The sequence below is a fragment of the Gavia stellata genome, unplaced genomic scaffold, assembly GCF_030936135.1.
Source record: "Gavia stellata isolate bGavSte3 unplaced genomic scaffold, bGavSte3.hap2 HAP2_SCAFFOLD_44, whole genome shotgun sequence".
Lineage (NCBI taxonomy): Eukaryota > Metazoa > Chordata > Aves > Gaviiformes > Gaviidae > Gavia > Gavia stellata.
In genome coordinates, this window is record NW_026777121.1 from 562,502 (window position 1) to 626,406 (window position 63,905).

The 63,905-nt window shown below is 48.5% G+C and overlaps 4 protein-coding genes across 4 annotated transcripts; 3 read left to right on the forward strand and 1 right to left on the reverse strand.

Annotated features, from left to right (window-relative positions):
• Positions 1 to 845: 845 nt before the first annotated feature.
• LOC132321723 (acrosin-like) lies at positions 846 to 5,678 on the forward strand. Its single transcript, XM_059835168.1, has 7 exons — positions 846 to 1,566; positions 1,909 to 2,118; positions 3,095 to 3,293; positions 3,616 to 3,816; positions 4,157 to 4,437; positions 4,708 to 4,847; positions 5,331 to 5,678. Exons 3-7 carry the CDS (start codon positions 3,223 to 3,225, stop codon positions 5,676 to 5,678), a joined length of 1,041 nt encoding a protein of 346 aa, XP_059691151.1. The 5' UTR covers positions 846 to 1,566; positions 1,909 to 2,118; positions 3,095 to 3,222.
• Positions 5,679 to 9,309: 3,631 nt separating this feature from the next.
• LOC132321756 (acrosin-like) lies at positions 9,310 to 11,374 on the forward strand. The gene is made up of 4 exons (XM_059835194.1): positions 9,310 to 9,498; positions 9,839 to 10,125; positions 10,390 to 10,529; positions 11,016 to 11,374. The coding sequence occupies exons 1-4, from the start codon at positions 9,320 to 9,322 to the stop codon at positions 11,361 to 11,363; spliced, it is 954 nt and encodes a 317-aa protein (XP_059691177.1). The 5' UTR covers positions 9,310 to 9,319; the 3' UTR covers positions 11,364 to 11,374.
• A 3,617-nt stretch (positions 11,375 to 14,991) lies between these two features.
• Positions 14,992 to 38,258, forward strand: LOC132321724 (acrosin-like). The gene is made up of 6 exons (XM_059835169.1): positions 14,992 to 15,183; positions 15,524 to 15,810; positions 16,075 to 16,214; positions 16,698 to 17,492; positions 22,786 to 22,900; positions 37,977 to 38,258. Exons 1-4 carry the CDS (start codon positions 15,005 to 15,007, stop codon positions 17,043 to 17,045), a joined length of 954 nt encoding a protein of 317 aa, XP_059691152.1. The 5' UTR covers positions 14,992 to 15,004; the 3' UTR covers positions 17,046 to 17,492; positions 22,786 to 22,900; positions 37,977 to 38,258.
• Positions 38,259 to 50,409: 12,151 nt separating this feature from the next.
• LOC132321704 (acrosin-like) lies at positions 50,410 to 59,896 on the reverse strand. The gene is made up of 3 exons (XM_059835149.1): positions 59,833 to 59,896; positions 51,923 to 51,948; positions 50,410 to 50,871 (listed from the first exon to the last, which is right to left on the reverse strand). The coding sequence occupies exons 1-3, from the start codon at positions 59,894 to 59,896 to the stop codon at positions 50,512 to 50,514; spliced, it is 450 nt and encodes a 149-aa protein (XP_059691132.1). The 3' UTR covers positions 50,410 to 50,511.
• Between the last annotated feature and the right edge of the window lie 4,009 nt (positions 59,897 to 63,905).

The window sequence follows — 63,905 nt, forward strand, 5'->3', positions numbered from 1 at the left end:
TCATTATAAGGGAAATGGTCAAGCACTGTTTCTAGTGTCTTCTATCTAATTGCAAGATTGAAGAAAAAAAGAGGGTAGAAAAGACGCATCGGATAGACTTTTATTGCTAACTAGGAGTTGTAACAATGCAACCTGCCTTGTAAGTTGGCTTAGCTGAAACTGGGCATAGGTATAATGATGTGTTCTAATGATAGAAGTAAGTTTTTATGACTTGTTGCAAAAATCTTATTCTAATATTATTCCTTATCCCTGTTTATTGGGCGGATTTTCTACCCTGTTCTTGATTTGAACTCTGTTCAAGAGATGCGGAAGTCTTTTTTCTTTTCTTTTTTTCCTTGCCTTTCTTTCACCTGTTTCAAAAATGTTCTTTCTGTACAAGAACCCTTTGTTGCTTTCAAGAGTGGCTCTATCCAAAGGTGAAAACTGAGGGCTGTGCTACAGTTTTTCACAGCAAAGCCTACCTCTGTCTGGGGGGAGAGCGCAGCGTGAATCTGCAATATACAGATGTTTGTTTGGGAAGGGAATTCAGTATGTGTGCCACTTAACAGTGCTTTCTCTCCAAAAAATGGAACCGAACGTGTATAGTCAGACATAGAAGGAATTGACTTGTGAAGCGGGTAGTCATATCAGCATTTGTTGGCATCTATAGGTTTCTGGTTCTGTGGAGTGGATGGGTTTTGGCCCAAGCTTCTTGAATGTATTTTGATGGATGAAGCAGTTAAATATGCTTGGTTTTTTGTGATAACTGTTACAAATCTGTAATATAAAAACTCATCTACACAGTGTATGTAGGTGAGCAGGCACTTCTTTATTGCAGCACTGGACGCACAAGGGATCCCTCCACCTAGTGTGCGTGTTTAGTTTCTCTGCTACAGAAGTTGTATACAATCAAAGTATACATAGTCATCATATTTCCAAGAAACAGTTAACATATTCATACAATTTCCGAGAACTCATTAGTATGTGTAAATGCTCGTGACGCATGCGCCTTCAGGTACACAGGTGGTTGTCTAAGGTGCTCTGGTGGTCGTCCATAGTCTTCCTCACTGCTTCAGTGAATGTCCATGAAGGAAGTAGCAGTACAAGGGGAAGGAAGGCTTTTTAAAAACCACGTACTGTAGTGTGCTATTGAGAGGCATAAAAGAGCGGGAAGTTCCCAATATCCGCTGATCCTACTTTCTAGAGCACTAATCAAACATTTTCTGTGTATGTGGTTGAGATGTTTATCAACCTTCCTGGCATATTGTAAGAATTAACTGAATAACTTTTTTTTTAATTATTTTTCTGCTAACATTATGCTCAGTGGTAGCTGAGACATGCATGTAAGAATAATTAAGTAACTCTTCTTGACATGAATGTGGTTTTCCTCTTCATTCTCTTTTTATTTTCAGTGGAATCTGGCTGAAAATCTATTCCGGTTGTTTTCAGCCAAAAAGGACAATTTGGAAAATGAAGTCTGAACCACCAGAAACTGTTTCCTTGGGCTGTGCTGCTCTACGTGATAGAAAGCCTGGGTACTGGAAGAAAGAATACCTCTTCAAACAAATAGCTGCTGTCAAAATGAGAGTAAGGCGACTTGTTAAACCTGTAGATCCTTCTACAGGTCTTCCATGTAAAAACAAAGAAGCTATGAAGTAAGCAATGCCTTGTCACAGAAGATGTTGACTTGAGAACAATGTACAGACTATTAATGACTTGGAAAATGCTGGGGGGATAGGGAAGTAGAGCTATAAACTATGTATCATAATGGGAAGATACGATGATAGCCTATAAATGACCTAGCCTGAGAAACACAAGTAGCAGTTAGTAGAAATTTTAAATTTCTGTTGGAAGCATAGTTTAAGTTTTGTCACTTTGAGAATCTTTTTTTTTAAACACCCCTCTCCCTTCTCGATTCCTAAATAACAGAGCCTCTGGCTTGAGGTGGAGAATTGTTCTAAAGGACAAAAATGGAAAGGAACACGTAATGGAGAAGGCAAACCTGTCGATTAAGGACACATCTGTTACTATACTTTGGTATAGTACAAATTGGCCATGCTTAGACATCCTGTCAAGCCTGAAACTGTTTGGAGTTATGCCATTGCTTCCTGAGCAAAGCAGAGCTCCCAGCAAGAATGGGTGAGTGTTAATAGAGGATTTTTGAGGGGGTTTTTGTGTAACTGGTTGATAATGTGTCTGTAGGAGCTATCTGGCCTTGGTTTGACTTAACAAGTTAACTCTTTCTTAGAAAGCCTCTCTGTAATATTTCTTCCAAAGCGTGTGTCCTTTTCTTCATTGCTCGGGCTTTTTAGCAAGAGATAGGTATAATCCAGCAAGCTCTGACATGAATTCATAGGTTAATGTAGCTACTGACATGCAAGATACAGACTGATAGGTCCTGCCTTGGCAAGCTGAATCTAAGGCATAGCTCGAAATGAGCATGAAACAAACATGTAAATCTAGGAGAATTTAATGTGAGACATTGAGAGTGGAACTGTTGATGGCTACAATGGGGTGATCTCTGTTACTAAGGTTTATTTTTTTCTGTTGGGTAGGTGTGTACGTGAATGGAGGGAACTTGGTGTTTGGCTGCGAGTACAATATAAGTATATGCATATAAAAACAATAGCCCACAGCACAATGTGGGATAGCTGTTGTTTTGTAACTTAAGTGTGTACTATATTCTTCTGGCATTATATTCTGAGCAAAGATGTTTAAATTAAAAGTGTGTATTTGAGGTATGTACGTATTTGGTTGCTGTCAAGGACTTTTCCACATGTCTCTGTCTTACGTGTCATTTTAATACATACAGTATCGGCTACATGCTGCTTACACAAACCCCCTAGCAGTAGAGCTCTGAAAAGAGAGAATTGTTGTTCACCTTTGTGAAATGTTGTTCACCTTTGTGAATTTCAGTTGTTAGGTGTTGAGATCCTGCTCGTATGCTGTAGTTGTTTAAAAGTGATTTTATGGCTGTGCATGCTGAATGCTTTCCAAACTGTTTCCATCATGTGCTGTTGGTCAGACTTCAGAGTGAAAAATGAAATTGGGCTGAACTTTTACATAAATAAGGAGACATAGTCTTGTTGCTACATTCTGTCTCTTCTTTTCGAAGAACAGTGAACATCAGCCCCGGGACCAAGGGCACCGCGGGCAACGCGAGTACTGCGGGCACTACGTCGTTTGCTGCGCTGGTGGCGACGAGCTCTCCGTGCTTGCAGCTGCCACGTGTTGCTGGCAGCAATGAATTTGCTCCGCCTCCTCGTCCTGCTGGCCCTGTGCGGGCCTGCGCACGGCACGTGGGACACCTGTGGGTAAGTAAGTGGCCCAAGGCTCCGGCAGGGAGCTTGGGCAACCCTTATGGGCTTCACTGGAGGGTGCCCGCTTGTCCCCCGTGGCCACGCCACAGCTTCCTGAACCCCACCTGGGAACTTCAGTTCCTTGCCAGCACCCACGCTGCTGGCACAACTGGCCTGCGGGGATAAAACAGAAACGGGGGCGGATGCACGCACGCCCCACGGGCTTCCCTGGCCTTGCTGTCCACGCAACGCCTTGTGGAGAGGGAAGACAGCTGACTCGTAGCCTGAAGAGCAGCAAGCCCTCCAGCAGGACAGTAATGAGGAGTTTCTGTTCCAGAGGGACCTGCGGGCTCCGGCCCATGGCTTCTCAGCACGGCGTGTCGCGCGTCGTGGGTGGCACAGATGCCCAGCCAGGGGCCTGGCCCTGGATCATCAGCATCCAGGATCCCTGGAAAACAGGCACGGGGCATACATGCGGAGGGTCCCTCATCAGCCCACAGTGGGTCCTCACAGCAGCCCACTGCTTCATTGAGGCCAGGTAAGGGGAGGACCAGGGAACGCGGATATCCCCACAACACTAGCAGGTGCCCTGTCCGCAGCACCGCGTGCTACTGCCATCCCGTCTCCTTGCAGTCCGCCCAGTGCCTGGGTACTGCAGAGCCCAGCTGAGAGACTGCTCAGGAGAAGGCTGGGCTTGTGCCACTGCTTCCTAGCAGCCTCCAGCTCAACACTCCTTGTGCCTAAGGCGTGCCAGGGCACTCGCCCCCTCCCTAGCGCTGCGTGCCTCTCTCCCTTGCGGAGCAGAAGGCAGGGAACTGCAGGGCTGCTGCAGCACATGGCTCCGCTCCCTCTGACCCCTCTCTCCCTCTGCCTTCCAGGCACATCACCATGTGGCGCGTGGTGGTCGGGGCCACCCGGTTGACTCAGCTGGGCCCTGAGGCCCAAGTGCGCCATATCAAGCGGCTACTGGTTCACGAGCACTACAGTAACATCACGCAGAGGAACGACATCGCCCTGCTGGAACTGGACCAGCCTGTGCAGTGCAGCTACTCCATCCAGCTTGCCTGTGTGCCCGACGCCTCGCTGAGAGTGTCAGAGCTGACAACCTGCTACGCCAGCGGCTGGGGTTCCACGACTGCAAGATGTGAGTTCCCAAAAAGTACTCGTGTCCTGAGCGCAAGCTTGGCACGCAGGGGAGACGGGTTGGGCTTCCTGAGAGCAGAGGCGAAAGCCAGAGTCAGGCTGCGGGGACGCATGCCTCTAGAGAGATGGGCCTGAGCCATTCCCCAAAGGGAGGCACAAGGGGACCACCGGTACAGTGCCTTCTAGGTGCAAAGCCAAGCCCTAGGGAAGGGCTTCACCCAGACAGGGGAGGAGAAATGGCAACGAGCTGCCTGGTGTTAATTCCTCTCTGTGCTCGCAGCTGGAGGATCAACTGATATCCTGCAGGAGGCCAAGGTCCGCCTCATTGATGTCAACCTCTGTAACAGCAGCGGGTGGTACAGAGGGGCCATCCACACCCACAACCTGTGTGCTGGCTACGCGCAGGGTGGCATCGACACCTGCCAGGTAGGAGCGTGCTACGAGTCAAGCCCCAGCAGCACAGGCAGCCCTCTCACAACCGTCCCACGCAGACCCCAGCGCGTGCTTTGCCTGGCAAGTCACCCTCCCACCGCTGGGTCCCCACCGCTGCTGGGGCTCACCTCCCCTTCCCCACCTGCAGCTCCTTGCCCAGTGCCCCCCTTGCCCCAGAGGCCTGCGACTCTGCCCACAAAGCCCATCCAGTGCTCTTGGCAGCACGCAGCTCCACATCCCAAGCCTGGAGCATGTGCGTTCCACACATGAAGGATCGCTGTGCAGAGATGAGAGCGAGCCCTACCTTACAGGCCCACCACCCCCTCCCACACAAGCTCCTGTAGGCCCCGGCACCTGAGCGGGGCCTTTCTGTGCCGCAGAGCACAGCTCTGGCAGGTGCTGTGAGAGAGAAGGAGCCAGCCGTAGTGCTGACGGAGGCCACCCAACAACACCTTTGTCCTCTCTCCTCCGCTGCAGGGCGACAGCGGTGGTCCTCTCGTCTGCAAAGATAACAATGCAGACTACTTCTGGCTCGTTGGAGTCACCAGCTGGGGGAAAGGCTGCGCGAGAGCAAGACGGCCCGGAGTCTACACCTCCACGCAGCACTTTTACGACTGGATCCTGGCACAGATGGGACTGCGCCCAGCAGTATCGGCTACTCCAACGCCACAGCCAGGCTTCACCTCAAGCCCCTTTCAGAGGCCGAGACCCATACCAACTCAGTTGGGCACGTTTACACCCTGCCCATTTCCACTCCAGAGGCTGGTGCAATTCTTTACTCGGGTGCAGGAGCTCCTGCAGTTCCTAAGGGGGACAAAGGCCTGAGCAGCAGGATGGACAGGATCCAGTGCAGCCAGCAGCGTACCACCGCCATTTCCTTGGCAGTGCTGAAGGGCTGAAGCTGACTCAGTTCTTCCAATAAAATTGCCAATTTTCACAGCTAACCGTGCTTCAGTCCGATTCAGTCTCCCGGGCAAGGCAAGGACTTCCACGCCCGGCGCCTGCAAAACGAGGCCGCAGGCAGTCAAGTAGGGCACAAAGGGAAAGAGCCACTCAAAAGGGCTGAAACCGGGCCTGGTCAGAGAGGAGGGTGCTCAGAGCCAGCGTGAGATGGAGAAGACTGGCACACTGTGGCTAGAACGAGGATAGGGAAAAAATGATGGGACATGCAGACAACTTTGGGGGTGTGCATTAAGGCACACAAGCTGCCGACTAGGGCCTGGCGTAAGCCTTAGCTCACTGAACGGCCTGTGCGAAACTCCTGAGCATGACAAGAGAAATTGCTGACCGTAGCGAACAGACTGAGCAGCTGACAGGAGTTACAGTGCCATGAGGAAGAGCCAGATTTCACGGGTAGTTGAGGGGGATTGATGGGAGAGGTGGCCCCACTTCACAGATAATTGAAGGGAGAGTTGGGCTCATTTTGGGGAGAGCAATCTGGCAGGGCCAGCAGTACCCAGGAAACCCCATCAGTAATGCCGTGGAAGTCCAAGGTGACCTAGCTAAGAGCACCTGCAACACCAAATCCGTTCACAGATGTAGCAAACCTGGGAGCAAGGGGGGAAAAAGAAGCAAGGGGCTAGGTCCCTTGTTTGGGAGGAGACAAGGGCAGAGAAAGAGGCGTTGAGGAAGATGAGGGGGATGTATAAGCACGGAAAATGGCGGGAAGGGGGTGGGGGTGGGGAATCAAGGAGCTAGGCGCACATAAGCCAACTTGTTTGCTTCTTTGACTCAGCCCAGCGCCTAATCCCCACAGTCCGCCCTACCTTCTTTCTGAGAGCGCTCCCAAATCCTTTTCTGTGTGGCCTCACTCTGTACCCAGTGGGGGGGTGGGGGGTGGGTCCAGGGGCCTGGCTGCTAGCAATGGCAGAAGGGAACTCTGGTCACAGGGACCCAGCGGTTGGAGACACCAAGTGTCTAGGGCCAGCTACTGGTGGGAGCACTGGCTGCGCGGGCAAGTTGCTCTTGAGCTTGAAGCTGGACTAGTTCATGAGCAAGAGGAGATACAGAGCTGGAAAGACCCAAGGTCTGTGCCAACCACTGGGTAAGTAGTTTGACATCCAGCCACGGATTTTAGTTGAACTTACTTCCCTTGCTAATATTTAAGGCACTGGGAGAAGGCTGGGATGTGCCACTGCTTTCTAGCAGCCTCCAGCTCGACATTCCTTGTGCCTAAGGCGTGCCAGGGCACTCGCACCCTCCCTAGGGCTGCTTTCCCCTTTCCATTATGAAGCAGGAGGCAGGGAACTGCTGGGCTGCTGCAGCACATGGCTCCGCTCCCTCTGACCCCTCTCTCCCTCTGCCTTCCCGGCACATCACCATGTGGCACGTGGTGATCGGGGCCACCCGGTTGCCTCAGCTGGGCCCTGAGGCCCAAGTGTGCAATATCAAGCAGCTACTGGTTCACGAGCACTACAGTAATATCACGCAGAGGAACGACATCGCCCTGCTGGAACCGGACCGGGCAATGCCCTCTAGCCTCCAGGGACCTAGCCCCGCTCAGCAAACGCAACGCACGGGACTGGCTCCTGCTTTCCTCCCGTGACTGCCCTGCACTCCAGCATGGGAGCAAGGCTCCACCATACAGCTCTAGAAGGTAGACTGAGGAGATGAGGCTGATACAGGATTTACCAAAGCCATGGATGTCGTGGTTTAACCCCAGCTGGCAACTAAGCACCACCCAGCCACTCGCTCACTCCCCCCGGGTGGGATGGGGGAGAGAATTGGAAGGGTAAAAGTGAGAAAACTCGCAGCTTGAGATAAAGACAGTTCAATAGGTGAAGCAAAAGCTGCGCAGGCAAGCAAAGCAAAACAAGGAATTCGTTCACTACTTCCCACCGGCAGGCAGGTGTTCAGCCATCTCCAGGAAAGCAGGGCTCCATCACGCGTAACGGCTACTTGGGAAGACAAATGCCATCACCCCGCACGTCCCCCCCTTCCTTCTTCTTCCCCCAGCTTTCTATGCTGAGCATGACGTCCTATGGTATGGAATATCCCTTTGGTCAGTGGGGGTCAGCTGTCCCAGCTGTGTCGCCTCCCAACTTTTTGTGCACCCCCAGCCTACTCGCTGGTGGGGCGGTGTGAGAAGCAGAAAAGCCCTTGACTCTGTGTAAGCACTGCTTAGCAGTACCTAAAACATCCCTGCTTTATCAACACTGTTTCCAGCACAAATCCAAAACACAGCCCCATACTAGCTACTAAGAAGAAAACTAACGCTACCCCAGCCAAAACCAGCACAATGGAGAATGGCGTGTGGTGCTGAGAGCGGGAGCATCCTTCTCTGGCTAGAGCCTAAAATTGCGTGTCCTTGGCCACGCGTACCAGGGGCCACAACTGCCCTTGTCGGTGTTGGCCCAGAACAGCAACGTAACTCATAGACAGCAAGGACAGGAAGCCTGCCAGAGGCTGTTGCTGTGGCTGACGTAGCCAGGATGGCCTGTGCTGCGTCTGCGTTTCACGGGGCTTTGTGCCGGAAGGCTGACACTGCTTGGGTATGCCTGCCTTAGTTGGCTTGCACATCACTGCTTGCCTGCCACGGCTATAACCAGATTGGCTCTTCAATGCCCAGACATGTGCCTACTGCCTGGAGCAGTTCTGTTCTCTGGCGTATGCTTTTTGGGAAGGAGCTGCTGGCAAACGGCTGCAGGGAGCAGGGTGGCAGTGAACTTCCCAAAGAGGCTATGATGCCCCACTTGGTTTTTTCCTGCCAGCTGTTAGCAGGCAGTGCTCGGAGGCAGGCGCTGCTGCCTGCCACGGGGCCTGCACGCCTTCATCCCACAAGCACAGCATTCAGTGCTGGGTGGGGGGGGAGCGACTGTCGGGGGCGTCCGATGCCAGCTTCTGCCTCCCCTCCTGCTTGGAACCCCCCCATGTTGCCCCCCCTGCCCCGAGAGGCCACCACGCCCAGCACCCGGAACCAGCGACTCTGTGACATCAGCCCCGGGACCAAGGGCACCGCGGGCAACGCGAGTACTGCGGGCACTACGTCGTTTGCCGCGCTGGTGGCGACGAGCTCTCCGTGCTTGCAGCTGCCACGTGTTGCTGGCAGCGATGAATTTGCTCCGCCTCCTCGTCCTGCTGGCCCTGTGCGGGCCTGCGCACGGCACGTGGGACACCTGTGGGTAAGTAAGTGGCCCAAGGCTCCGGCAGGGAGCTTGGGCAACCCTTATGGGCTTCACTGGAGGGTGCCCGCTTGTCCCCCGTGGCCACGCCACAGCTTCCTGAACCCCACCTGGGAACTTCAGTTCCTTGCCAGCACCCACGCTGCTGGCACAACTGGCCTGCGGGGATAAAACAGAAACGGGGGCGGATGCACGCACGCCCCACGGGCTTCCCTGGCCTTGCTGTCCACGCAACGCCTTGTGGAGAGGGAAGACAGCTGACTCGTAGCCTGAAGAGCAGCAAGCCCTCCAGCAGGACAGTAATGAGGAGTTTCTGTTTCCAGAGGGACCTGCGGGCTCCGGCCCATGGCTTCTCAGCACGGCGTGTCGCGCGTCGTGGGTGGCACAGATGCCCAGCCAGGGGCCTGGCCCTGGATCGTCAGCATCCAGGATCCCTGGAAAACAGGCACGGGGCATACATGCGGAGGGTCCCTCATCAGCCCACAGTGGGTCCTCACAGCAGCCCACTGCTTCATTGAGGCCAGGTAAGGGGAGGACCAGGGAACGCGGATATCCCCACAACACTAGCAGGTGCCCTGTCCGCAGCACCGCGTGCTACTGCCATCCCGTCTCCTTGCAGTCCGCCCAGTGCCTGGGTACTGCAGAGCCCAGCTGAGAGACTGCTCAGGAGAAGGCTGGGCTTGTGCCACTGCTTCCTAGCAGCCTCCAGCTCAACACTCCTTGTGCCTAAGGCGTGCCAGGGCACTCGCCCCCTCCCTAGCGCTGCTTGCCTCTCTCCCTTGCGGAGCAGAAGGCAGGGAACTGCAGGGCTGCTGCAGCACATGGCTCCGCTCCCTCTGACCCCTCTCTCCCTCTGCCTTCCAGGCACATCACCATGTGGCGCGTGGTGGTCGGGGCCACCCGGTTGACTCAGCTGGGCCCTGAGGCCCAAGTGCGCCATATCAAGCGGCTACTGGTTCACGAGCACTACAGTAACATCACGCAGAGGAACGACATCGCCCTGCTGGAACTGGACCAGCCTGTGCAGTGCAGCTACTCCATCCAGCTTGCCTGTGTGCCCGACGCCTCGCTGAGAGTGTCAGAGCTGACAACCTGCTACGCCAGCGGCTGGGGTTCCACGACTGCAAGATGTGAGTTCCCAAAAAGTACTCGTGCCCTGAGCGCAAGCTTGGCACGCAGGGGAGACGGGTTGGGCTTCCTGAGAGCAGAGGCGAAAGCCAGAGTCAGGCTGCGGGGACGCATGCCTCTAGAGAGATGGGCCTGAGCCATTCCCCAAAGGGAGGCACAAGGGGACCACCGGTACAGTGCCTTCTAGGTGCAAAGCCAAGCCCTAGGGAAGGGCTTCACCCACACAGGGGAGGAGAAATGGCAACGAGCTGCCTGGTGTTAATTCCTCTCTGTGCTCACAGCTGGAGGATCAACTGATGTCCTGCAGGAGGCCAAGGTCCGCCTCATTGATGTCAACCTCTGTAACAGCAGCGGGTGGTACAGAGGGGCCATCCACACCCACAACCTGTGTGCTGGCTACGCGCAGGGTGGCATCGACACCTGCCAGGTAGGAGCGTGCTACGAGTCAAGCCCCAGCAGCACAGGCAGCCCTCTCACAACCGTCCCACGCAGACCCCAGCGCGTGCTTTGCCTGGCAAGTCACCCTCCCACCGCTGGGTCCCCACCGCTGCTGGGGCTCACCTCCCCTTCCCCACCTGCAGCTCCTTGCCCAGTGCCCCCCTTGCCCCAGAGGCCTGCGACTCTGCCCACAAAGCCCATCCAGTGCTCTTGGCAGCACGCAGCTCCACATCCCAAGCCTGGAGCATGTGCGTTCCACACGTCAAGAAGGATCGCTGTGCAGAGAGGAGAGCGAGCCCTACCTTACAGGCCCACCACCCCCTCCCACACAAGCTCCTGTAGGCCCCGGCACCTGAGCGGGGCCTTTCTGTGCCGCAGAGCACAGCTCTGGCAGGTGCTGTGAGAGAGAAGGAGCCAGCCGTAGTGCTGACGGAGGCCACCCAACAACACCTTTGTCCTCTCTCCTCCGCTGCAGGGCGACAGCGGTGGTCCTCTCGTCTGCAAAGATAACAATGCAGACTACTTCTGGCTCGTTGGAGTCACCAGCTGGGGGAAAGGCTGCGCGAGAGCAAGACGGCCCGGAGTCTACACCTCCACGCAGCACTTTTACGACTGGATCCTGGCACAGATGGGACTGCGCCCAGCAGTATCGGCTACTCCAACGCCACAGCCAGGCTTCACCTCAAGCCCCTTTCAGAGGCCGAGACCCATACCAACTCAGTTGGGCACGTTTACACCCTGCCCATTTCCAGTCCAGAGGCTGGTGCAATTCTTTACTCGGGTGCAGGAGCTCCTGCAGTTCCTAAGGGGGACAAAGGCCTGAGCAGCAGGATGGACAGGATCCAGTGCAGCCGGCAGCGTACCACCGCCATTTCCTTGGCAGTGCTGAAGGGCTGAAGCTGACTCAGTTCTTCCAATAAAATTGCCAATTTTCACAGCTAACCGTGCTTCAGTCCGATTCAGTCTCCCGGGCAAGGCAAGGACTTCCACGCCCGGCGCCTGCAAAACGAGGCCGCAGGCAGTCAAGTAGGGCACAAAGGGAAAGAGCCACTCAAAAGGGCTGAAACCGGGCCTGGTCAGAGAGGAGGGTGCTCAGAGCCAGCGTGAGATGGAGAAGACTGGCACACTGTGGCTAGAACGAGGATAGGGAAAAAATGATGGGACATGCAGACAACTTTGGGGGTGTGCATTAAGGCACACAAGCTGCCGACTAGGGCCTGGCGTAAGCCTTAGCTCACTGAACGGCCTGTGCGAAACTCCTGAGCATGACAAGAGAAATTGCTGACCGTAGCGAACAGACTGAGCAGCTGACAGGAGTTACAGTGCCATGAGGAAGAGCCAGATTTCACGGGTAGTTGAGGGGGATTGATGGGAGAGGTGGCCCCACTTCACAGATAACTGAAGGGAGAGTTGGGCTCATTTTGGGGAGAGCAATCTGGCAGGGCCAGCAGTACCCAGGAAACCCCATCAGTAATGCCGTGGAAGTCCAAGGTGACCTAGCTAAGAGCACCTGCAACACCAAATCCGTTCACAGATGTAGCAAACCTGGGAGCAAGGGGGGAAAAAGAAGCAAGGGGCTAGGTCCCTTGTTTGGGAGGAGACAAGGGCAGAGAAAGAGGCGTTGAGGAAGATGAGGGGGATGTATAAGCACGGAAAATGGCGGGAAGGGGGTGGGGGTGGGGAATCAAGGAGCTAGGCGCACATAAGCCAACTTGTTTGCTTCTTTGACTCAGCCCAGCGCCTAATCCCCACAGTCCGCCCTACCTTCTTTCTGAGAGCGCTCCCAAATCCTTTTCTGTGTGGCCTCACTCTGTACCTAGTGGGGGGGTGGGGGGTGGGTCCAGGGGCCTGGCTGCTAGCAATGGCAGAAGGGAACTCTGGTCACAGGGACACAGCGGTTGGAGACACCAAGTGTCTAGGGCCAGCTACTGGTGGGAGCACTGGCTGCGCGGGCAAGTTGCTCTTGAGCTTGAAGCTGGACTAGTTCATGAGCAAGAGGAGATACAGAGCTGGAAAGACCCAAGGTCTGTGCCAACCACTGGGTAAGTAGTTTGACATCCAGCCACGGATTTTAGTTGAACTTACTTCCCTTGCTAATATTTAAGGCACTGGGAGAAGGCTGGGATGTGCCACTGCTTTCTAGCAGCCTCCAGCTCGACATTCCTTGTGCCTAAGGCGTGCCAGGGCACTCGCACCCTCCCTAGGGCTGCTTTCCCCTTTCCATTATGAAGCAGGAGGCAGGGAACTGCTGGGCTGCTGCAGCACATGGCTCCGCTCCCTCTGACCCCTCTCTCCCTCTGCCTTCCCGGCACATCACCATGTGGCACGTGGTGATCGGGGCCACCCGGTTGCCTCAGCTGGGCCCTGAGGCCCAAGTGTGCAATATCAAGCAGCTACTGGTTCACGAGCACTACAGTAACATCACGCAGAGGAACGACATCGCCCTGCTGGAACCGGACCGGCCAATGCCCTCTAGCCTCCAGGGACCTAGCCCCGCTCAGCAAACGCAACGCACGGGACTGGCTCCTGCTTTCCTCCCGTGACTGCCCTGCACTCCAGCATGGGAGCAAGGCTCCACCATACAGCTCTAGAAGGTAGACTGAGGAGATGAGGCTGATACAGGATTTACCAAAGCCATGGATGTCGTGGTTTAACCCCAGCTGGCAACTAAGCACCACCCAGCCACTCGCTCACTCCCCCCGGGTGGGATGGGGGAGAGAATTGGAAGGGTAAAAGTGAGAAAACTCGCAGCTTGAGATAAAGACAGTTCAATAGGTGAAGCAAAAGCTGCGCAGGCAAGCAAAGCAAAACAAGGAATTCGTTCACTACTTCCCACCGGCAGGCAGGTGTTCAGCCATCTCCAGGAAAGCAGGGCTCCATCACGCGTAACGGCTACTTGGGAAGACAAATGCCATCACCCCGCACGTCCCCCCCTTCCTTCTTCTTCCCCCAGCTTTCTATGCTGAGCATGACGTCATATGGTATGGAATATCCCTTTGGTCAGTTGGGGTCAGCTGTCCCAGCTGTGTCGCCTCCCAACTTTTTGTGCACCCCCAGCCTACTCGCTGGTGGGGCGGTGTGAGAAGCAGAAAAGCCCTTGACTCTGTGTAAGCACTGCTTAGCAGTACCTAAAACATCCCTGCTTTATCAACACTGTTTCCAGCACAAATCCAAAACACAGCCCCATACTAGCTACTAAGAAGAAAACTAACGCTACCCCAGCCAAAACCAGCACAATGGAGAATGGCGTGTGGTGCTGAGAGCGGGAGCATCCTTCTCTGGCTAGAGCCTAAAATTGCGTGTCCTTGGCCACGCGTACCAGGGGCCACAACTGCCCTTGTCGGTGTTGGCCCAGAACAGCAACGTAACTCATAGACAGCAAGGACAGGAAGCCTGCCAGAGGCTGTTGCTGTGGCTGACGTAGCCAGGATGGCCTGTGCTGCGTCTGCGTTTCACGGGGCTTTGTGCCGGAAGGCTGACACTGCTTGGGTATGCCTGCCTTAGTTGGCTTGCACATCACTGCTTGCCTGCCACGGCTATAACCAGATTGGCTCTTCAATGCCCAGACATGTGCCTACTGCCTGGAGCAGTTCTGTTCTCTGGCGTATGCTTTTTGGGAAGGAGCTGCTGGCAAACGGCTGCAGGGAGCAGGGTGGCAGTGAACTTCCCAAAGAGGCTATGATGCCCCACTTGGTTTTTTCCTGCCAGCTGTTAGCAGGCAGTGCTCGGAGGCAGGCGCTGCTGCCTGCCACGGGGCCTGCACGCCTTCATCCCACAAGCACAGCATTCAGTGCTGGGTGGGGGGGGAGCGACTGTCGGGGGCGTCCGATGCCAGCTTCTGCCTCCCCTCCTGCTTGGAACCCCCCCATGTTGCCCCCCCTGCCCCGAGAGGCCACCACGCCCAGCACCCGGAACCAGCGACTCTGTGACATCAGCCCCGGGACCAAGGGCACCGCGGGCAACGCGAGTACTGCGGGCACTACGTCGTTTGCCGCGCTGGTGGCGACGAGCTCTCCGTGCTTGCAGCTGCCACGTGTTGCTGGCAGCGATGAATTTGCTCCGCCTCCTCGTCCTGCTGGCCCTGTGCGGGCCTGCGCACGGCACGTGGGACACCTGTGGGTAAGTAAGTGGCCCAAGGCTCCGGCAGGGAGCTTGGGCAACCCTTATGGGCTTCACTGGAGGGTGCCCGCTTGTCCCCCGTGGCCACGCCACAGCTTCCTGAACCCCACCTGGGAACTTCAGTTCCTTGCCAGCACCCACGCTGCTGGCACAACTGGCCTGCGGGGATAAAACAGAAACGGGGGCGGATGCACGCACGCCCCACGGGCTTCCCTGGCCTTGCTGTCCACGCAACGCCTTGTGGAGAGGGAAGACAGCTGACTCGTAGCCTGAAGAGCAGCAAGCCCTCCAGCAGGACAGTAATGAGGAGTTTCTGTTTCCAGAGGGACCTGCGGGCTCCGGCCCATGGCTTCTCAGCACGGCGTGTCGCGCGTCGTGGGTGGCACAGATGCCCAGCCAGGGGCCTGGCCCTGGATCGTCAGCATCCAGGATCCCTGGAAAACAGGCACGGGGCATACATGCGGAGGGTCCCTCATCAGCCCACAGTGGGTCCTCACAGCAGCCCACTGCTTCATTGAGGCCAGGTAAGGGGAGGACCAGGGAACGCGGATATCCCCACAACACTAGCAGGTGCCCTGTCCGCAGCACCGCGTGCTACTGCCATCCCGTCTCCTTGCAGTCCGCCCAGTGCCTGGGTACTGCAGAGCCCAGCTGAGAGACTGCTCAGGAGAAGGCTGGGCTTGTGCCACTGCTTCCTAGCAGCCTCCAGCTCAACACTCCTTGTGCCTAAGGCGTGCCAGGGCACTCGCCCCCTCCCTAGCGCTGCTTGCCTCTCTCCCTTGCGGAGCAGAAGGCAGGGAACTGCAGGGCTGCTGCAGCACATGGCTCCGCTCCCTCTGACCCCTCTCTCCCTCTGCCTTCCAGGCACATCACCATGTGGCGCGTGGTGGTCGGGGCCACCCGGTTGACTCAGCTGGGCCCTGAGGCCCAAGTGCGCCATATCAAGCGGCTACTGGTTCACGAGCACTACAGTAACATCACGCAGAGGAACGACATCGCCCTGCTGGAACTGGACCAGCCTGTGCAGTGCAGCTACTCCATCCAGCTTGCCTGTGTGCCCGACGCCTCGCTGAGAGTGTCAGAGCTGACAACCTGCTACGCCAGCGGCTGGGGTTCCACGACTGCAAGATGTGAGTTCCCAAAAAGTACTCGTGCCCTGAGCGCAAGCTTGGCACGCAGGGGAGACGGGTTGGGCTTCCTGAGAGCAGAGGCGAAAGCCAGAGTCAGGCTGCGGGGACGCATGCCTCTAGAGAGATGGGCCTGAGCCATTCCCCAAAGGGAGGCACAAGGGGACCACCGGTACAGTGCCTTCTAGGTGCAAAGCCAAGCCCTAGGGAAGGGCTTCACCCACACAGGGGAGGAGAAATGGCAACGAGCTGCCTGGTGTTAATTCCTCTCTGTGCTCGCAGCTGGAGGATCAACTGATGTCCTGCAGGAGGCCAAGGTCCGCCTCATTGATGTCAACCTCTGTAACAGCAGCGGGTGGTACAGAGGGGCCATCCACACCCACAACCTGTGTGCTGGCTACGCGCAGGGTGGCATCGACACCTGCCAGGTAGGAGCGTGCTACGAGTCAAGCCCCAGCAGCACAGGCAGCCCTCTCACAACCGTCCCACGCAGACCCCAGCGCGTGCTTTGCCTGGCAAGTCACCCTCCCACCGCTGGGTCCCCACCGCTGCTGGGGCTCACCTCCCCTTCCCCACCTGCAGCTCCTTGCCCAGTGCCCCCCTTGCCCCAGAGGCCTGCGACTCTGCCCACAAAGCCCATCCAGTGCTCTTGGCAGCACGCAGCTCCACATCCCAAGCCTGGAGCATGTGCGTTCCACACATGAAGGATCGCTGTGCAGAGATGAGAGCGAGCCCTACCTTACAGGCCCACCACCCCCTCCCACACAAGCTCCTGTAGGCCCCGGCACCTGAGCGGGGCCTTTCTGTGCCGCAGAGCACAGCTCTGGCAGGTGCTGTGAGAGAGAAGGAGCCAGCCGTAGTGCTGACGGAGGCCACCCAACAACACCTTTGTCCTCTCTCCTCCGCTGCAGGGCGACAGCGGTGGTCCTCTCGTCTGCAAAGATAACAATGCAGACTACTTCTGGCTCGTTGGAGTCACCAGCTGGGGGAAAGGCTGCGCGAGAGCAAGACGGCCCGGAGTCTACACCTCCACGCAGCACTTTTACGACTGGATCCTGGCACAGATGGGACTGCGCCCAGCAGTATCGGCTACTCCAACGCCACAGCCAGGCTCCACCTCAAGCCCCTTTCAGAGGCCGAGACCCATACCAACTCAGTTGGGCACGTTTACACCCTGCCCATTTCCAGTCCAGAGGCTGGTGCAATTCTTTACTTGGGTGCAGGAGCTCCTGCAGTTCCTAAGGGGGACAAAGGCCTGAGCAGCAGGATGGACAGGATCCAGTGCAGCCGGCAGCGTACCACTGGTAACTTTGCAACAACAGTTACGGTATATTGCCTGTAATTGCAGTAGTACCTCTTTCCATGCATGTACATCACTGGAAATGGGTTCAGTTCACCACAAAGCTGAAAAAGAGCTCAAATATAGCTGATGACTGTATTTTTGCACACGTGTAACAAACAGACTCTGGGAAAAACCTGTAACTGTGGCTCTGTGGTTGAAATGAAATTGGGCTGAACTTTTACATAAATAAGGAGACATAGTCTTGTTGCTACATTCTGTCTCTTCTTTTCAAAGACCTCGTCGACGTTCCTTAATTGCTGAATACCATCTTGCTAACCTGACTGAAAGTAGTGTAGCCGTTGGTGCTGATGAGCTTGGCCAGCTCTTCAGTCTGAATCCAGGACTCGTTGTAGGACTTTGGGAGGTAAGATAACATTTTGTTTCAATACTTTATTATGACTTGAAGAAACAGATTCTTTTGCCTTGTAGTTTGGGATTTTGAGAGTTTTTTAGGGTTTGGGGTTTGGTTTTTTTCATCTTCCTTTTTTTCTCTGAGTTTTGAAAGATCTTGTCTAAACTAACAACAAGGAAATACAGGTAGGGACAGCTAGTTGATGATTTATTGTATTCTAAAGAGCTGTCGCAGGAGTATCTGTACTTTTGAAACAGAAAAATCCACCTCTAATTCAAAGAACCGTTATGTGTCATAGTGTATTAGATACTGTACTCGTCTTACTTCTGTGTTCAACTGTATTTATTTTGCAGTCTTCACATGCCAGAGTTTGACATCCTAAAGATATTTTAAATTGAATGGTTTGAGGAGAGACGTGTTTCTTCCCCTGACTCATGCCTTGCCCTGTCCCCATCACTCAAAGTGATGAATTCCCACAAGGCAACTTTGCTAGTGGTTTCCTTTAATCTACATCACCGGGTAGTCGTATCCTGCTCCCGCAGTAGGAATGCTGTAAATTGAGCCCTTTTGGGGATACTCAATTCTTGGTATTCAGTGTCTAAGTTAAGGGGTTAGTCTCTGCAGGCTGTGTGTAGAGATGAATGTCTTCAGAGAGCAATGCAGAACAACTGAAGTAGACTTCTACTCTAAAGGAATCTGCGTCATTGCACTGGATACCCAGAGCCCTAGGTGTCTGCCTGAAGTCGCATACGGTTGGATGCTATGGAAGCCTGCCTCGGGTGCTCTGCTCTTGGACTGAATTCGGAGGTGGCAGCTCTTTCTTCCTCTCCCAGCCACGTTATTGACATAGACTTGTATTATTTGGCCCTGGCAAGGAACTACCCTCAGGGAACCTGTGAACAGTTGCTGTGAGCTGTGTCTCGTTTCCATTGGGAAACTCTTGCTACCTCAAATGTGCACAATCAGCAGAGGAGTTGTTTAAAACCACAGAAGGGATATTTGTTTCACTCTTCCTTAAAGGTGTCCATTTCCTAGAAAACTGGAGCCTGGCTGACCTGCGTGAGCCTATTATGGGTTGCCTCAATCTCTGAAAAGCTCTGATCAGTGAAGAGCCGTTTCTTTCGTATCTTCAAAAGTTTAGTAGAATGGTGTCCCTGCGTTGGTGTCCCTATGGTCATGCTAGCATGTTACCCCTTCCCATGCTTGGAAAGAGAACTCTTTCAGCATCTGGAAATGGTTCCGCCATCATGAAGTTCCACAAAGTTGTTAAGCACTGAGTGCCTCACTCCAGTATATTTTTCCTGCTTACTTTTCTGAACAGCTGTTCTTATTCTCTCTGTGGGCAGAGTAACATTAGACAGTTAACTGTAGACGGGTGTAATAATGTTAAAAATTTTTGAATGTCCTTCTGAGGTAGAGCAGTCTCAGACTTCATTAATCTGCTACCAGCTTTCCTTTTAGGTGTCATTTCTTTGATTCTCTTGATGTACAGTAGTTAAATACAGGTTGTCTAAATCACTTGAGAACAGTCTCACCGTAGCGAACCACTGGTAACGTTGCAACAACAGTTACGGTATATTGGCTGTAATTGCAGTAGTACCTCTTTCCATGCATGTACATCCCTGGAAATGTGTTCAGTTCACCACAAAGCTGAAAAAGAGCTCAAATACAGCTGATGACTGTATTTTTGCACACGTGTAACAAACAGACTGTGGGAAAAACCTGTAACTGTGGTTTCTAAAGACTTTGTTGGAAGATCTTGGCTTCAGCGTGTTCACCACTTTCCTGAGCTTTCTAGAAAGAAATCTGGCCTGTGTTGAGTTAAAACATTTTAGTATAAGATGGGCAGATGACTGGAGCCATGTGAATTTGGCACTTCTTTGGGCAGTCAAGCTTTTCAGTTGGGTGCCAAATGTTCTCCGCTTCAAATAAAGTGGACATTGCTGCAAGCTGGCATTGGGCTGCTTTTGGCTGCAGGATAATCTTTTGCCAATTGTGTGTCAGAAGTTTCTCTCAAAAATTGTACATACTGAAAATCGAAACCTTCACGATGGGCAGCTGTTCTGCATTCAGAGAGTATCAGCTTCTGCTGGCCGGTGGCTTACTGTTTGCCAAAGCTGTTTCATACAGAAAGAATCCAGTTGGTGTTTTTTACAGGGTCTGATGATTTCTGTGACCGTAACCTTCCCCAAGCACAAACACTCGGTATGCTGTGGGGGTATCCTGTGAATGGCTCTTGAAGCAGGTCTCAGGAGCTACTAGCCTTTTCTTTGAAGCCCTTACACAGCTCTCTTCTGCCTTCTCTTCCTGACCTTAAACAACAAGTCCATTCACCCTGTGATTAATCCTTCTTCAGAGACCATGTTTTCCAAAAGCCTCATCCTTCTTAGTCGTATTCTCCAGGTGCCTCTGATAGGCATGTATCTCTTTGGAACGGTGATCCTCAGAAACGGACACTGTGTCAGCAGAGACCCCAGCCCAGGCATGACTCTGGGAGCAGTATTCCATCAGCCCTCAGTGATTTGATCGAGACTAACCTCCGTTAGCCTGCTTATGGAACACCAGGTGCGAGGGTGTGGAGGCTTTCTGGAGTCCACATCCAGGTACCTGCCCTTGACAAGCTGTTCCGCTGTCAGAGAAGGAAACTGATTTGTTGCTCTTTTTGCACAGCCCCCTCTTTGTTGTCATTTTTTGTTGTGGTTGCCTGAATACACCCAAACTATTGGATCATTTCTTTTTCAAGTATTTTTTTTGGGTGGGAATGGAAATTTAACTCACGAGTTGAAATAACATGATTTCATTTTCCAATGAAATTAATGACTTTTCAATTTGTTTTCATTTTTCTTTGCTCCTCCTCCCGCTTCTTATCAATTCTTCACCATCCTGCCGTGACAAACCGTGTTGCTCTGGGGACACGGTTGAACCCTGCGGGGCCAGTGGGGCTGGTGCACATTCTTGGACCACAGACGCACTTTCCTTTTCAGAAACCGGACGGAGTGCGTTCAGCACGAGCGTTTGTTTTCGTGATTCCTGCAGCTTTTATTGTGCCTGTTCTCGTCTGTGTTTAGTGAGGGCCAGTTATCAAAGTGGGGTCCCTCTCCCTTTGTGGTGGTCAGGCAAGAAACAAATGCCTGACGTCAGAGACAGTCATTCATAAGTCAGATGAGCTCAGAGTCGAGTGCCCAGCCTCCCTGCTGTCTTCATAAGGCACCTCCAGCAGTCAGGAGGAGGGGAGAGAGGCGGGTGGTGCAGTTTGTGTCTTCCTGCTGCGATGCTGATGCCCTAAACCCCTCCGCCACGGAGCCAGACCTGCATCTCTCTCTCTCAGGAGGCTGCAAGTTTGAACCAGCCCCACCCAGCTCTTCCAGGTCCAATAGGTTCCATTTTAGCAAGATGCAGCCCAAGTTATGGTTGCGCCCTCAAAAGAAGAGAATACCCATGATTTCCACTTTGTTGTTCAGGCTTTCCCAGTTTGGCAGAAGCCCTTCTGGTCACCCTTCCCTGCCAACCCATGCCTGGAGTAACTACTGGACAAACTGCCATGAAGTCACCCTGTTAAATTGGGCCCTGAGGAAAGGCCCTGCTCTTTGCGGCAACCCCTCGGACAGCCGGGGTTTGCTCCCGGGTTTTCCTCAGGGCTGTTCTATGCTCGGCACTGCCAAAGGGCACGTCTGCACTGGGAAAGATCAAAACCTGGGAAATACCAGAATGTGAGAGCTTTCCAGAGCTGTTTCTGGAAGAACTGAATTATGCACGTTATGCACGAAGCTGAAGCAAACCCATCAGTGGGAATTTCGAGGAGTATTTTCCCTGTGTCAGTGCTCAAGGACTCAGAGTAGTTGCTGAAACAGTGAAATGCTGAACTTTGCTATTGGGCTTGTAATGGGCAGACCTCAAAGTCCTCAAAGGGACTCAGGCGAGGGGCCGTTAGGGCCGGGCAGGCCTTGCCTGCCCTACCCTGTCAGGCTTTGCCCCCGGGGCCAGTCCCTGGGGCAGGCTCTGCCTTGGGTGCCGCTTTCTGCCCCCTCTCCCTGCTGCCGCCATTGCTGCCGGCGGGCGCTGCCTGGCTGAGGGCGCTGGCGGGCTGCTCTCTCCTCTGGCCGGGGCTGTCGGCGCCCCCCTTCTTCCCGCGGAGCTCCCTCCCCTCCCCTCCCCTCCCCTCCCCTCCCCTCTCCTCTCCCCAGCAGCGGGAGCACGCGCGGCTTCGGGCAGCTTCGGGCCGTGAGGGCCGGCGCAGGCGAGGGGGGGCGTTAAGGGCAATGGCCGCCGCCGCGGGGCGCTTGTGTGGAGCTGCCGGTGGGCCGGGGCGGCGGGAGCGGCACTGCCGTGAGGAGGAGGAAGGAGGCGTTTTCGGGGAGGACGGCCTGGGGAGCGGAGACCTTGTCCCGGAGTGTTGGCGAGGGGAGAAAGGCGCTTTCCTCCAGGGAGCAGGCGGTGGGCAGCCCGCCGAGAGGGGCGGAGCCTGTGCCCGGTCCTGCCGTGAGGGCCGGCGCTCCAACAGGCACCAAGTGTGCTCCAGGCTCTGGAACATGGGTGTGGGCAGCCTGAGGTCCCAGCAGTTCAGAGGCTGAGCACTGGAGTCGGAGGCTGGGGAGGGAGCTGGTGCTGCCTGTTTCCACCTCACCAGAGATGATTCCGGAGCCCTGTCCCCCCTTGGCATTTGGAAACGAACCGAGTTGGTTATGGCTTTAGTACTGACCCAAGGGGCAGGTTAAGACGCAAGCACCTTCAGAACCTTTCCTTCACCCGGAATTATTTGTGTGGAATAAATGAAGCCTTGGCCCATTGCACTGAGCTACAGCTGGGGGGCTGGGGGGGGCAGAAACCAGCCAAGGGCATTGTGCTCAGGGAGCTCCCGTCATCCTGTGCTGGACATGGGGAGGAGGGGTCTGGCTTGAGAAATACCCATGGCCATGTACATCACCGCCAAGCCAAGCAGGAGCTGCCGGAGCAGGCTTAATTCTAGCAGTGCCCAGCTTTGTGAAGCTTGACTGAAAAGGTGGTGTGGAGTCATCTCTTCAGAGCAGTGTCATGAGCGTGTCTTTGCTGGTGGTGTGGGTGCCAGTTGCCCTTCCATCCCTGCTGCTCACAGGGGGAGGAGGGGACTCGCTTTCAGAGAGGCCCCGCTGCCCTCACGCTTGAGAAAGTCTTGTAGGGTCTAGTTTCAAGTGCGCTGGCTTGCACATTGTTTTCCCTGCTAAGTGCAGAATTTGCTGCGTTCTGGTGTTTGGCAACCCAGAAGTGAGTCGCTCTGTGTTATTGTTCTTCTGTATCACAGTGTAGTAATGCCGCTCGTCTCTTGCAGGATCTTCTGACAAGCTTGAAGCTACGGTGAGGAGACTAGAGCAGACTGGTCACCAAGTCGGCTTCTCTGCCATACAGGGCAGGGATCCGCTCTTAGATGTCTTTGAAGCTTGATGGTAAGAAACACAAGTTGCAAAGAAAGAGTATTCTGGAGGTGAGAAGTTGAATGGAAGCAAAACCTGGTAGAAAGGAATGCCTTGTTTAGCTGACACCTAGTCCAGATTTCACAAGCTAGTGTAGCGGTAGCTCATGTTCCCACTCATGCTTAGTGATGGTGCGGGATGCTTTGACCCGACTGAAAGCCACATGTAGCCTGTTCTGCCTTCTCCTAGCTTTTCCTGTATGCGTATCCTCCAAGTACCGGTACCTGACAGCTCCTCTCGGTCTGTCTGACAGGTCCGCTTGCACCCAGCCACACAAAATGGGAACGTTTAGCAGCAGCACCTCAGATTATCCTAGAATAGCCTTTGCTTTGAAATGCATTACTTCTTGCTAGAAAGTGGGAAAAGGCCAAGGCCAAACCACCTTCCACTTGACGTATTTCATAAAAATTCATCTCTGTTCTTAGATCAGCCTGTTCTGTCCAAGGCTTATTGCATTCCTGAAGGGCAATCTCCTTGGTTCCTTCCTCTCTGCCTTCCCAAGGGGAATTCACTTAGTAGGGTGGAGGGATTCCCGTTTCTGCTTGGGAAAGACGGTGTCATAGCTGGCACTTGTGGTAGCATCTTGCATTTGGGAAAAGCAAGCGAGGAACACTTGTTCCCTGTGGGGAGGCCAGTAGCAAGGTTTCTAGTTGTTGTGGACCCTTGCAGAGTAATATCGCTCCTGAGCCATCCTGAGATAGCTGTCGTGGGTCAACATGCTTTCCCTTTGCTCTATGTGGTTCTCTGTGCTTGAAGCGTAGTCCTGCCTGCAGTTATATTTAAATGGGAATGTTTTTATGGATGCTATTTCTGTAAAAGTACTGATAGTTTATAAGTCTGTAAATACTGATACCTGTATGTAGATTTCTATTATTTAGCTATAAAGACTTTTCTATTTAGCCCGAAGGGGGATGTCTCTGTATCAGATACCGCCCAAGAGTCTGACCAGTTCATTGAGTTACTGGGTGCCCTCCCCAACAGGGTGAAAGCAAGTTTAGCTGAATGTGGTTTCTTCTTCCTCCCCAGGGAGAGAAAGGTGGGGGGAGGAACTTGAGCTGAACATGCCCAGCTTTCCCCAGGAGGAACTCTCCTGTGTCTTCTCATGTGCCTGCCAGCCCTGTGCTTTCTGGAACTGTTTTACTTGCCCCTGTGTGGCCTCAGATGGCTTCAGATGGGAAGACCTAGCCTTTAAACTCTGCCTTCGTTTCTGTTGCCTGTCTGCAATGGCTTTAGTGTGCCCTAGGCTTGCTGTGCTTTGGTTCTCTAGAAGCGATGGAAGGCAAGGGTTGCTGTCTTCAGCAGCTCCCCGGGTGTCCTAGGAGCAAGTATAGTGCTCTGCAAACGCTTTTGTAGAGCTCTTAACATGAGCAGTTGCTGGTGATGAATTTGGGGAATACTGGAGTGACATGAGAGATGGCTGGGGATTCGTAGACTGGGGTAGGTCAGGGGGGTCTGCCCGCTGCCATGTGGTCTGATTTCCTGCTCAGAGCAGGTCCAGTCAGATCATGTTGCTCCATGCTGCCTGCAGTCCTGTTTGGGGTATCTCCAAGGAGGGAGATTGAGCATCGTCTCTGGCAACTTGTTCCAGTGCTTGGGCACCCTCGTGGTGAGCACCTTTCCTTGTCTTGAGTCAGAATCCCACCCAGAAACACCCCCACACCCCCCCTGCCCACACATCCCTGCCCCGGGTAGCATCTTTTCTAGCTTTTCCCCTGTCCTTTGCCAGTTAAGTTGCCTTCCTGTTGAGCAGTGGCTTGTGTTTCCCTTAGGCTTCCTTCTGCTTCCAGAAGCCCTTCCTGTTGTCCTTCCTCTCTTCCTAGTTTGTCTCCAGCTAAGCTGTGGCTTTCCACAGTCCATCCCTGCATGCTTGCGCAGTGTCTCTCTGTTCGTCCTGGGTATCCCATCTCTGCCTGCGCCTTGGGTGTTCTTCCTTTTTGGTGTTTGAGCTGGGTCAGGAGTTTCCTGTCTGTCAGTGCTGGCCTTCTGCTACTTGTGACCAACTCTGTGTCTTGGCATGGGCCCTTCTGGTGTCTGGGGAGGTGGGGGCTGTTGTCCTTGAAGTTCAACCCGTTGCCCTGCTCCCCTTTGCCCTCCAGGCCGGTCTCCTGTTGGCTCCTGCCTAGAAGCTCTTCAGGAAGCAGCAGTCTGCTCTGCTGAAGTCCAGCATTGTGATTCTGCTGGTTTGCTCACTTCTCTCTGGTTTTTAAATTCTACAACCGAATGGTGGCTGCAGCCCAGCGTGCCCTTGAACTTTGCATCCTTGATCAGTTTTTTCCATGTCTGTGGACAAGGAGTCCAGCGGAGGGTGGAGACGGGTGCCCCGTCATTCTGCTTTCACACACGGGGTGTGGGATGATGTTGCTCCATGCTGCTGTCCCCTGGACACCTCCTCACTGCCCCCGGCACCCTGCCTGCAGAGTCTGAGAAGCCTATGCTGGTGTATGTGGTTGCAGTTCCTCCCTGGGTTAGGCAGCCTGTTACAAATCTGTAATATAAAAACTCATCTACACAGTGTATGTAGGTGAGCAGGCACTTCTTTATTGCAGCACTGGATGCACAGGGGATCGCTCCACCTAGTGTGCGTGTTTAGTTTCTCTGCTACAGAAGTTGTATACAATCAAAGTAGACATAGTCATCATATTTCCAAGAAACAGTTAACATATTCATATAGTTTCCGAGAACTCATTAGTATATGCAAATGCTTGTGATGCATGCGCCTTCAGGTACACAGGTGGTCGTCTAAGGTCCTCTGGTGGTCGTCCATATTCTTCCTCATGGTGTCCTCTAGTTGAACCCCATCTTTGCGCATGCTCAGCTTGGTTGCAAAATTCCATTCTTGGAATCTTCTTAAGTTTTCCTCGGTTTACTGACCAGGCCTGCAACTTATAATTCTCTTGACAGGCAAATTCTACCTATTCGCAATGCTACATTATTCAACGGTTAGTTTATGATTGAATCACAGCTAAATCATACCTGGTTGCCTTCATACAGAATATGTAACTTAATTTTTTAGTAATCGCTCTCTGGATTATACTATTCTATCAATATCCATACTTAAATTAATCAATGGTTATTTCTATTAATATTTATTGATTGGCATTCTTGATATTTGAATCAAGATGGGAAAGGTAAGGAATTTTCCAAGCAGCATCACTGGTGCATATCAGGTCACATCGTCACAGGACTCAAAGAAGACTTTTCTATTCGATTCTTCATCGTTCCATCTCATTACTATTAGTTCCTTAGAACAGAATAGCAACTCCCTGGTGAGGTTCCTATGGTATCTTGTTTCTAACTTAAGAATCCTAACTTATGCATTTGTATTTAATTATTTTATTTATTAATCAAATTTAAACTTTCTATATGATCATATTGTGATTATTTTTTTAAAAATCAGAGTATTTACAACAATTGCCCCCTTTGAAAGTTTTGAAAATTATTTCAGTACTTTCATTTTAATCGGTTAAGTAGATTATGTGCATCAAGTATAGATGCCAAACGAGTTAATCGATTCATCATCCTCCAATTTATAATATATTCTTGATAAAACAAGACTGATTAAAAATCAATATCAGGAGAACAACGATAGGGTGGCATAACTTATTTAGGATGCCTGTAGCAGTAGGTGACCACCCGAAAAGAGTGTCCCACCATTTATGTTCTGCATCCTTTTCCACCCTCCCTAAAACACGGTGTATTTCTTCCACACTGTGATGAACAGTTATTAAAGTTCCTTGTCCGTTTTCCTTGACCTTTTTCAAAATTTTGATTAAATCCTGGTGTTGTAGCAATTGTTTCACTAAAGTGAGATTCAATCCAATGGGTGTAGGCAGCAGTTCCTGAATTAATGTATAATTAGATTGCAAGAGCTGGTGAGGTGTGACTGGAGTCAAATAAGAGAAAAAATCACGTCCCATGATTTCAGTGAAATTACAAACACAAAAATCTGAGTGATTCCTAGGATCTATAACTACATCATCTATGGATATAAAATCACAAGCTGTTCTCAAACATACACAGCCCTTACCAATATATATATAAGCACTGTTTCAGGGTTTTCGTCAGGGCGAGTCTCAAAATGACAAACATCTTGTTCAGTATCTAAACAGATATCCTGACCTCTGATTGCATTACCTTCACAGATGAAGCCTTGTTGTTCCCGTACAACAACCCTTGTTGTTCAAAATCTACAGTTTGTCATTTCTGTCCTATTTTTTGGGCCCATACTTGATGCTCAAATGGATAGAGTATGGTTCCATTGTGATTCAATCCTAATGCCATAACAGGGTAAGTCGAATATATTGAAGCGTTGTGTATAGTTCATACAAAAGTTGTGGCTGTACTTGTGACGGGATCGTAGGTAAAGTTTACCAAATTCCACCAGGACTGGAGTTTTTTCTCTAAATTAGTGGCACTATCCCAAATTATTTTCCGAACTTCAGTGGGGAGAGTGCCTTCTTCACCCTCTCTTATGATTGAAGCAGCTACTGATTGCGCCCACAGTTGAGCCTGGATACAACTGGGAGCCAAAGATAGGTTATCTTGGACCACACCGAGTCCATCTACAATCATTTCCTGGTCGTCTCCATTCACCTTTTCCCATTTTGGTAATATGTTTGACAACAGCCACTGATTAGTTTCTAAAGCCAATAGGGAAGATTGCAAAGGCTGTTGCAATTTAGCCAGTTCCCTAGTTGTAGTAGCCAGTTTGTCTCCCGATGTATTTTGCTAATTTGCCTTTTTAATGTCTGATTCATTCTTTTTGTTTTTCCACTTGATTGAGGCCTCCAGAGGGTACGTAAATTTCAGGTAATTCCCAGAATTTTACTAGTATTTTGTATTATTTCTGTAATAAAATGTGGGCCTCTATCAGAAGATATCCCAACAGGTACTCCAAATCTTGGAATTATTTTCTGTAACAACCATTTAATGATTTTCTTTGCTTGATTGGTCTGACAAGGAAAAGTTTTAGGCCATCCTGTAAAAGTATGAATCCCCACCAGAATGTATCGATACCCTTTTTGTCTGGGTAATTCTGAAAAATCAATTTGCCAATAATCTCCCAAGTTGTACTCCCGATTTCAAGGTTCCCACTGGAACTCTTCTCTTTACCACCGGATTGTTTGGCAAACAAATCTCACACTTGGCAGACATTATTTTAGCCATTTCTAACATTTTTGTAGACACCACATATCTCTTTAAAAAGGTGACTAATGCTTCTGGACCCCAATGGCACTCTTTATGTTTTGTTTGTAATATTTCTCTCATCGGAAGTGGGGGAATTACTAGCTGTCCCTGAACTGTGACCCACCATCCTGCAAAATTCCTTTTTGCATCTAATAACTTCCCTAGTTTCTCATCTTCCGAATATTGAGGTTTCTCTTTTGGCAATGTAATGTTCTTTGCAGGAATTAATGCCATTTGTAAGGCATTCCTTTTTGCTATTCCTTTAGCTATTCTATCAGCTAATTGTTCCCTATAGCTTCTTTCCTATTTCCTGATTGGTGTGCTTTACAGTGCATGATTGCCACTTTGATCGGTCTCTGGACTGCTTGTAACAATTCCAGTATTTCCTCTTTGTATTTGATGTTTGCCCCTTTGAGAGGATAATAGTCCTCTTTCTTTCCATAATATCCCATGGACACGTACTACACCAAAAGCATCCTTTGAGTCAGTCCAACTATTTACTCTCTTTCCTTCACTCAGTTCTAACGCCTTCGTCAAGGCTATCAGCTCTGCCTTTTGCGCTGAGGTATTGCTGGGCAAAGCATATGCTAGCAGAGACTCTCTTGCCTGCTCAGTCAAGGAAGCCCTGTCCCTGGGCCAGCAGTCCTTATTCCTTGTGCTCCTCAAAGAAGGGTCCTGTGGTCATAGGAGCCAAAGTCCTGACTGTGCCACCAGCCCGATGGTGCTAAGCAGCAGGATGTGTTTGCTCGTACTTGAGCCTTCCTGAGGACAGCCCTGCCAGGGTGACGGGCTCTTCCCCCTGGATGTTGTGGGGATGAGGGCCTGATGAGCTTCATCAGCCTCCCTGGAGCAGCATGGCCCTGAGCGCCCAGTGTGCTGCAGCCACTTGAGACTTCAGGTCAGGGTGGCAGAAGGATGCCTCTCCCTAGCTGCAGGAGGAGGGCTCTGATGACTGACAGCCCCCTTGCAGCCTTGCCTTGCCTCACCCTTCTGCCTGTGCTCTACAAAGAGGGCATCACCTGTGTAGGGGCAGGAGCCCCCCACCTTCCCCTGCCTCTCTGGGTCTGTTGTGCAGATGAGCAGTGCATGTTCTAAGTACAGAGACGTCTCTACTCCATAAACAGCCTCTATTCCCCATACAGGCAGAGCGCCCCGTACTTACTACCGGTGTGCACCAAGTGTTTGCTCTGCAAAGAGAAAAGCCTCACCTCCCCTGTTTGTGTGCTTCTGTAGGCAGAGCGTGCCTGATGTACAGAGACGCTCCCCCTGCACCCCCAGCCTCCCCAGATTTCCTATGCGGGTGGGTGGGCAAGCCCTGCCTCACCTGGCCCGTCTCTGCTCCGTAACCGGCATACGGTCTGTGTCCTGACAGGGCAGTGGAGTGCGGTGCTCTCCATGTGTATTCTCTGTACAGCCATTTTTACAGTCTGTCTGGTGAGAGAAAGCTATTGCCCCACCTCACCCTTCTGTTGGTTTCTGTCCTCTATACAGCCAGTGTACACTGTATAAGCAGACCAAAAAGCCCTGCCTTGGCAGTATCTAGTCTATGACTAGACATGCTTTGCCTGCATACAGTCTATCTACAGACAAAATGCAGTCTGTATCTGGAGAGAAAAGCCTCCCTGTCTCTTTTCTGATAGGCAGAGTATAGCCTGATAGACACTGCATACTGAGCAAGCAAGCCTGGCTTTGCCTGTCCATGCGTAGTGGTGAGGAAGACAGTATGTAGTCTGTATAGCAACAGAAAAGCTTCCCCTTGTTGCAGGTATGTTGCGTGTACGCAGATGGTTGGTATTCGATGTCGAGGTAGGTGAGGCACTGCTTTTCTATGTACGTGTATTACAGTTAGCCCATATGGTCTCTGTGCGGACAGAAAAGCCTCTCATCACCTTGTGTGCGTATATTCCATGTATGCGTAAAGTATGTGTATCCATGTGCATGTGTTCCAAGTCAGGACAGCATACGCTCCACACACAGAGAGAAATGCCCTTCCTCCGTTGGCCTTGAAAATGGCTGTGTTCCATGTAGAGACAGTATTGACTCCACATAAAGACATCAACATTCATACTGGACATAAAGCGTAGCTTCCCCTCACCTGTCTGTCTGCTTTGTGCAGTCCGTATGCAACTGACACACTGTACGTCTATTCCGCACGTTCTATGTGTGTGTTCTGTGCAGAGAGTGCATCTATGGAGAGAAAAACATGGTTGTGCTTTCTGTGTCTGTATACTTTTTTTATGTGTAGATACTCTGTCTTCTGAATAGAGAGAGGAAAAAAGTATAGTGAGATGAGGTCAGCTGAAGCTTCTCTTCCTGCAGATAGTGTATCATGTCTGTGGATGTTCTGTATAGACCGGGCGGGGGTGTGGGGGGTGTGGGTATCTATGTTGACGAAAGACATGTATTTGGATGTATCTCCTCTCCGTCTATATTCTGTTTATACTTGCTGCATGTTTTCTGTGTGTATTCTATGCGTATGGAGGTACCTAGATGGTGTCCTAGCTGTGTGTATTTTACATGCAGGCAGAAGTTGCCTCGCTTGGGCAATGCAGGACTTGTTCCCTATGTAGAATATATGCAATGTACAGACAATGTAAACGAAATGAAGCAAGCTTCAGCTAAGCAAGGTGAGGCTATTTTGTTTCCCTGTAAAACACATCCTGTCTTGTTTATGCCCCGTTCACAGATGCAAAACCCTCAGCCAGACTCTTCTGAGTGTAGGCAGGTAACATACTGTCAAGTTCTAGTCAAGCTATAGATGGCAAGCAGGGACATAGTCCAAACCCTTTTGTCCATCCGCCGAGGCTCTGCTGTCTGCATGTCTTCTAGCTTCAGCCTGGGGAGCTCGGCTGAGCCTTCTGCATTGCCACAGACGTGGACTTTGTGCTGCTTGGGTAGCAGGTGAACAGCGAGGGCGAGGTGAGAGTGACCAGAGGAGCAGAGAGGTGTCTCCCAGGTGAACTGGGAGCTCTGCAGGTGGTCATTTGAAGGGGCTGAGGGGAATGTTTTGGGGGCCACCTTGTATCTCAGCGAGAAAGGGCCGCCTGTGGGTTGCGGGTTTCCTCAAAGGCAGAGAAGTGGGTTGTGCCCCTGTGGAGGTGCCACCTGTGAAGGGTGAAAGCTCTCTAGGAAGTATGAAGAGCAGTTGACCACAGAATGGACTAATCCCTGTGCAATAAATAGCACGGGTCTGGGAAGAGGTGTGGCATTTGTGTCCCCATCAGGTGCAGTCTGGCTCTGCGCAGGCAGCCTTTCCGTTGTGGAAATGTGTAGCGTGGCTCTCTGGCACAGCAAAAGGAGGGAGAAATGAGGAATTTCCCAGGAACCCCTAGGAGATGAAGAACTGGGATGCATTCAAGGACTTTGAGAGGACTTGCTAGGAATGACTGTCTTTAGGAGATTGGCAGGAACATTGTAGAGTTGTTGGCTAGGAGTTTCTGAAAGGGAATAAAAATACCTATTCCACTGCTGTTTTCTAGGATTGCCCCCAATCTAGGATTGCCCACACTAGTTTTGAAGCATGTGAGGAGCACATCACCATATGGCTCTGGAGGAGTGCTTTACTGCACCGTGGGGCTTTTCTCGCAGTCCTGCACTGTGTGGCTTTTTTGGAGCTTTCTGTCGGGGGCTTTTTGGGAGCGCTTCACCATGGGGCTTTTTGGGAGCGCTCCATCACTTGGGTGTTTTGGAGCTCTGCACCCCGGGGCTTTTTTGGAATGCTTCACCATTTTGTTTTTTTGGAAGCCCTTTATGGTTTCACTATTTTCTGGAATGCTACAGGACCCGGCATTTCTGGAGTGCATCACTGCGCCACCCCAGAGGAGTGCTTCACCATTTGGTTTTTCTGGGAGTCTGTCACTGTTTGGCTTTTTGGGAGCCCTCTTTGCGGGGCTTTTTTGGTTTGCTTCACCAGTTGGATATTTTGGAGCGCTTAACCCCGGTGCTTTTTAAGAGTGCTCCATCGCGGGCTTTTTCAGGGTCCTCCCTCGTAGTGGTGTTTGGAGCTCTCCACCCTGGGGCTTTTTGGGAGCAGTCCAACCCGGTGGTTTTTTGGAGCTCTGCACCCTGTGGCTTGTTTAGAGGGCTTCACCATTTTGTATTTTGGGAACCCTTTACAGTTTTGCTATTATATGCAATAGGACGAGACCTGGCATTTTTTGGAGTGCTTCACCGCGCCGTCCTGGAGGACTGCATCACCATTTGTTTTTTTGGGCGTCCTTCACAGTTTGGGGCTTTTTGGAGTCCTTCACAATTTGGGGGTTTTTTGGGGGGAGCCCTGCACACTGGGGCTTTTTTCAAGGGCTTCACCATTTTATTTGTTTTGGGGGGGAGCCCTTTACAGTTTTGCTATTTTTGAAATTTTCCCAAACCCGGGATTTTTGGAGTGCTTCACCTCCCTGCGCTGCCCCGGAGGAGTGCATCCCCATTTGGTGTTTTGGGAGCTGTTCACCATTTGGTATTCTTTTGGGGAGTCCTGCACCCTCTGTGTGTCTGGGGGCTCTGCACCCTGGGGCTTGTTTGGAGTGCTTCACAGTTTTGTTCTTTGGCGGCCTTTTGCGGTTTTGGTATTTTTTGGAATATTGCAAAACCCAAGATTTCTGAAGGCCTTGACAACGCCGCCCTGGAGGAGTGCCTCACCGTTTGGTTTTTCAGAGCCATTCCCAGTTAGTATTTTCTGGAAGAGTCTTGCAGCGTTTGGTGTTCTTTTGGAGGGAGTAGTGTACCATTTTAAGGTTATTTTGGGGGAAATTCTGCACAGTTTGGTGGGTTTTTTGGGAGTCCTGCAACCTGGGGCTTTTTTGGAGCTCTCCAAGCCGGTCCTTTTTGGAGCTCTGCCCCCTGAGGCTTGTTTGGAGGACTTGACCATTTTGGGTTTTGGAGCCTTCTATGGTTTTGCTATGTTTTGGAATATTACAAAACCCGGGATGTTTGGAGTGCCTCACCGCGCCACCCGGCAGGAGTGCCTCACGATTTGTTTTTTGGGAATCATTCACTTATCTTTCTGGGGGAGTCCTGCAGCGTTTGGTGTTTTTCTGGGGGACTCCTGCACCCTTTGGGGGCAGTTTCTGAACTGTTTGGTGTATTTTGTGGAGTCCTGCACCCTGGGTCTGTTTTGAAGCTCTCCAACCCGGTACTTTTTTGGGACTCTGCACCATGGGGCTTGTTTGAAGGGTTCACTGTTTTGTTTTCTGGAGCCCTTTAGGGCTTTGCTGGTCTTTGGAACATTACAAAAGCCGGGATTTCTGGAGTGCCTCAGCCTGCTGCCCCGCAGGAGTGCCTCACCATTTTGGGTTTTGGGAGCTGGTCACCGTTACCTTTTTGGGGGATTCCTGCATCTTTTTTTTGGTGGGACTCCTGCAGTGTTTGGTATTGTTTTGGGAGCACTCCACCCGGGTGGGTTTTCGGAGCTCTTCACCCTTGGGCATTGTGGAATTATTGCTGGAGGTGACTTAGAAATTAAATCTATATTTGCATTTTTAGGAAAGGTACAGCACTGAAGAAACTTTTGGGGTGGAGTGTGGTGGTCATGCAAGAGTTCCATCCCGCAGAAGTTCCCGAGGCAACCTTAGGTGTTGGCAATGCCAGGGGAGCTTGGTGTGCTGACTCTAAGAGAAACTGTACAGAGGGTGGAGCAGAGTAGAGACACCGCGGGCCGGCTCTGTGGTAAGACAGGAACTGGAAGGTGCTATGGAACAATGAGATGGAGACTCCCCCTGCTAACTAGGATAGGTACCTGGTCAAAGACAATGCTATTGTACAAAGATACAATAACCTATTTAGTGCGTGTAATGGTGTGTAGCGGAGTGCCTGGGAATGGGCCGACAGTCTCTCACCTTTTGACAAAATACTCATTATAATCTCATTGTAATACTAAAAAACACACCTCCATCCCAAAGCTACCCACCTCCAAGGTGCAACCACCCCTCACTGAGCCTGCGCTCTGAATTTTTCTTGGTCTCTACCTTTAAAAGCAAAGCGAGAAACTTTTACACCAATTACAACAAAGACAAATATGACTAGAGTCACTCAAGCTCCACCTGTAAAGTAAGAATAGTATAAAAGCTTAAGAGAGGAGGGATGTTAGGGAAGATACCATTGCAGACCTGCTCTAACATCTGGGATCAGTCGACGGGCTGAACCTCTCTTCCCCCCCAGAGGGATGCCTTTGAGTAAGATTTGGACACTTGGCTATACCAAGTGTGTCCCCCCCCCCCGGGAGATTTGGCAACCTCTGTAGAGTTGTTTTGTGATTTAATGCGCTTGTAGCCGGCTACAATTCTCATATTAACACTTGGCTATCCCACGTGTTTCCCCGGGAGATTGATAGAGTTGTTTTGTGATCTAGCGTGCTTGTAGCCAGGCTGTATTACTCATATTCATACTATTTGTACCACCTTTGTGGGCAGTAGTTCTATCACTGGCAATCCAAAAGAACTTGTGTATCTGTCACTTTAATAAACTACACTATTTGTTAACCTAGCCGCAATAGTTCTCATTGAACGCAGTTAAATTCCTTAAGGGTGGCCGTGCTAGTTCATGCAACGTGGCTAGACTGAAAGCGTATGGAGTTACAAGTGCATCCGTAATCGTTAAGCTTCTATCTATCTATCTATGTATGAGTGTGTGTGTGTGTATATATATATATGTTTATATAGAACACGATCGGACTTGTAATACAGGAAATGGGCATCACTCAGAATCTAAGCCTAGCCGCCCCCAGCCCCTCTGATATCTGAGGACAAGCTGGAACGCACGGGGGTTTATTTTCTGCCAAATTGCTCAGTCCTTTTAACGTGACAGGCATGTTTTCAGTGGTTCACCATTTTGTTTTTTGGAGCCCTTTATGGCTTTGCTATTTTGGGGAATATTACAAAACGGGGGATTCTTGGAGTGCTTCACTGTTCCACCCCAGAGGAGGGCAAAACGTTTATTTTTTGTTTTCCTGGTAAGTCTTGCACCATGTAGGGTTTTTTTTGGGGGGGGACTCCTGCACCATTTGTGTGTTTTTCTGGGGAGTCCTGCATCATTTGGGTTTTTTGGGAGTCTCCATACCGGCACTTTTTTTGAGCTCTGCACCCTGGGGCTTGTTTGGAGGGCTTCACCATTTTGTGTTTTGGAGGCCTTCATGGTTTTGCTATGTTTTGGAATATTACAAAACACGGGATTTTTTGAGGCCTTCCTGTCACTGCTCCGGGGCAGTGCATCACCATTTGGATTTTTGGGAGCCGTTCACCGTTAATTTTTTGGGGGGAGTCCTGCACCGTTAGGTGTTTTTTTGCGGGAGTCCTGCACTGTTGGGTGTTTTTTGGGGGGAGTCCTGCACCATTTGGTGGTGTTTTGGAAGGCGTCCCTGCACCATTTGGGTTTTTTTTGGGGGGAGGTTCTGCATTGTGTGTTTGGTATTTTCGGGAGTCCGGCATCCTGGGCCTTGTTTGGAGCTCTGCAGCCTGGTACTGTTTTGCAAATTAGCACCCTGGGGCTTGCTGGAGGGCTTCACGATCTTTAATATGACTAAGTACCAGGTGCATTTGTTATGAAGTATCATTTTATTAGTAGTAGTATTATTTATCATTTTATACATCTCTTTCCAATAACACAAGCCCAGCAACGCCTTTTAGATTTCCTGGTTAAAGCCATCACTAAATGACCTCGACTTACCAATTTACACTCCTCCTGCCAGTCAGTTCACTGTCTCAAGGAAAAAGAACAAATCCACATAAGGTACCTCATTCCATTGGCCTTCCCTCCTACAGGACAACATCAATTGCAAAATAATATTATAATTTAAAGTCCCATTAGTTGGCCATTTCTCTTGACCATCTAAAACATACAAAGGCCACCAATTATTACAATACTCAATCCTTTGACTTTTACGCAAATCATCATGCAACTCATTCCAATGTGTCAATAAACCTCCCAAGGGTGACGTCTTTGGTATCTTCCCATCAATGGCTAAATTCCCCGCACTCTTACTCTTAAACAATTTTGTTAATGCCATTATGTTTATTATTCTTATATCATTATATTATCAAAGACCAAATTAGCAAATGCAAATGCCAATTGTCTCAAATACACAAATGTCCAACCCAGCAATAGCTTTCGCTTATGACTTGCGGGCAGATGCCTAGGCTTCCAATGCAAACGGGTACCCTCAAAGCCCCAACCCTGCGAAGCTTTCGCTGCGCCTTACGGGCAGGCTATCCAAAGAAATTCCAAAGAAGAAGTGCCTTACCCTTTTCCAGGGTGTTGTGAGGAGCTCGTATGGGTCAAGAGCGATGGTCCTTGCCGAGAATCCCTCGGTGCCGGCTGGAGTCTGATCGGCACTCGATCCCTTCCAGTCTCACTCGCAAGGTCCCATCTGGGTCGCCAAAACTATTCCCCTAAGTCGGCAAAACCAAGAACTTTCTAAGACTGAATTTGAAGTTTAGAAAGCAGGCACTTCTTTATTGCAGCGCTGGACGCACAGGGAATCACTCCGCTTAGTGTGTGTGCCGAGTTACTCCGCTACAAAAGTTATATACAATCAAAGTATATTTGATTCATCGTATTTCCAAGAAACAATTAGCACATCCATTCAATTTCTGAGAACTCATTAACATATGTAAATGTCCATAATGCATGTGCCTTCAGGTACACTGGTGGTCGCCCAAAGCCCTCTGGTGGTCATCCATAGACTCCCTCATTGTGTCCGCTAGTTGAACCCAATCTGCGCATGCTCAGCTTAGTTGCAAAATTCCATTCCCCTTTAATCTTGGAACCTCCAGAAGAATTTCTCGGTTTACTAACCAGGCCTACAACTTACCCTTCTCTTGACAGGAATATCCTCCTTATCGACAAAGCTACATTGTTTAATCATTAGTTCATAATCAAATCATAGATAAAGCATACCTAGTTACCATTACACAAATTATTTCTCACAAAATATAGCACGGTTTTTAACTTTTGTGGATTAGTCTCTTGATTATACAATTCGATCAATATCCATACCCAAGATAATCAATGGTTCTTTCTCTTAATATCTATTGATTGGCGTTCTTGATATTCCAATCAAGATGGGAAGGGTAAAGGGATTTCCAAGCAGCACCACTGGGTGCGTACCAGGTCCCCATAGTTACGGGACTCAAACGAAACTTCTCTATTCGATTCTTCATTGTTCCATCTCGTTGTGATTAGTTTCTTAATACAAAACAGTGACTCCCTGGTGAGGTTCCTATGGTTACGAGTCTCAAGACACACCAATATTCTAACATTCTATTTCTACTTACAACTAAATGCAGTGATTTTACAACAGCCCACCTGAAACTGAAGTCCAGTTCTGGACCCGTTCTGTGCAGAGTTATAGGATGAGTCATTTTCTTGTAGGTGAAGTGGATCCAGATGTGTATCTTGTGTCACCTAACTGTTCAGGGCACAGATTTCTTGTAAATCTCAGCTACTCAGGTCACCTTCTCTGTCAGTGCTGGAATAAGAATTTTAAGTAAGATGGATTGATATCTGCGTGCTGGTGGATTCTTCTTTGGGAGATCGCAAATGGCCTTCAGCTTTAGGGTCCAATTTAACCATGACTCCAAATGAGAAATAGAAGTACCTTTTTTATTTCCCCCCCCTTGACCAGCTGCAAGGTTTTGAAGTGAATTGGCCCCTGTATTCCTTGTAATCAGAGTAATGCCTGGGGCTCTGCTGGTGGGGTATGTGGGTGTTGAGAGCTCAGCTGTGCCTGTGATTGCTGCTGCTGCTGTGGTTCCTGGATTCACACATGGATGAAATCTGAACACTGTCTCTGTTAACAGCTGTTCTCAATCTGTAGGGAAATCAAATGCTGAGACTGAACTACTTAACCTGAACCCGCTTTTTCTTGCAGGGAAGATGCTGCATGAGATGAAAAGCCTTGTCCTCGAGGAGCCAAAGTGTTGGCTGGATGTTATCTCTGTTTGGAGAAAGCTTCATGGGCGTGAGGGGAAAAAAGACAATGTCTCTCAAGAAAACCCATCGCTTCTCAAGAGCAAATCAGAAGAAGAGACAAATATTGCAAGCGACAGGCAGAAACCCAAACAAATGAGAGAGACCGTGTCTGAGCAACGTCAGACGGAAGCTGGAGAGAGGTGTGTGGTACTAGAGAGGCAGAGATCACGTTCCTGCCACCCTCTTCCTCGCGTGCAGACTCTCACCGGACTTTCCCTTTATTTTCTTCAGACTAGGCAGCCCCCAGCGCTTCAGGCCCGGGGGTGGCTGTGGGGCCACCGGCCCTGCAGCAGAGATGCTCGCCTGTGGGGGGGAGCTGCTGGCTCCCAGTGTTGTCCCAGCAGTTGGGTTCTTTACCCGGTGTGCAAGAGGCCGATACACACACAGAGTCGAGTTTATTTCATGTTTGCGCAGAGATGGGTGCTAGGTGGTAACTCCACAAGGCTAGCACCCCTCGGTAAACACACGGTTCAGCATTTCTACGTTCCGAGCAACAGTTACCAGTACCTTTTACAGTTGAGCTTAGTTGCCTTCGTTCCCATTGCCTCTTAGGTGCCTCATCTTCACTTGAAGTCACAGGATCCTCTCTTTTTCCTGCGCATATCCTGTGAGGAAGGGGCTTTTTTCTTTCCTGAGTTGTGGTTATCATTAGGGGTGAGGATCGTGACATTACAGCCCCAACGATTATACTCTCGATACATCCCAAAACAATCCAAACTACCACAATCAGTATTAGAAACACAATCAGAGTTTGAACTAAGCTCTGTAACCAACCTATTAAGGAGAACCCCATCCTGTGAAGTATTTTATTTAACCATCTCACTTTCCGTACTGTTCCTCATTAAAGCAATTGGTAAAACATCCACCCATGGAAGTTGAGTTTCTCGGCATAATTTTGAGATGTGCCTTTTAAGAGTCTGGTTCATTTTATTCTTTCCTTTCCCACTAGGCTGTGGCCTCCATGGGGTATGTAAATCCCATTAAAATTGGAGAAATTTTGACGCTCCCTGGACCACCTCTGAAATGAAATGAGGCCCATTGTCAGAAGATAGCGCTTCAGGAATCCCACATCGAGGGATTATTTCCTTTAATAGAATGCTTTAACAAGCTCTCTAGCCCGATTGGTGTGGCAAGGGAAAGCATTGGGCCATTCTGAAAATGTATCTACTAATACTAGTAGCTATTTCTATTGTCTATATTTTGGTAACTCAGAGAAATCTAGTGCTGACAGAGGCCACCCAAGAAGAACTTAATCCTCTCTCCTCCGCTGCAGGGTGACAGCGGTGGTCCTCTCGCCTGCAAAGATAACAACGCTGACTACTTCTGGCTTGTTGGAGTGACCAGCTGGAGGAAAGGCTGTGCGAGAGCAAAATAGCCCGGAGTCTACACCTCCGCTCAGCACTTTTACGACTGGATCCTGCTACAGATGGGACTGCGCCCAGCAGTAAGGGGCAGTCCAACATCACGGGCATGGATTCATTTTCTCACCACCTCAACTCCCTTTCAGAGGCCAAGCCCAATACCAACGCAGTCGGGCAGGTTTAGCTCCTGCCCATTTCCACTCCAGAGGCTGGTGGGTGCAGGAGCTCCTGCAGGTCCTGAGAGGAAGAAAGGCTTGAGCAGCAGGCTGAGAAGGATCCAGTGCAGGCTGCAGCATAGCAGCACTGGATCCTTCTCCGGCAATGGCTGCTCATCCAAAGGCAGCCTCAGTGTCAAAGGCCTGCTCTGTCCTGTCCATGCTCGTCCGAGGGCACACAAACGCTGAAGGTGACTTAGCGCTTGAAATAAAGTTGCCAATTTTCACAGCAAACCATGCTTCAGTCCCTTTCAGTCTCCCGTGCAAGGCAAGGACTTCCATGCCCAGCACCTGCAAAACAAGGCTGCAGGCGGTCAAGTAGGTCACAAAGGGAAAGAGCCACTCAAAAGGGCTGAAAGCGTGCCTGGTCAGAGAGGAGGGTGCTCAGAGCCACCATGGGGTGGAGAAGACTGGCACGTTGAAGTTAGAACAGGGAGAGGAAAAAATGATGGGACATGCAGCCAACTTTGGGGGTAGGCATTAAGGGACACAGGCTGATGCCTAGGGCCTGGCGTAAGCCTTAGCTCCCTGAACAGCCTGTGGGAAACGCCTGAGCATGGCAAGAGAAATTGCTGAGCAGAGCAAACAGACTGAGAAGCTGACGGCAGTTACAGGGCCATGAGGAAGAGCCAGATTTCACGGGTAGTTGAGGGGGCTTGATGGGAGAGATGCTACACTTCACAGGTAGTTGAACAAAGAGTTGGCGTCATCCTGGGGAGAGGGATCTGCCAGGGACAGCAGTGCCCAGGAAACCGCATCAGTAATGCCATGGAAGTCCAGGGTGACCTAGCTAAGAGCACCTGCAACACCAAATCTGTTTACAGACGTAGCAAACCTGGGAGCAAGGGGGGAAAAATAACAGGGGGTAGGTCCCTTGCTTGGGAGCAGCCAAGGGCAGAGAAAGAGAGGAGTTGAGGAAGATGAGGGGGATGTATAAGCATGGAAAATGGAGAGAAGATGGGGATGAAGGAGCTAGTCACACATAAGCCAACCGCTGGTTGATTTGCTTGTTTGCCTGAGCCCTGCACCTAATCCCCGCCGTCTTCTGTCCTACCTTCTTTCTGAGAGCGCTCCCAAATCCTTTTCTGCGTGGCCCCACTCTGTACCGGGTGGGGAGGTGGGTCCCGAGGCCTGCCTGCTAGCAATGGCAGAAGGGAACACAGGTCCTAGGGACCCAGCAGCTGGAGACACCGAGTGTCTAGGGCCAGCTACTGGTGGGAGCGCTGTGTGCGTGTGCAGTTCACTTGGGAACTTGAAGCTGCACTAGTTCACGAGCAAGAGGAGATACAGCTCTGGAAAGACCCAAGGTCTGTGCCAATTACGGGGTAAGCAGTGTGACAGCCAGCCACGGATTTTAATTGAACTTAATTCCCATGCTAATATTTAAGGGATCCATGAACATGCTGTGCTTGCGAATCTGGGCAGTGATGTGTGTGTATGTTTGTCACGTTAAAGCTTCCAGCTTGTCCTCAGATATCAGAGGGGCTGGGGGCAGCTAGGCTTAGATTCTGAGTGATGCCCAATTTCCTCTATTACAAGACCGATCGTGTTCAAAATATATATATACACAGACACACATATATATATAATGCCAACAATTACAGATGCACTTGTAACTCCATACACTTTCAGTCTAACCACGTTGCATGAACTATCACGGCTACCCTTAAGGAATTTGGTTGTGTGTAATGAGAACTCTTATGGCTAGATTAATGAATAGTGTAGTGTATTAAAGGATCAGATGCAGAAGCTCTTTTGGATTGCCGGTGATAGAAGCACTGCCCACAAAGATGGTACAAATAGCAAGAATATGAGTAATAATAGCCTGGATACAAATGCGTTAGATCACAAAGGTTTCTAAATCTCCCGGGGAAACACTGGATCAAGGGGATCAAGGAGCTAGTCACACATAAGCCAACTGTTACCCAAAACTGTAACAAAGAAAACTCTCCAGACCAAATGATAGTTTAGAAAGCTGACATTGGTTCATTGCAGCGCTGGGTGCATGAGGGATTTCTCCTCCTAACATGCACACTGGCTTAAAATCGTAACAGATATTTAAAACAGTTAACAACGTTAGTCACGCTTCCTGGTGCTACCCCTTAATTAACTATCGGTTACTACTTTTCTTACTTCATCTTAAAGCTACAGTTCTCTTTGAATTCTCTATGCATGCCCAGAGAGTAGCGGCCTTATTTGGGTTGGGGGCTTTTTCTAGCTAGGAGGTGTGGTTTTCACATGAGCGTGAGATTATAATGAGGCAATTTAACTTCAGGGCACTATTTTGGCACTCTGTTCTATTTTTCTAAAATTGGTCCTTGTGTTAATCGTTACTGCTAGTTAGTGGAAAGTTAGTGGAGACAGTTTTTATCTTTAATATGTCTAAATACCAGGTGTATTCGTTAGGAAGTATCTTCTTTCCACTCTTTCCATTCTTTTTCACTTGTTTTTGACCTTGTGTTTCAAGATGTTCTCTAACATTTCCCCCCTGGAGACTTCTGGATATATTTTATAATTCCCATATGTGGAATTTGGATAACGAGGTGGGCTTCCTGTGCACAAAGAGCTGTTAAGACTGCCCTTGCTATCTCTTGTGCGACCCGGGGGAGTGGAGACTCACCCAGCTAACACAGGATGCAGATAAGGAGGGGGTCCTGTGGAGGCAGGACAGCCCTGCTTGTGGTCAGCAAAGACAGTAAAACAACAGGAATGTGAGAGGTCCTTTGTTCTTTGAAAAGGCTTCGTGTCTGATAACTGACCTTTGCCTCATTACCGGTGAAATGCGTATTACAACTCACACCCCTGCATATGCTAATGAAGATTATAGAGGTCATGCTAAACATATATGACTATAGCACTCGTCTCTCCACCCAAATCATGCTACACGTCACATATGGGGGGGGACATCGTAGTTATGGGGATAAAAGTCAGAGAAAATGATTGTTAAGGTGGGAGAGAAGAACCTCAATACCTGACGGACCAGTCGAGGGGCTGGCTGTGTTCTCTTCCTCCACCCCAGGCAGGGACGCCTCTCTGGGTAAGCGCTGCGCCTCTCACCTCTGGGTGACAGTTATCCCCGGGTTCTTGTATTACTATCAAGTCTGCTAGCAATATTACCCTTAATTAGTAGCACTGTTGTAGTTAGTGAATTTATCAATGGCAATCTCGAATCTGTTTCTGTCGCTTTCAATAAAATAACTAATTTCAATTTTTGTGCATCTGCTCAGTGCAAGTCCTCTTGCTGGGGCTCTGATAAATGGGTCAGTGAAAGTCCTGGGACTCTGACAGACAAATTTCGAAACTGCATTCCTTTTAACGCGACAGTAAAAATTGGCGTCATGGACAGGATTGCCATGGATAAACTGCTACAAAAATATAAATGTGCGCCGTCCCAAGCAGGACTAGAGTGGGCCCAGAAATTCTGGAGAAATGAAAATGAAATAATAGAGCGAATTGAACAGTGCAGGAGTGAACAGAAGGTTAAAGTTGGTAAGGGTAATGGGGAAAAATACTCGCGGCACCCAGGGGAGTCTGAGACTGAGTATGTGTGGCATGTCTCCCTCACAGGAGGAGATAACACTTTGTTAAGTGAAGAGGAAGCCAGAGGTTACTGGGGTCCTGGAGTGTTTTTAACCACCACGCCGGGTGATCATAATTATTCATTGACAACAAGGGCTGCTTATTGGGCTGGTGGTATTGACCCGCAAGATAGGGGAGACCCCGTGTGATAAAGACTTTGGGGTTCTCTGGCTTGAATGCATCTGTGCAAAAGGCAGCCTGTATACAGGCCATGTATGAGCGGAGCTTGTTACGGAGCTCCCCGATGTTAGCCCCTATTGATCCAGCTAGATTAACCCCCCTTATCCGTGGACTCCCAGACAGTCTAAAGACGTATGTGGCAAATGTGCAAGATTGCTTACGGGCCACCCGCAATGCTGGGCAACAGGGTGGTGCACGACAGAGAAGACAGGCAGAACAGGCTCGTGTAACTACTTGGGGGGAGTTTGTTCAGGAATTGGTAGATTATGGACGCAGGATGGGCTGGATCGATTTGAGTGTCGAGAAGCCCCACAACCACGCCCCTCGCCGAGTCCGTCAAGTCTATACTCCTAAGCCAAAACCTGAGGTCCAAACTAAATTTGATAAGGAGCGTAATGACCTCTGGCGACAGGCTGTGGCGATAGGAGTGCCTCCACGGTTGTTACACGGCTCATGTACTGCTGATCTCCGAGCTCTGGTAAAAGTGCTGAGCAGGAGAAGTGACTCGTTAAAGGGAGGTCTGTCACCAGGGAGACCTTTGGCCCCTGACAAACCCCCACCCTCAGCACCACAGGGGGATTTGATTGGCGTGAAAGATAACCTGCCAAAAAACGCATGTCCCCGGGGAGGACAGTGAGCCATCCTGCCCGGAGGGTGTTAGCTATGCAGTGGCTCTCTACTAAACATCATGGACCAATTATTGCTATACCACTGGGACCCCGGAGAGTTTTTGTAGATTTTCTTACTGATCCTGGCGCCCAAATATCAGTGATTACTAAGGAGACGGCAGAACACCTAAATGTCAAACCTGGTCACCGCAAACTAAAGTTCACAGGGATTGATGGGGTCGTAAAAGAATGCCCCACAGCAAAGACCACTTTATGGTTCCCGGGAGAAGATAAACTGACTCGAACTGAGGTATTGGTAGGTGCAGCCAATACTAACATATTGGGATTTAATTTATTATTTGGTAGAACATGGGCACTCCCTGATGGCTCAGTTTGGAGCTTTGCTGGGCAAGTTGACACAAAAGGGGATGAGACAAAAAGCATAAATTTATTAGAGATGTCCAGTCCATACCCTTGCCCCCATCAAAAATTACTAATGTGAGACAATACCCACTGCCAGCGACCGTGCAGTCGGGCATTGACAGGGTGGTAACAGACTTGGAAAAAAGAGATATTATCACTCGCACTCACTCCCCGTATAATTCTCCTGTCTGGCCGGCAAAAAAGCCAAACGGACAGTGGTGGCTTACGATTGACTATAGCCAATTGAATGCCAATAGAGCACCTTTAACTGCCGCTGCACCAACTATTGCAGAGGTAGAGACCCAAATCCAGGGAGCATCTCGCACATGGATGGCAACCCTAGATATAAAGGATATGTTTTTAACAGTGGCAATGGTATTAACAACCCCAAAGAATTTCTATGCTTGGGAAGCAAAGAACAGTTCTGGGAAAATACACCAAATTAGTACCAGATGGGTGGTACCTACCTTTTAACTTAACTCTGCCGGTCAGAATACGACCGAGCATTCTCTTTTGTTTTTCCTTGCAGAAACATTGACAACAACAAATTACACCTGGAACCACGGTCTATCCTACATGGAGTTGGAGCGTTCTCAAGGCTTGCTAATAGCTCTAACAATCTGACTTGCTTTCATAGTATTGATGATAGTTTGGCAACTGAAAGTTTTAACCATGATGCTGGTAAAATATAGTTGGAGTATTCTCTTGTTGACTAGCTGTGGATGGGGTTTTTCCTCAAACCTGATATTGCAATTGATCCATGCTTTTGGGCACATACATAATGTCAGTCAAATAACTGCATGTTTGCCTCTACCCAAGTCTGCTGCTTCAGCTTTGGACTGGGGAATTTTAACCCTTGACCTAAATCGAACCTTCACAGCCATGACAAAAACTAGTGTGGGCAAGGTGAAGTTTGGAAACATTACAATATGTTCTCTTGGCTGGTCGTATGTTGGTCAAAAGGAGTCCTGCTGGGAGGGTAAATATTCTCCTGCAACAACCAAAACCACATGTGACAAATTTCCCTGGGGAATGCACTTACCCAAAATATGGGACGCACCCCAAACGGGTGACCGGCATTCCATGCAGACCACTGACTGGTACATTGATTGGGATGGGACTATTGGACCATCAAATACCCTCATTGATGTATATACCAATTTTAAGATTTCCCGTTCGGTTAAACCAAAACACTGTAATTGGAACTGTACTAAAGTTTATAATTGCAATAGCAAAAGGAGTGAAATTCAGAAATTGGGCCCAATAGTTCGAGCCCTTCGGTTGGGTAGTATTTGCCGTAACTATGCCACCTCTATCAATGACACCTGGTCACGTTTGACAGTTAACAATACCCATATGAATTGTAAGAAGCTGACATTGCCTTCTATGGGACGCACTGTTTGGGTTAGTAGTGATGGAACATGGACTACCGATTTGCCAGTGGAAGTTCCACGACATCAGCACACATTGGGATTGTGGACACTTTATCCTCTCTGGCGAAAAACAACCTCTTGTGCCACCCCTATGAGGGCGGATCAAACGGGAACCAGAAGACCCTTGGCAGCATCTGACCACAGGAACGGTAGTTGGATGGACTTTGGAGTCTATCTTTACACCCCAGATAATGGCTTTCCAGAATGGTATGATGCTGTATAACCTTACAGGACAAATTGAAGCATTGGCTAATGCGACTCGGGTTGGACTGGAGAAATTAAATGAACAGCTGCAGGCAACGTCGAGAATGACATTGCAAAATAGGCTAGCTTTGGATCTGCTATTGCTGCATGAAAATGGAGTATGCGGATATTTGGATTTAGCAAATTATACTTGTTGTGTTCATATACCAAATGTAACTAAAGATCTTGACGAACAACTAGATCACATAAAACGTGTGGCAAAGGCCAGCCGTGAATTGAGAGAAGGGATGGAAACAACCTGGTTGAATAAGCTGTTACATGGATTGGGATTTTCACTATCAGGATGGCTTGCTTCTTTATTGCAATCTGTGATTATTGTAGTTATTGTAATAATTGTTTTTTGTATGATACTGGCTTGTGCCAAATCTATGTTTACCCGGGTGTTAACTCATCAGGTGCGTATGATCTCTGGCTGTACAGAATCAAAGGTGAGTCCTGGAGTGGAGGAAAAGAAGTCTAATGTGAGGGATACCCCCAAAAGCGATTTTATGCGAGTGTGATTTGGATTTCGATCCAAGTGACTATAGTCACGGGATGGATAATGTGGAATTTGGATAATGAGGTGGGCTTCCTGTGCACAAAGAGCTGTTAAGACTGCCCTTGCTATCTCTTGTGCGACCCGGGGGAGCGGAGACTTGCCTGGCTAACACAGGATGCAGATAAAGAGGGGGTCCTGTGGAGGCAGGACAGCCCTGCTTATGGTCAGCAAAGACAGTAAAATAACAGGAATGTGAGAGGTCCTTTGATCTTTGAAAAGGCTTCGTGTCCGATAACTGACCTTTGCCTCATTACCGATGAAATGCATATTACAACTCACACCCCTGCATATGCTAATGAAGATTATAGAGGTCGTGTTAAACATATATGACTATAGCACTCGTCTCTCCACCCAAATCATGCTACACGTCACATATGGGGGGGACACCTCGTAGCTATGGGGATAAAAGTCAGAGAAAATGATTGTTAAGGTGGGAGAGAAGAACCTCAATACCTGACGGACCAGTCGAGGGGCTGTGTTCTCTTCCTCCACCCCAGGCAGGGACGCCTCTCTGGGTAAGCGCTGCGCCTCTCACCCTCTGGGTGACAGTTATCCCCGGGTTCTTGTATTACTGTCAAGTCTGCTAGCAATATTACCCTTAATTAGTAGCACTGTTGTAGTTAGTGAATTTATCAACGGCAATCTCGAATCTGTTTCTGTCGCTTTCAATAAAATAACTCATTTCAATTTTTGTGCATCTGCTCAGTGCAAGTCCTTTTGCTGGGGCTCTGATAAATGGATCAGTGAAAGTCCTGGGACTCTGACAGACAAATTTCGAAACTGCATTCCTTTAACGCGACACCATAAGTCTCAATCTCCCTTTACTTAGGTTCCACCACTTAGACAGAAGGTGGTGGCATTTGTCACTTTTCTAATTAGGCCTTTTCACACATTCTCAAATCTATCCCATCTTCTTACAACCTGGAAAAGAAACAGAAATAGATAATATTTCAATTTTAACCCGATTACACAATAACACAGCCTTAAGAGTCCTGTTGAAATGGTTCTCTTCTTGTTGTTGTCAAACTCTGACAGAGGAGATGGTTAACTCAGGCATAGTAGATCCAGGACCTTTACAGTAGTTGAGACATGAGTTCAGTCTGTGTTCTGGTGTTATCATTATATCAATTCAGCAATGTAGTTAGGGCATAGACGATCACAGTTTAAGCTTTGGTAACTTCTCTTTCTGATAAGGTTTATCCAAAAGGGTTTGTCTTACAGCTAAATTGTTTAAATCTTTGGTATCAATCCCCTCTTTTGAAGTAGTTAGATTTTCTTACCACTTCCATATATTATTCCTGTAAAACATCACTACCACTTGTGGAATAATTGCTGGAGGTAACTTAGAAATTAAATTTATATTGAAGGTACAGCACTGAAGACATCTTCAGGGTGAGTGTGGCGAATGTGCAAGGAATCCATCCCACAGAAGCTCCCTAGGCAACCTTGGATGTTGGCAACACCAGGGGAGTTTGGTGTGCTGACTCTAAGAGAAACTGCACGGAGGGTGGAGTGGAGTGGAGACACTGCCGCCAGGCTCTGGGATAAGACGGGAACTGGAAGGTACTATGGAACTGACAAGCCGCATATTTCCTACCCTAAGCCGCCTGTTTACCACCCCGAGCCAACAGTCTGTCATTTTTTGTCAAAATACTATCTTTGGGTGAACTTTGCTCATTATAATATCATTATAATACCAAAACACCACACCTCCATCCCAAAGCTACCCACCTCCAAGGTGCGACCACCCCTCGCTGAGCTTGCGCTCTGGATTTTTCTCAGTCTATATCTTCAAAAGCAGAACGAGAAACTTTTACACCAATTGCAAGAGAGGTATGTATGACTAGAGTCACTCAAGCTCCACCTGTAAGGACAGATAATATAAAAATGGCTTAAGAGAGGAAGGATGCCAGGGAAGATACCATCGCAGACCGTCTCTGACACCTGGGATCAGAGCCTCTCTTCCCCCCCACAGGGACGCCTTTGGGTAAGGTTCGAACACTTGGTTACACCGAGTGCTTCCCCGGGCAACTTAGAAGTCTCTATAGAGTTGCTTTATAACGTAACGCGTTTGTCGCCAGGCTATAGTGCTCATATTCTTGGTATTTGCACATGCTTTGCAGGCAGTAATTTTATCACCGGCAGCCCAAAAGAACTTGTGTATCTGTGGCTTCAATAAACTGCACTATTCGTTAATCTAGCCGTGACAGTTCTCACTGAATGCCACCAAATCCCTTAAGTGTGGCCGTGCTAGTTCATGGAACGTGACTAGACTGAAAGTGTATGGTGTTACGAGTGTATGCGTAATCGTGAGAGTTCAACACATTGAACGCGACCGGACTTGTAACACAGAGAGTAGGGCATCACTCAGAATCCAAGCCTAGCTGCCCCCAGCCCCTCTGATACCTGAGGACAAGCTGGAAGCTTTAACGTGACAAACATACACACACATCACTGCCCAGATTCGCAAGCACAGCATGTTCATGGATCCCTTAAATATTAGCATGGGAATTAAGTTCAATTAAAATCTGTGGCTGGCTGTCACACTACTTACCCTGTAATTGGCACAGACCTTGGGTCTTTCCAGAGCTGTATCTCCTCTTGCTCGTGAACTAGTGCAGCTTCAAGTTCCCAAGTGAATTGCAGTCGCACACAGCGCTCCCACCAGTAGCTGGCCCTCGACACTCGGTGTCTCCAGCTGCTGGGTCCCTAGGACCTGTGTTCCCTTCTGCCATTGCTAGCAGGCAGGCCTCGGGATCCACCTCCCCACCCGGTACAGAGTGGGGCCACACAGAAAAGGATTTGGGAGCGCTCTCAGAAAGAAGGTAGGACAGACGGCAGGGATTAGGTGCAGGGCTCAGGCAAACAAGCAAATCAACCAGCGGTTGGCTTATGTGTGACTAGCTCCTTCATCCCACTCTTCTCTCCATTTTCCATGCTTATACATCCCCTCATCTTCCTCAACTCCTCTCTTTCTCTGCCCTTGGCTGCTCCCAAGCAAGGGACCTACCCCCCGTTATTTTTCCTCCCCTTGCTCCCAGGTTTGCTACGTCTGTAAACAGATTTGGTGTTGCAGGTGCTCTTAGCTAGGTCACCCTGGACTTCCATGGCATTACTGATGCGGTTTCCTGGGCACTGCTGTCCCTGGCAGATCCCTCTCCCCAGGATGACGCCAACTCTTTGTTCAACTACCTGTGAAGTGTAGCATCTCTCCCATCAAGCCCCCTCAACTACCCGTGAAATGTGGCTCTTCCTCATGGCCCTGTAACTGCTGTCAGCTTCTCAGTCTGTTTGCTCTGCTCAGCAATTTCTCTTGCCATGCTCAGGCGTTTCCCACAGGCTGTTCAGGGAGCTAAGGCTTACGCCAGGCCCTAGGCATCAGCCTGTGTGCCTTAATGCCTACGCCCAAAGTTGGCTGCATGTCCCATCATTTTTTCCTCTCCCTGTTCTAACTTCAACGTGCCAGTCTTCTCCACACCATGGTGGCTCTGAGAACCCTCCTCTCTGACCAGGCACGGTTTCAGCCCTCTTGAGTGGCTCTTTCCCTTTGTGACCTACTTGACCGCCTGCGGCCTCGTTTTGCAGGTGCCGGGCATGGAAGTCCTTGCCTCGCACGGGAGACTGAAAGGGACTGAAGCATGGTTTGCTGTGAAAATTGGCAACTTTATTTCAAGCGCTAAGTCACCTTCAGCGTTCGTGTGCCCTCAGATGAGCACGGACAGGACAGAGCAGGCCTTTGACACTGAGGCTGCCTTTGGATGAGCAGCCATTGCCGGAGAAGGATCCAGTGCTGCTATGCTCCAGCCTGCACTGGATCCTTCTCAGCCTGCTGCTCAAGCCTTTCTTCCTCTCAGGACCTGCAGGAGCTCCTGCACCCAAGTGAAGAACTCCACCAGCCTCTGGAGTGGAAATGGGCAGGAGCTAAACCTGCCCGACTGGGTTGGTATTGGGCTTGGCCTCTGAAAGGGAGTTGAGGCGGTGAGAAAATGACTCCATGCCCGTGATGTTGGAGTGCCCCTTCCTGCTGGGCGCAGTCCCATCTGTAGCAGGATCCAGTCGTAAAAGTGCTGAGCGGAGGTGTAGACTCTGGGCTGTTTTGCTCTCGCACAGCCTTTCCTCCAGCTGGTCACTCCAACAAGCCAGAAGTAGTCTGCATTGTTATCTTTGCAGGTGAGAGGACCACCGCTGTCACCCTGCAGTGGAGGAGAGAGGATTAAGTTCTTCTTGGGTGGCCTCTGTCAGCACTAGATTTCTCTGAGTTACCAAAATATAGACAATAGAAATAGCTACTAGTGTTAGTAGATACATTTTCAGAATGGCCCAATGCTTTCCCTTGCCACACCAATCTGGCTAGAGAGCTTGTTAAAGCATGCTATTAAAGGAAATAATCCCCTCCAAGTTTAATGGGATTTACATACCCCATGGAGGCCACAGCCTAGTGGGAAAGGAAAGAATAAAATGAACCAGACTCTTAAAAGGTACATCTCAAAATTATGCCGAGAAACTCGACTTCCATGGGTGGATGCTTTACCAATTGCTTTAATGAGGAACAGTAGGGAAAGTGAGATGGTTAAATAAAATACTTCACGGGATGGGGTTCTCCTTAATGGGTTGGTTACAGAGCTTAGTTCAAACTCTGATTGTGTTTCTAATACTGATTGTAGTAGTTTGGATCGTTTTGGGATGTATCGAGAGTATAATCGTTGGGGCTGTAATGTCACGATCCTCACCCCTAATGATAACCACAACTCAGGAAAGAAAAAAGCCCCTTCCTCACAGGATATGCGCAGGAAAAAGAGAGGATCCTGTGACTTCAAGTGAAGACGAGGCACCTAAGAGGCAATGGGAAAGAGGGCAACTAAGCTCAACTGTAAAAAGTACTGGTAACTGTTGCTGGGAACGTAGAAATGCTGAACCGTGTGTTTACCGAGGGGTGCTAGCCTTGTGGAGTTACCACCTAGCACCCATCTCTGCGCAAACATGAAATAAACTCGACTCTGTGTGTGTATCGGCCTCTTGCACACCGGGTAAAGAACCCAACTGCTGGGACAACACTGGGAGCCAGCAGCTCCCCCCCACAGGCGAGCATCTCTGCTGCAGGGCCGGTGGCCCCACAGCCACCCCCGGGCCTGAAGCGCTGGGGGCTGCCTAGTCTGAAGAAAATAAAGGCAAAGTCCGGTGAGAGTCTGCACGCGAGGAAGAGGGTGGCAGGAACATGATCTCTGCCTCTCTAGTACCACACACCTCTCTCCAGCTTCCGCCTGACGTTGCTCAGACACGGTCTCTCTCATTTGTTTGGGTTTCTGCCTGTCGCTTGCAATATTTGTCTCTTCTTCTGATTTGCTCTTGAGAAGCGATGGGTTTTCTTGAGAGACATTGTCTTTTTTCCCCTCACGCCCATGAAGCTTTCTCCAAACAGAGATAACATCCAGCCAACACTTTGGCTCCGCGAGGACAAGGCTTTTCATCTCATGCAGCATCTTCCCTGCAAGAAAAAGCAGGTTCAGGTTAAGTAGTTCAGTCTCAGCATTTGATTTCCCTACAGATTGAGAACAGCTGTTAACAGAGACTGTGTTCAGATTTCATCCATGTGTGAATCCAGGAACCACAGCAGCAGCAGCAATCACAGGCACAGCTGAGCTCTCAACACCCACATACCCCACCAGCAGAGCCCCAGGCATTACTCTGATTACAAGGAATACAGGGGCCAATTCACTTCAAAACCTTGCAGCTGGTCAAGGGGGGGGAAATAAAAAAGGTATTTCTATTTCTCATTTGGAGTCATGGTTAAATTGGACCCTAAAGCTGAAGGCCATTTGCGATCTCCCAAAGAAGAATCCACCAGCACGCAGATATCAATCCATCTTACTTAAAATTCTTATTCCAGCACTGACAGAGAAGGTGACCTGAGTAGCTGAGATTTACAAGAAATCTGTGCCCTGAACAGTTAGGTGACACAAGATACACATCTGGATCCACTTCACCTACAAGAAAATGACTCATCCTATAACTCTGCACAGAACGGGTCCAGAACTGGACTTCAGTTTCAGGTGGGCTGTTGTAAAATCACTGCATTTAGTTGCAAGTAGAAATAGAATGTTAGAATATTGGTGTGTCTTGAGACTCGTAACCATAGGAACCTCACCAGGGAGTCACTGCTTTGTATTAAGAAACTAATCACAACGAGATGGAACAATGAAGAATCGAATAGAGAAGTTTCGTTTGAGTCCCGTAACTATGGGGACCTGGTACGCACCCAGTGCTGCTGCTTGGAAATCCCTTTACCCTTCCCATCTTGATTGGAATATCAAGAACGCCAATCAATGGATATTAAGAGAAATAACCATTGATTATTTTGGGTATGGATATTGATCGAATTGTATAATCAAGAGACTAATCCACGAAAGTTAAAAAACCGTGCTATATTTTGTGAGAAATAATTTGTGTAATGGTAACTAGGTATGCTTTATCTATGATTTGATTATGAACTAATGATTAAACAATGTAGCTTTGTCGATAAGGAGGATATTCCTGTCAAGAGAAGGGTAAGTTGTAGGCCTGGTTAGTAAACCGAGAAATTCTTCTGGAGGTTCCAAGATTAAAGGGGAATGGAATTTTGCAACTGAGCTGAGCATGCGCAAAGATTGGGTTCAACTAGCGGACACAATGAGCGAGTCTATGGATGACCACCAGAGGGCTTTGGGCGACCACCAGTGTACCTGAAGGCACATGCGTTATGGACATTTACATATGTTAATGAGTTCTCGGAAATCCTATGGATATGCTAATTGTTTCTTGGAAATACAATGAATCAAATATAAAAATATAAAAGAAGTGCCTGCTTTCTAAACTTCAAATTCAGTCTTAGAAAGTTCTTGGTTTTGCCGACTTAGGGGAAGAGTTTTGGCGACCCAGATGGGACCTTGTGAGTGAGACTGGAAGGGATCGAGTGCCGATCAGACTCCAGCCGGCACCGAGGGATTCTCGGCAAGGACCATCGCTCTTGACCCATACGAGCTCCTCACAACACCCTGGAAAAGGGTAAGGCACTTCTTCTTTGGAATGTCTTTGGATAGCCTGCCCATAAGGCACAGCGAAAGCTTCGCAAGGTTGGGGCTTTGAGGGTACCCGTTTGCATTGGAAGCCTAGGCATCTGCCCGCAAGTCATAAGCGAAAGCTATTGCTGGGTTGGACATTTGTGTATTTGAGACAACTGGCATTTGCATTTGCTAATTTGGTCTTTGATAATATAATGATATAAGAATAATAAACATAATGGCATTAACAAAATTGTTTAAGAGTAAGAGTGCGGGGAATTTAGCCATTGATGGGAAGATACCAAAGACGTCACCCTTGGGAGCTTTATTGACACATTGGAATGAGTTGCATGATGATTTGCGTAAAAGTCAAAGGATTGAGTATTGTAATAATTGGTGGCCTTTGTATGTTTTAGATGATCAAGAGCAATGGCCAACTAATGGGACTTTAAATTATAATACTATTTTGCAATTGATGTTGTCCTGTAGGAAGGAAGGCCAACGGAATGAGGTACCTTATGTGGATTTGTTCTTTTCCTTGAGACAGTGAACTGACTGGCAGGAGGAGTGTAAATTGGTAAGTCGAGGTCATTTAGTGATGGCTTTAATCTCTGAAAACAGGACATCTAAAAGGCGTTGCTGGGCTTGTGTTATTGGAAAGAGATGTATAAAATGATAAATACTACTACTACTAATAAAATGATACTTCATAACAAATGCACCTGGTACTTAGTCATATGAAAGATAAAGACTGTCTCCACTAACTCTCTACTAACTAGCAATAATGATTAACACAAGGATGAATCGTAGAAAAATAGAATGGAATAGAATGGAATGCCAAAATAGTGCCCTAGAGTTAACCTGTCTCATTATAATCTCATTATAATGTTAAAGAACACACCTCCTAGCTAGAAAACGCCCCCAACCCAAATAAGCCCCCCCCTCTCTGGGCATGCGTAGTGAATTCAAAGAGAACTGTATCTTTAAGATGAACTAAGAAAAGTATTAACCAATAATTAAGGGGTAGAACCAGTAGGCATAACTAACTTTGTTATTTTTTTTAAATACCTGTCATGATTTTAACCCGGTGCGCACGTTAGGTGGAGAAATCCCCCATGCACCCGGCACTGCCATAAACCAATGTCGGCTTTCTAAACCATCATTTGGTTTGGAGAGTTTTCTTGGTTACAGTTTTCGGTAACAGAATTTGGCACCCCAGATGGGACCTGCTCTCCGGAATCTCAACGGACCAGAGGAATCGTGAGGACTCCAGCGCGCACCGGAGTATTTTTGGGGAGGCCCTCCGATTCCTTGGTCAGGTGAGTTTCTGCGACAGCTCTCTGGGAGACTAATGACATTGGCATTTGATACTAATATTGGTATTGGTATTGGTTGTTTGCAAATAAGTCGTATCTGAATTTAGTATGCATTGTTAAGTTGCTGGTATTGATATCGGGAGTGCACTACTGTATAATTTTGTGTAATCCGTATGCTATTACGGGGACGCCCGGAGTCTGGATTTTGGTTTGGCTTGGGCACACATACGTGGTAATTTTACAGAATGGGAGTTGGACAATCTACTGAAGGGGGAATTCTTAAGTGCTCTCCTCTGGGGTGTATACTAAGTGACTGGAGCATGTTTGGGGGTGATCCCCTTACTCGGAAAACGCTGGTAGAATATTGGAATCATTGGTGGCCCTTGTATACTCTGGATGATCAGGAGAAATGGCCTAAGAATGGAAGTATAAGCTACAACACTGTGTTGCAATTAACGCTGTTCTGTAGACACGAAGGAAAATGGAATGAGATACCATACGTGAATTTGTTCTTTGCGTTGTGGGATAATTATAACATACGTAAGGAGTGTGGCTTGATGGAAGGTGAAGGTGGCGCATTGGCTCTAGGAGCAGAAAATAAGAAAACACCTAAGCATTGTTGTTCAGCATGGCGCATCGGCAGGTGATGCAACAAATATAAAGAGAAATGGGAAGAAGAGCAACAGGAGGAGGAATTTGAGATAAGGATAGTAATTGGGAGAGGTAACGGGCAAAACATGGACTGGACAATGTTAGAGAGCAGAATGAATGTGGATTTCTGTTGCCATTGCGGTTTTGATTTTGGTGTGGGGAATTGGTTTTGTTGCTGTGAGTGAAGTTTGTAAAGATTGTGTGATGACTGTGGATTTTAATGATAATTCTTAAATATGTGATAACAGATTTAAGAAGGGGAGAAGATTTCCCTGTAAAGCACAAAGGGCCAGAATATCCTTGAAGAAAGATCAGTGTGCTTTCTGTAAGCAGAAAGGACCCTGGAAAAGGGAGTGTGCACAGTTAAGAGGAAAAGGCCTGGAGAAAATGCCGAGGCAGGCTGTTAACATGATGACATTAGATTCAGACTGAGGGAGACCGGGGGAAGATTCAGAAACCCTCCTCAACAGAATCCCTGGTTATAGTAAAGTTGGGGAATGAAAAAGTAAAATTTTTAGTAGATACGGGAGCCACTTGTTCAGTATTGAATACATGCAAAGTTAATTTTAGTAACCAAAGCACATCAATTATTGGTGCCACAGGATGGAAAGAAAATCAGCCGTTTCTCCAGCCTTTGAAGTTTGAAATTGGGAAAAGGGTGTTACCCCATCAATTTCTTTATATCCCAGATTGCCCTGTGCCGCTATTAGGACGAGATTTATTAAGTAAATTGAATGCACAAATTACTTTTTCAAAAGGAAAAATCCAAATCCATATTCCTGAAAATAAAGCTTTGGATGCTCAAGTCTTTATGTTACAGAAGGAAGCCGAGTCACAGGAAATACCAGAAGACGTTGAAAATGCTGTAACACCTCTAGTATGGGCTTCAGGAACACCAGGACAATCCCGAGCTGCAGAACTGGTAATCACCAAGTTGAAACCAGACACCAGACCGGTAAGACAGAAACAGTATCCAATTAAATTAGAAGCAAGAAAAGGATTGGAACCATTAACAGAACAATTTGTAAATTTTGGATTATTGAAAGTATGTCAATCAGAATACAACACCCCGATCTTACCAATTAAAAGGCCGCATTCAGAAGAGTATAGATTGGTCCAGGACTTAAGGGCTATAAATCAACTTGTACAGGATGTTCAGCCGGTAGTGGCAAACCCGTATACTCTCTTGACCACCCTGAAGGAAACGCGTAAATGGTTTACTGTATCAGACTTGAAAGATGCGTTCTTTTGCCTCCCATTAGCAGCGGAGAGTCAGGAACTGTTTGCTTTTGAGTGGGAAAGCCCTAAGACCGGTAGAAAAACTCAGTTGTGCTGGACAGTATTAGCACAAGGATTTAAGAATAGCCCTACGATCTTTGGAAATCAAGTAGCCAAAGAATTAGAAGACTGGCAAAAGATGCATAAAAATATCACCTTGCCACAGTACGTCGACGACATACTGCTAGCAACAAGTGACAAGAAAGATTCCATACAAATGGCAATAGACCTCCTAAACTTTTTGGGGTTGGCAGGGTACAAGGTATCCTGGAAAAAGGCACAGATCGCCCAGCGGGAAGTAACATATTTGGGGTACACAATTTCCCAGGGCCAGCGTAGTCTTGGCACTGAGAGAAAAGAGGCCATGTGCCAGATCCCCGACCCTAAATCTCAAAGCATTTCCCGGAATGGCTGGATGGTGTCGCCTGTGGATAATGAATTTTAGACTCACTGTCAAACCCCTGTATAAAGCTGTACAAGGGGAGGGAAACCTCCTTGTTTGGACTCAGGAGGGCAGAGATGCATTTATGAAATTGAAACAAGCTTTAATCAATGCTCCAGCCCTAGGCCTTCCGAATTTGGAAAAACCATTTGAATTATTTGTGCATGAAAGAATGCATATTGCCCTAGGGCTATTGGCCCACAGACTGGAATCATGGAGAAGACCAGTGGGGTATTTTTCAAAACGGCTAGACAATGTTAGCAAAGGATGGCCAGCGTGTCTCCGAGCAGTGGCAGCTACAGTAGTACTGATCCAAGAGGCTCAGGCAAAAACTAACTGTATTTGTGCCTCATGCAGTTACAGCAGTGCTGGAACAAAAAGGAGGACGCTGGTTGTCACCAAGCCGGATGCTGCAATATCAAGCTGTTCTTCTGGAGCAAGACGATGTGGAGCTGAAAGTAACTACGATCCTGAATCCAGCGACCTTTCTAACTACTGATCCTGGTGGAGAAGAATTAACTGTTTGCAAACTGTAGAACAGATGTACTCCAGCAGAGCAGACCTGAAAGACGTGCCAATAGAAAATGCGGACTGGGACCTCTTCGTAGATGGTAGCAGCTTTATGCGAAACAGAACACGAAAAACAGGTTACAGAGTGGTAACTGGTAAGGAAGTAATTGAGGCCAAAGCTCTGCCATCCAACATTTTGGCCCAGAAAGCAGAGCTCATAGTCCTGCTGAGAGCACTAGAACTTTCAAAAGGTAAAATTGTTAATATATGGACAGATTCAAAATTTGCCTTTGGAGTGGTTCGTGCTCATGGAGCCATTTGGAAAGAAAGGGGACTCTTAACGTCTCAAGGATCCCCTATCAAATACGGGCCAACAATCCAACAATTACTACAGGCAATTTATCTACCCTGATTAGTGGCAATTATGCATTGCAAGGCACATCAAACTGGAAATAGCCCAATGCATATAGGGAATCGCATGGCAGATAGAGCTGCGAGAGAAGCGGCTGAAGGGCAAATATTGCTAGTTTTGCCAGAAAAAGTTCAGAGGCTGGGACCCAAGAGTCTGCAATATACACCAGAAGACAATCAATTGGCTAACCTAGTGAAAGCAAACAAAAATCAAGAAGGATGGTGGGTGACTCATTCCCACCAAGTAATAGTTACACAGGAAATCATGCGTGAATTGGCTAATAAGAATCAGAATCACAGAATCACTAAGGTTGGAAAAGACCTGTAAGATCATCAAGTCCAACCATTACAAAACAAAACAAAACAAAAACAAAACCACCCCACCACCACAAAAACCGCACCACACAAAAAAACCCCACCCACACCACACAACACCATGCCCATCAAGCCGCGTCCCACAATGCCATGTCCACACGTTCCTTGAATACCTCCAGGGAGGGTGACTCCACTACCTCCCTGGGCAGTCTATTCCATTGTGATACCACTCTCTCAGTAAAGAAATTTTTCCTAATATCCAGTCTGTATCTCCCCTGGCGCAACTTGAGGCCATGTCCTCTTGTCCTGAAAGAAACACCAAGAAACTCATTGGGGAATTGAAACAACGGTTGAAGCATTAAAAAGACAAGTGCTAAGTGTACAAATGACTGGAATAGTCAAAAGCATGGTGAAGAAATGTGAATTATGCCTCAAGAACAATCCTCACTTACCCCAAAGACCTTTACCAGGGGTGACCAAGAGAGGAAACAGTCCAGGAGACTATTGGCAAACAGACTTTTCCGAATTACCACAGCAAAACGGATACCGGTATCTTTTAGTAATGTTAGAAACTTTTTCAGGCTGGCCAGAAGCTTTCCCTTGTCGCACCAACAAGGCAAAAGAAGTAGCAAAAGTGTTACTTAAGGAAATAATGCCAAGATTTGGGGTACCCCTAGGACTATCTTCGGATAGGGGCCCACACTTGATAGCAGAAGCTGTTCAAAGTTTAGCTAAAGCATTAGGGATAAAATGGGATCTCCATAGCCCATGGAGACCTCAATCAAGTGGAAAAGTAGAAAGAATGAATCAAAGCCTAAAGAGACAGATAAGTAAAATTTGCCAGGAGGCTCAGATGAAGTGGCTGGATGCTTTTCCCTTAGCTTTGCTATGGATACACATCCAGCCTAGAACCAAAGAAAAGGTTAGTCCTTTTGAGATCATATACAGTAAACCTTGTCAGGTGACAGAAACAGGAGTCAATCCTGAAATCGTAGGAAAACATTACCTGAGAGAATATGTTATCTCTCTGGGAAGGGTTCTGTTCTCTCTCCACAGGTATGTCACTGTGAGCGCACCACTATCCCTGGACGTGCCTGTGCATCAATACCAACCCGGAGACTGGGTGTATCTGAGGACATGGTCAGACAAGCCGTTGAAAGAGAAGTGGAAAGGTCCTCTCCAGATTTTACTCACCACCTATACTACTGTCAAGCTTGAAGGAGTCATTCCATGGATACATCACAGCAGGATGTACCATGCACGTCACCACAATGGACTGTCAAACAAGAGGGACCTTTACATTTAAAATTAACTCGGGAATCATGAAGTTGTGGGTTATATCTCTTGCAGCGATGTCGGGAAATGCAGAGGTCGCTCTAGATGAAGAGGTCAATACAGATTTGGATGAAAAACCTCATTCTAACTTTGATACAAGGGTTTGGCAAAATGCATAATCTTACTAGTGTTACAGCATGTATCCCGATCCTTCACTCGGCCAGTCAGCCCATCCCATGGGGCGCTATACCGGTAAATTTATCTTTACTAGAGGAATATGACAACATCACAGGAGCCTTTAAGCAGGCCAATGTCTCTTATTATTTAGACAAAGACAATAAATGTAGACAGAAAAGGACCCCGATATTTGGACAGAGCTTTCCACAGCAGTACAATTTGAGTGGGGACTCCAAAGTTTCCTATTACCAGGGCTAAAGGCTTTAGAAATCGAATAGGAATAGAAAATCTAACTTGGCAGGTGGAAGCCTTATCGAGAGCCACTCAGAAAGGATTCCAGATTAGCCACAAACAAATCCAAGCTAACACTAAAATGACATTACAAAATAGACTGGCCTTAGACTTGCTATTAGTCAAAGAACAAGGAGTGTGTGGCTATCTTACGTTAGACAAAGAACACTGCTGTATCCACATCCCAAATGTCACTGAAAACCTGCAATAACAATTAGACAAAATGAGAAAAGTAGCAGAAGACAGTAGAGCGATAAAAGAGGCAGCTGAAAATAATTGGTTTAACAAAATTCTCCAAGAATTAGGCAGGTGGTCTCTAAGAGGATGGTTAGCTACATTGTTAGAGAAAGTAATTTATGTGATTGTGATTCTTATAGGAATCTGCATAAGCTGTACTAAGAGAACCATTGAAAGAAACCTATGGAAGTAGTAAAAATCTAACTACTTCAAAAGGGGGGCTTGATACCAAAGAATTAAGAAAAGAAACCCAAGTTGCCAAACCTAAACCGTGATCATATACGAGCAATACTGACCCTAACTGCATCGCTGAACTGATATAATGATAAGACCAGAACTTCAGACTGAACTAATATCTAAACCACTGAGAAGATTTGGTATCGACTATGCATAAGATGACTGATTTTTCCATAGAATTGCTTCAATAAGGCTCTTAGAAATTATTATTATTAATACTATTGATAGTATTACAGGATTAATAGTATTATTGCGTGCATAATCAGGTTAGAATTGAAATATTTTATATTCTATTTCTTTTTCCAGGTTGTAAGAGGACGGGATAGATTTGAGAATGTGTGACAAGGTTAATCACCTTCTGTTTAGTTGGTGAAATCCACGCAAGAAAGATTGAGACTTATGGAAATTATAAAATATATATATTGTATATATCCACAAGTCTCAAAGGGGGGAATGTTACAGAACATCTTGAAAAACAAGTGTTAAAAACAAGTAAGAAGAATGTAAAGAAGATAGTTCATAACAAATGCACTTGGCACTTAGACATATTAAAGATAAAGACTCTCTTCACTAACTCTCTACTAACTATCAGTAAGGATTAACACAAGGACAAATCTTAGAAAAATAGAATGGACTGCCAAAATAGTGCCCTAGAGTTAACCTGTCTCATTATAATCTCATTATAATGCTAAGGAACACACCTCCTGGCTAGAAAAGCCCCCAACCCAATTAAGCCCCCTACTCTCTGAGCATGCGTGGTGAATTAAAAGAGAACTATAACTTTAAGATGAAGTACCAAAAGTATTAACCAATAGTTAATTAAGGGGTCGAACCAGTAGGCGTAACTAACTCTGTTAATTGTTTTAAATACCTGTCATGATTTTAACCCGGTGTGCATGTTAGGAGGAGAAATCCCCCATGCACCCGGCACCGCAATAAACCAATGGCGGCTTTCTAAACTATTGTTTGGTTTGGAGAGTTTTCTTCGTTACAATTTTCCGTAACAGTTGTACTAAAATTTCCTTCCTGGTGCCTTGTCCTTTGGTAGTGGGTCAGCTGGCTCTGGGTGTATGAGGTTGTACGTGATCTTGCTCTTCCTCAGCAACTGGCTGCACAGGTAGCCTGCAGTTCTTAGTGCTTGTTCGAGACAGAGGAGGAGAGCTTACCAAATCCCATGTAGGACTTAGGCAATTGTTGCAGTTATGTTATTTAGACCTTGACATAACTGCCTAACAGCACCATTTAGGAGCCCTGCTTAGACAAGTGTTTATTAAATATGGTAATGAAGTCAGTGTTTTACCATAAACTTACCAGTTAACTCAAAATTATTTTTGAACTGATTCCAAGGTGTCCTGGCTTTGCTTCGCTGTTGCATTGTCTCGATTCTAAAGAAAATACGATTGGTAGAATCGTATAGTACAAATGATAATGCTTTGCTCCTTCAGAATTTTATTTATTTATACACACACAGAATCGTATTGCAAAAATGTGATAATGGAGAAGCTGAAGTTTTAAAAATCCTTTTTCCATTTCTTTCTTGCTGTATCAGTTACTGACTATCCAAACCAGTCAGTGGACAACTTCATGGGGCAGAGACGTGATTTCATTGTGCCTTAGGAAGCTGAGTTGCTAAACTGGGGAGAGAGATTTTCTGCAGGGACTAAAGCACAGCTTTTGAGAGCACTTGTTTGGCAGGTGGTGTTGGAAGGGAGGGAATAAAGCCTTTTTCCTACCTTGTGCGTTAGCAATCAGGACCTTTGCACTTGGGAATGTCAGAAGCCCTTGCTGCTCCCAGAAGGGGCTTGAACGATCCAGATGAATTCTGCTGATAAGGAAATCTCTTAGTATTGTCTAGTCCTGCTGCAGTTTGCGCATTTGAAACCTGTCCAAAGAACTTGCCTCATCTCCCTGTCTGTAAGGAAGATCCATGATTGCTTGTTTGGGTCTTTCTGAAGAGGGAAATGAACTGGCCCACTGCTCCTATCAGAATGGAGCATGCAGTCCTGATCTGTCCTTTCCCGATAAAACAGAACTATGATTTTGAAAATGACAATGTTGAGTCTAGAGACCAAAGCAAAACTATTTTTTGTCATTGGATATAGAACCAATGGACAACTCGAAGTGGCATGTCAAATGCAAACTAGAGATCTATTCAAAGACCAGATGCTCTAGCAAAGAGCCTTAACACAAAGCAGGCTGAGGGAGAAGTTTGTAACAACCTACACCCTCTGGGAAAGGAAGTCTTTCAAATGCAAGCGGGAGTAAGAGATGCCTGTCTCTTTGTCCAGCAATAACAGTGTGGATCCCTTTTCATTAAAGCAGTTCTTCTGACCTTTTTGCTTCTGTCTCACTAAAGCATGCTTGAATTTTATGTTTATAAGCCAAAGGACTGGACCACTGCAGCATGAGGAGTTATTGGTGGTGGTGCACTGAGATGTGGAACTGGTACATACTTGCCTCTTACTGAGGCAGTTTGTCACTCATTACCAGAGCTCAGGTGATGAACAGTAATTCATTATTTTGGTGTGATTCGGTAGTGTTTGGTAATGTGACCGTACCCTCAGCTGTGTTTTACCTCCATCCCCAGAACTGGCTTAACATGGTTTGAGTTTCAACTACCAACTCTTTTTTAGCAAGAAACTTTCCCTTTATCTCTACCTGGTTTTCAGTCACAATGTAAATAACTTGAGTTTCCTGATGTCTATCTAATGAACAGCCCGATAGTAGCAATTTTTTGGACGATTCAGAAGAAATATACTACACTGCAAGATCTTATGTCAGTGTTAGTTTTGTCTTTTCCTTTTTCAAAGCTCATGCTTTGTCCTGTTGGTGTACTGGTGATTTCATCTGTGTAAAAGCTATTCAACATAAGGATTAGTTTATAGGTGTATTTCTGTAATGTAGGAAGGAATTCTTAGTATGTGCAATATTGAAAGTATTTAACCCATATTAGTGTTTCGTTGAATCATTTTTACAGAAGGGTCTCAGTATTATGCACTCGTTCTGATTGCTTTGTTTAACTGCCTTACAATGCGTAACTTCTTGTTAAT

Excerpts from the sequence above, each read along its gene's own strand:
- LOC132321723 (XM_059835168.1), top strand. The coding sequence starts at position 3,223 with ATGAATTTGCTCCGCCTCCTCGTCCTGCTGGCCCTGTGCGGGCCTGCG. Across the intron at positions 3,294-3,615 it reads GGCACGTGGGACACCTGTGG|AGGGACCTGCGGGCTCCGGC; the intron begins GTAAGTAAGTGG and ends TTTCTGTTCCAG. Across the intron at positions 4,848-5,330 it reads GTGGCATCGACACCTGCCAG|GGCGACAGCGGTGGTCCTCT; the intron begins GTAGGAGCGTGC and ends CCTCCGCTGCAG.
- LOC132321756 (XM_059835194.1), top strand. The coding sequence starts at position 9,320 with ATGGCTTCTCAGCACGGCGTGTCGCGCGTCGTGGGTGGCACAGATGCC. Across the intron at positions 9,499-9,838 it reads CACTGCTTCATTGAGGCCAG|GCACATCACCATGTGGCGCG; the intron begins GTAAGGGGAGGA and ends TCTGCCTTCCAG. Across the intron at positions 10,530-11,015 it reads GTGGCATCGACACCTGCCAG|GGCGACAGCGGTGGTCCTCT; the intron begins GTAGGAGCGTGC and ends CCTCCGCTGCAG.
- LOC132321724 (XM_059835169.1), top strand. The coding sequence starts at position 15,005 with ATGGCTTCTCAGCACGGCGTGTCGCGCGTCGTGGGTGGCACAGATGCC. Across the intron at positions 15,184-15,523 it reads CACTGCTTCATTGAGGCCAG|GCACATCACCATGTGGCGCG; the intron begins GTAAGGGGAGGA and ends TCTGCCTTCCAG. Across the intron at positions 15,811-16,074 it reads TGAGTTCCCAAAAAGTACTC|GATCAACTGATGTCCTGCAG; the intron begins GTGCCCTGAGCG and ends TCGCAGCTGGAG.
- LOC132321704 (XM_059835149.1), bottom strand. The coding sequence starts at position 59,896 with ATGGTACATCCTGCTGTGATGTATCCATGGAATGACTCCTTCAAGCTT. Across the intron at positions 51,949-59,832 it reads GCTTGACAGTAGTATAGGTG|CAACGTCAGGCGGAAGCTGG; the intron begins GTGAGTAAAATC and ends ACCGTGTCTGAG. Across the intron at positions 50,872-51,922 it reads CAGGCGGAAGCTGGAGAGAG|GGTGACAGCGGTGGTCCTCT; the intron begins GTGTGTGGTACT and ends CCTCCACTGCAG.